The sequence below is a fragment of the Natator depressus genome, chromosome 3 (genome assembly GCF_965152275.1).
Source record: "Natator depressus isolate rNatDep1 chromosome 3, rNatDep2.hap1, whole genome shotgun sequence".
Taxonomy (NCBI): Eukaryota; Metazoa; Chordata; order Testudines; family Cheloniidae; genus Natator; species Natator depressus.
The window spans coordinates 1,404,581-1,466,851 of NC_134236.1; the positions used below are offsets into that span (position 1 = coordinate 1,404,581).

A 62,271-nucleotide genomic window follows, 5' to 3' on the forward strand; every position below is an offset into this window, starting at 1 on the left:
CCGCCCAGGCGGGGTCCTGGGGGGGCCAGAGGGTCCTGCCCACCAACTCCGCAGTCAGACGGGACTCTCAGCCAGCCAGTAAAACAGAAGGTTTATTAGACGACAGGAACATGGTCTAAAACGGAGCTTGTAGGTGCAGAGAACAGGACCCCTCAGCTGGGTCCATTTTGGAGGGCAGTGAGCCAGACAACCCTGTCTGCCCTTCACTCCATGTCTCCAGCCAGCCCCAAACTGAAACTCCCTCCAGCCCCCCCTCCTCTGGGCTTTGTCCCTGTCCCGGGCCAGGAGGTCCCCGGATTCCTTTGTTCTCCAACCCTTTAGCTCTCACCTTGCAGGGGGGAAGGGCCCAGGCCATCAGTTGCCAGGAAACAGGGTGTCGGCCATTCTCTGTGTCCAGACCCCTGCACACACCTGCCCCCTAGGGCTCTGCAATGATCATACACCCTTACCCCACCAGCTAGATACTTAAGAACTGCATAGGGGAAACTGAGGCACCCCCACACTATTCAGAGGAAACATTAAGAACAGTCCCACTTCGTCACACAGGTCCCCCGTCTCCTGTCTCTCCCCTGCCCTGCAGCCCGTCTCGGGGTGTGAGAACAACACGAGGCCCAAGGCAGGCTCTGCAGACGCAGCCCGGGCCCCGCCTCCATGGCACTATTTGGCGTCTCCCTAAGCCAGGCGCCAGGAGCCGAAGCAGGGAGAGTTCGGGGTGCTCTGCACTGGCGATTCTGGGAGTTTCTTGCCCCGGTCCCTGCATGAGGAGGCAGTGCCCCTGCCGCACAGTGGGTGTGAGCCACACGCTGCTCTAATCCCCCAGCACGGCTTGGGGTATTTGCACCTTTGATCCCCCTGTGACGAAGTGGGAATGTTCTTAATGGGGCCAGCCCCGCCCTGCCCCAGCTGTGTGTGCCTCAGTTTCCCCTATGTGTTACTCGAGTATCTAGGTGGAGGGATCGGGGTGGCGGGGGGAGATGATCTGTGCAGAGACCCCCAGAGGGCAGGTGTGACTGTGATGGGCTGCCTGGGCACAGAGACTGACCGACACTCTGTGGCCTGGCAACTGACGGCCAGAGCCCAGCAGCCAGTGGTGTTGGAGAAGAGAGACCAGGTGACCTGTTTGCCCAGTGTGACTAAGCGGGACTGTTCTTAATGTTCTCTCTGAATACTATAGGTGTGCCTCAGTTTCCTCTATGCAGTTCTTAAGTATCCAGGTGGTGGGATAAGGGGGTGTGATTGTGGCAGAGCCCTAGGGGGCCAGTGTGATGGTGTCTGCACAGAGACTGGCTGACACCCTGTCTCCTGGCCCCTGATGGCCTGGGGCCCTCCCCTGCAAGGTGCCAACTGAAGGCATTGGAGAACAAAGAGATCAGGTGGCCTCCTGGCCTGGGAGAGAGACAAAGGCCGGAGGAGGGGCTGGGGGTGACGGAGGCTTGGCTGGGGGAAAGGGCTCTGGGTCCTGGGCTCCTCTTCCCCCAAGATGGACTTGGCTGAAAGTTCCTGATTCCTGTCCTAACAAAATCTGTCCTATGCTGTGCTCCTGTCGACTGATAACCCTTCTGGTTTCCACCGTTGGCTGAGGGTCGCCCCTGACTGCGGGTTTGGGGTGCAGGGCCTGTCGGGAGCTCCCAGGGAGAACAGGGGGCTGAATGCCTCGAAGCCGAGGAGGGTTCCCCTAGCAGAGCGTGCCCTGAGGGGAGCCACTGTCACACTAGAGGGTCCTGCCTGGGTTTGATTCAGAGCCTGTGAGCTCCGGGAGACCCAGGCCGGGGGGAGAACAGGGGAGACTAAGTCTGGGCTGCTGGAAGCGAGTCAGCCTCTTGGTTTGGGATTCGGGGGGGAGCCCAGGGCTCTGGATCCCCCCAGATGGACTTTGCTGAAGGTCCCCACTCCCTGTGCTCACAAGTGCTGTTCTGCGCTGGGTTCCCGATGACTGATAACCCATCTGTGTCACACGCTGGCTGCGGGGTCACTGCTGGCTGCAGAGAGGGGGCAGGGCCCTTTGGGGGTGCAAGGAGTCCCGTCCAGGGGGGCTCACAGTGGGGCGCTCCTGGGGCAAGCAGCGGACTGAGTGATCCGAGGTCAGACCCAGGAGGTGCCGAAGCCGAGCAGGCTCCTGGCCCTGGTGACAGGTGCCCTGAGGGGGAGATACTGCCCCAGAGTCCACACCCCTCTCCCCCCCAGGGTCTGCTCAGGCCTCTGGCCTCTCTCTCTGGGCAGGGCCGGTGTCCTTCTCCCTCCTAACAGTCCCTCACACCCGCTGCAACTGTCCCGAGTCCAGCCCTGTGCCGTGCTCCGCCCGAGGCTCTGAGCGCCGCGCCTGTCCCCGCGGGTCCCCGCTCTTCCCGGGCAGCCGGAGGCAGAAAGAGCCGAGCTGCCCCGGCAGCGCTAGGGGCCGCATCCTGCCGCAGTGCTGGGCCTCTCCTCGGCCAAGAGTCGGCTCCAGTTGGGGAATCCAAACGAAAGCCCTGGGTCGGGTCAGGCTGGCCCTGTGCCACCCCTGGGCCATGTCTCCTGAAACCCGGCCTGAGCAATGGGGACACTTCCTGCCTGCCAGGCCTGTCCTAGTCACCCCGGCGGAGCAGAGCCAGGCACCGGCCCACGCAGCCCACCCCTAACGGTAACGCGATCCGGTGCCCAGAGCACGCCGGGCTCCCATGGGCTGCCCCGCCTTCCCTGGCCTCTCACTCACCCCCCGTGCTGCCAGGCTCCGGAGAGCCCAGAGCCCGGCAAGCAGCAGCCCGGCCCTCAGCACGGCCAGGGGGGCCCCCGAGCTCAGACACGGGAGCAGCTCGCTCATGGCCTGGGGCAGCCCTGAGAGCAGCAGCTGTCTGAGCCCCGCTGGGCTGGGCGATCAGTGCCACACGTGCGATCCCCGCATCACAATGGAGCTGTGCCAGGCCCCGGCACGGCTCTGGGGTCAGCAAAGACCAGGTGATGCCGCCGAGACCTCACAAAAGGGGGCAGAGCCGGGGCTGGCCAGGGCTCCACACAACTGGGTCCCCCGGGAAAGGGGAGCTCACCCCCCGGCTGGGGCAGTGCCAGGCTGGCAGGACGGGGGTGCTGGGCTTTCAGAGCTGCCTCCGCACGCACCTCAGATCTGCTCCAGCTGGGTTCCAGCCTGAGCGCCGCTCGCCAGGGCCCGCCCGCGGCCCGCCCGGAGCCCATGGCGCAGGGCCAGGGCGAGACCAGCCCAGGCAGCCCCACGCTTGGCGACGCTGGGGCGTCCCTGTCCCGCGCTGCTGCCTTGTGTCCGCCGGAGCCGCGTGGCCCGGGCCAGGGCACCCAGCGGCTCCCCTGGCTCTGGGGTTGGGGCGCCTGGCCCAGCAGCCCCGCCCCATGCCCCGGATCCCCACAGAGTCTCCTTGTGTGCGGAGGGAGAGGGGGAGGGCAGCTCGTGGGGGGGGCCAGGCTAAGGGGTGGCTGCCAGGAGCAGGGGCAGCGAGTTATATGGGCCCGTGGTGCCCGGGCTCCAGCAATATTCAGAGCACAAGGGCCCGGCTCCACCAGTGGTCGGGGCCAAGTCTCTGCCCCAGCCCCACCTGCCGGCCCCGCGCGCCTCCCCCAGAGCGACGCTGCCTGGGCCCTGGGCCGCTCCGCGCCTCGGCCGGCTACAAGAGGGAGTGGTGCGGGGGGACGAGGTGCACACGTGATGGAGCCCCCCCCCAGGGGAGGCCCTAAGAGCACGTGCAGTGACAGTGGGGCTGGGGGGAGTCCCCATCTCTGGCCCAGCCCCAGGGTAGCCTGCACCCCAAACCCCTCATCCCCGGCCCCATCCCACCCCAGAGCCCACCCACCCAGCCGGAGCCCTCACCCCCCCCACCCCCACCCCAACCCCCTCATCCCCAGCCCTGCCCCACCCCAGAGCCCACTCTCCCAGCCGGAGCCCTCACACCCCCACCCCAAACCCCTCATCCCCGGCCTCCCCACCCCAGAGCGCGCCCACCCACCCACCCTGCTGGAGCCCTCACACTCCAACCCCCACCCCAAACCCCTCATCCCCAGCCCCGCCCCATCCCACCCCAGAGCCCACCCATCCAGCCGGAGCCCTCACCCCCCCCCACCCCCACTCCAACCCCCTCATCCCCAGCCCTGCCTCACCCCAGAGCCCACTCTCCTAGTCGGAGCCCCCACCCCCCCACCCCAAACCCCTCATCCCCAGCCCCCCCCAACCCAGAGCCCACCCACCCACCCAGCTGGACCCCTCACACCCGAACCCCCACCCCAAACCCCTCATCCCCAGCCCCGTCCCGCCCCACCCCAGAGCCCACCCTCCCAGCCGGAGCCCTCACACCCTAACCCCCACCCCAAACCCCTCATCACCGGCCCCGCCCCACCCCAGAGCCCACCCTCTCAGCCGGAACCCTCCCCCCCACCCCAACCCCCACCCCACACCTGAGCCCCCCCTCCCAGCCGGAGCCGGCCCCACCTACCCCCCAACCCCCTGCCCCACTCCAAAACCCTCATCCCCAGCCTGTCCCACCCCAGAGCCTGCCCCCCCGCACCTCAACCCTCTGCCCCAGCCCTGAGCCCCACACCACCCCAAACCCCTCATCCCTGGCCCCACCCCACCCCAGAGCTCACCCTCCCAGCTGGAGCCCTCACCCCCCACACCTGGAGCGCAGGATCTGGTCCAAGAGGTAACTATAACAGGACCGCTTGGAAATAGTGACCATAATATAATAACATTTAACATTCCTGTGGTGGGAAGAACACCGCAACAGCCCAGCACTGTGGCCTTTAATTTCAGAAAGGGGAACTATGCAAAAACGAGGAGGTTAGTTACACAGAAATTAAAAGGCACAGTGACTAGAGTGAAATCCCTGCAAGCTGCATGGACACTTTTCAAGGACACCATAATAGAGGCCTCAACTTAAATGTATACTCCAAATTAAAAAACTAAAAAAGAGCCACCGTGGCTTAACAACCATGTAAAAGAAGCAGTGAGAGATAAAAAGGCATCTTTTAAAAAGTGGAAGTCAGATCCTAATGAGGTAAATAGAAAGGAGCATGAACATTGACAAATTAAGTGTAAAAACGTAATAAGAAAAGCCAAAAAGGAGTTTGAAGAACAGCTAGCCAAAAACTCAAAAGGTAATAAAATGTTTTTCAAATACTTCAGAAGCAGGAAGCCTGCTAACCAACCAGGGGGGCCCCTGGACGATCGAGATACAAAAGGAGCACTTAAAGATGATAAAGTCATTGCAGAGAAACTAAATGAATTCTTTGCTTCAGTCTTCACGGCTGAGGATGTGAGGGAGATTCCCAAACCTGAGCCGTCTTTTGTAGGTGACAAATCTGAGGAATTGTCACAGATTGGCGCGTCACTAGAGGAGGTTTTGGAATTAATTGAGAAACTGAACAGTAACAAGTCACCGGGCCCAGATGGCATCACCCAAGAGCTCTGAAAGAACTCGAATGTGAAACTGCGGAACTATTAACAATGGTTTGTAACCTGTCCTTTACATCAGCTTCTGCACCCAGTGACTGGGAGATAGCGAATGTAATGCCAATATTTAAGAAGGGCTCAACAGGTGATCCCGGCAATTACAGACCGGTGAGTCTAACGTCAGTACTGGGCAAATTAGTTGAGACAATAGTAAAGAATAAAATTGTCAGAGACACAGAAGAACATAAATTGCTGCGCAAAAGTCAACATGGTTTCTGTAAAGGGAGATCGTGTCTGTGACGATGTGACGCAGCAGGGAGGGGGGAGTGTTGACCTGGGAATGTGCCCTGGGGACGGGAGACCTGAGAGCCTGCCACCTGAGCCAGGAGGGGGAGGGGGAGGTAACACCTCTGCCCAGGAATGTGGACGGAGGCTGCAGCAGGGAACCTGCTGGGTGGGTTTAGTTTCAGTTCGGGGCTGGGTGGAGGAACACAGGGAACCCCAGGGCTGGGGTCTAAGCTCCCTGCTCCCCCAGAAGGACTTGACTGAGGGGTCCTGGGTGTCCCCACAAGCTCTGTTTTGGACTGTGTTCCTGTTGTCCAATAAACCTTCTGTTTTACTGGCTGGCTGAGAGTCTCAGTGAATCCCAGGAAGAGGGGTGCAGGGCCTGGACTCCCCCACACTCCGTGACAACTGGTGGCAGCGGTGGGATCTACTGCACCCCGTGAACGGCGCTTCCTGCAGTAAGTGACTGGGGAACAGTAAAACGAAGGGGGATTGACGGGGACCAGGCGTGCTGAAGATTCAGAGAGAGACGGTTTCAGGGGGTGGTTAACCCCTGGGAGTGTGTGACCAGAGAGAAGGACTTTTGCAGTAACAGGGTCCCCCGGGGGATTGCAGCGAGCGGTCCCAGGGGCGGAGGAGTCTGCAGCTCGACCCTGGCAAAGAGGTGGTGACCTCAAGAAGGACTGGCACACTAGGGGCTTTTCCTGGAAACCGTGGACAGCTGCCCGGCCTGCGAGTGGCCAGCCGGGAGATGTACGCTAGACGCCTTAAGAGCGACCTGGTGGAGCTGTGCAGGCAGAGGGGGCTGCGCGTCGGGAGGTCCACCAAGGAACAGCTGATTGCCCAGCTGGAGGAGAGGGATCGCTTGGATGACCCGATCCCTGTCCCTGAGGGAAGCCGCCTGGCGGACGCAGTGTGGGCCCTGGGGCCTGACCAGGCTGGGAGGGGTCAGACTGCTGCCCAGGACACCCCGAGACCCTTCCTACCTATGCCTGGGGGAGGGGTTGTGGGAAGCCCAGCGAATACCGAGGGCCCCCTGACCCCAGCAGCCAGCAGGGGATCCTCCCAGCGGAGCTCCCCATCCCTGGAGCGGATGCGGCTGGAATGGGAGAGGGAGAGGAAAATGAGGGAGCTGGAGGATCATGAAAAACAACGTCAACATGAGGAGAAACAACGTCAACATGAGCAGGAGGAGAAGGAGAAACAACGTCAACATGAGCAGGAGGAGAAGGAGAGGGAGCGTCAGGAGAAGGAGAGGGAACGTCAGGAGAAGGAGAGGGAGCGTCAGGAGAAGGAGAGGGAGCGTCAACATGAGCAGCAGGAGAAGGAGAAACAAAGACAGCATGAACTGGAGCTGGCCAGGCTGAGGAGCAGTGGGGCCCCGGCTGCGGTGAGTGCCGGGGGACCCAAGACTGCAAGGAGCTTTGATAAGTGCTTCCTGGCCCAGCGGAAGGAGGGGGAGGACATAGATAGCTTCCTGACGGCCTTTGAGAATGCCTGCGAGCTGCACAGGGTTGACCCTGCAGACAGGCTCCAGTTCCTCACCCCCTTACTGGACCCCAAAGCCGTGGAGGTCTACAGCCGGATGACAGGGGCAGAGGCAGGGGACTATGAACTGTTCAAACAGGCCCTGCTCCGTGAGTTTGGGCTGACCCCCGAGATGTACCGGAGAAGGTTCCGGAGTCAGCGTAAAACGCCTGAGGTCACCTACCTACAACTGGTCAACAGGATGCAGGGATATGCCCGCAAGTGGACAGCGGGGGCCCAAACTAAAGAGGACCTGCTTGACCTGTTTGTACTGGAGCACCTGTATGAACAGTGCCCTTCCGACCTGAGGCTGTGGCTGGTGGACAAAAAGCTCGCGAACCCCCAGCATGCAGGGCAGCTGGCCGACGAGTTTGTGAACAGTCGGTCAGGGGGTAGCCGGGAGGAGTCCCAAAAGAACAGGCCCCCCCCGATGCAGAGAGAGAGTCACCATGGGGCCTCCCAGCGGGGAAATAGGGAGAACCCCCTCCAAAGGGGAACGCCTGGTGTCGGGCCCCTCCGACCCGTTCGAGGGGACCAACGTGATCTGAGCTGCTATCACTGTGGCCAGAGAGGCCACGTACGGGCCCAGTGCCCCGGGCTCAGGGACAAACTGAGCAGACCCAACCTACCCAGGGTTAACTGGGTAGGGACTCAGCTGGACGAGGGGCAGGCGACCCAGGAAAGGGGGTCTACCAGTTTGCCACCTGCTCAGGAGGGAAGAGTACCCCCAGCCAGCCCCGCCAGAGGGCTGGAGGCTCTGGACTCAGGGTGCTCGGTTTACAGGGTGGGTGCGGGGCTGTCCCTCCGGAGAGAGTGCCTTGTTCCCCTGGAGGTGGATGGGAGGAAGGTCAATGGATACTGGGATACGGGCGCGGAGGTGACGCTGGCCCGGCCCGAGGTGGTGGCCCCAGATCGGGTGGTGCCCAACACCTACCTGACCCTGAGGGGGGTGGGCGGGACCCCATTTAAGGTGCCCGTGGCAAGGGTACACCTGAAATGGGGGACCAAGGAGGGCCCCAAGGATGTGGGGGTACACCACCATTTGCCCACTGAAGTTTTGATGGGGGGAGACCTAGAGGACTGGCCAAGCGACCCCCAGGCCGCCCTGGTTGTGACCCGTAGCCAGAGCCGGCGAGGGGCACTGCGACCTGACCCTGGGGAGGGTACCACACTGGAGGCGCGAGACCCTACTCGGGTGGGGAGGGAGCGCCGAGGGGCACGGCTCAGAGAGGCTGCGGCCTCAGACCTGGCCACGGAGGGGGAACCGGGCCCCATCCCTTCCCCAGCCGCTGAGTTCCAGGCCGAGTTGAGGAAAGATCCCTCCTTGCAGAAGCTCAGGGACCTGGCCGACCTCAGTGAGGGACGGACCATGAGGAGAGGCTGCCAGGAGAGGTTCCTGTGGGAGAAGGGGTTCCTGTACCGAGAATGGGCTCCCCCAGGGGAAGGGGAGTCCTGTGGGATCAGGAGGCAGCTGGTGGTCCCCCAGAAGTACCGCCGCAAGCTCCTGTCCCTGGCCCATGACATCCCCCTCGCAGGGCACCAGGGAATCCGGCGCACCCGGCAGAGGTTGCTACAGAACTTTTACTGGCCCGGGGTCTTTACCACCGTCCGGCAGTATTGCCGATCCTGTGACCCCTGTCAAAGGGTGGGGAAGGCCCGGGACAAGGGGAAAGCGGCGTTGAGACCTTTGCCCATCATAGAGGAGCCTTTCCAGAAGGTGGCCATGGACATCGTGGGGCCTCTCAGCAAGACGACCCGGTCGGGGAAGAAATACATTCTGGTGGTGGTAGATTTCGCCACCCGCTACCCCGAGGCAGTGCCCTTAGCCTCCATTGAAGCAGACACCGTGGCAGATGCGCTCCTGACCATTTTCAGCCGAGTGGGGTTCCCCAGGGAAGTCTTGACAGACCAAGGCTCCAACTTCATGTCGGCCCTGCTCCGGTGCTTGTGGGAGAAATGTGGGGTCCGGCATGACTGGGCCTCAGCGTATCACCCCCAGTCCAATGGGCTGGTGGAGAGGTTTAACGGGACGCTAAAGATGATGCTGAAAACCTTTATGAACCAGCACCCGCAGGATTGGGACAAGTACTTACCTCACCTGCTGTTCGCGTACAGGGAGGTGCCCCAGGAGTCTACCGGATTTTCGCCTTTCGAACTGTTATATGGAAGGAGGGTGAGGGGCCCCCTGGACCTGATGAGAGACGAGTGGGAGGGGAAGGCCACTCCCGATGGAGAGTCAGTGGTGGAGTATGTCCTGACCTTCCGAGAGAGACTGGCTGAACTCATGGGCCTGGCCAGGGAGAATCTGGCCAGAGCCCAGAGGAAGCAGAAGGTCTGGTATGACCGCACGGCGCGGGCCCGTGCCTACGCCACCGGGGATCAGGTGATGGTTCTCATCCCCGTGAGAAAGAACAAACTACAGGCCGCCTGGGAGGGCCCGTTCAAGGTCGTCAAGCAGCTCAATGAGGTAAACTATGTGGTGGAGCTGTCGAACCGGGCCCACCACCGCCGGGTGTACCATGTGAATATGATGAAGCCATATTATGCCAGGGGGAATGTGGTGTTAGCTGTGTGTGGTCAGTGGGAGGAGCAGGGAGATGACCCTTTAGTAGATCTATTCCCTGGGACCAGAGCTGGTTCCCCCCTGGAAACAATCCCCCTCTCGGATCAGCTCACCCCTGCCCAGCAAGCTGAGGTCAGGGGGGTGCTGCATCCGTACCGACAGCTGTTTTCCAACCAGCCTGGACGCACTAATCGGACTGTCCACCGGGTGCAGACAGGGTCGCACCCGCCGATAAGATGCTCCCCCTTCCGAGTCACAGGGAAAACTGCTCAGGACCTGGAAAGAGAGGTCCGGGACATGCTGGCTTTGGGGGTGATCCAGCCATCGGCCAGCCCTTGGGCCTCGCCGGTGGTGCTGGTCCCCAAAAAGGATGGGTCAGTCCGGTTCTGTGTGGACTATCGGAAGCTCAATGCCATCACTGTATCGGATGCCTACCCCATGCCCAGGCCGGACGAGCTCCTAGACAAGCTGGGAGGAGCTCGGTACCTTACCACCATGGACCTTACAAAGGGCTACTGGCAAGTGCCGCTGGATGCAGATGCCCGGCTGAAATCGGCCTTTATCACCCCTCTGGGGCTCTATGAGTTTCTGACCCTGCCTTTCGGCCTCAAGGGAGCGCCGGCCACCTTCCAGCGCCTGGTGGACCAGCTCCTGAGGGGGATGGAGAGTTTTGCCGTGGCGTATATTGACGACATCTGTGTCTTTAGCCAGACCTGGGAGGACCACGTGTCCCAGGTTAGACAAGTGCTGGACCGACTCCAGGGGGCTGGGCTGACTGTCAAAGCGGAGAAGTGCAAGGTGGGGATGGCTGAAGTATCTTACCTGGGCCATCGGGTGGGGAGCGGCCGCCTAAAGCCGGAACCGGCCAAGGTGGAGGTGATCAGAGACTGGCCCGCTCCCCACACCAAAAAGCAGGTCCAAGCCTTTATGGGGATGGCAGGATACTACCGAAGATTTGTGCCCCACTTTAGCGCCATAGCCACCCCCATCACTGCGCTATGCAAGAAGGGGAAGCCAGACAAGGTGGTCTGGACCGAGCAGTGCCAGGAGGCTTTCCGGGTGCTGAAGGAGGCTCTGGTCAGTGGCCCAGTTCTAGCAAACCCAGACTTTGACAAGCCCTTTGTGGTGTTCACCGACGCCTCCGACACGGGACTGGGGGCGGTGTTAATGCAGGAGGATGAAAAGGGGGAGAGACACCCCATCGTGTACCTGAGCAAGAAGTTGCTACCCCGGGAGCGACACTACGCGGCCATCGAGAAGGAGTGCCTGGCCATGGTGTGGGCCCTCAAGAAACTAGAGCCCTATCTCTTCGGGCGACACTTCACCGTCTACACCGACCACTCTCCCCTGACCTGGCTGCACCAGATGAAAGGAGCCAATGCCAAGCTCCTGAGGTGGAGCCTGCTCCTGCAGGATTACGACATGGACGTGGTCCATGTGAAGGGAAGTGCCAACCTGATAGCGGATGCGCTGTCCCGGAGAGGGGGCCCCGAACTTCCCCAGGTCACTGGTCACAGTGACCCCGCTCAGTTCAGTCTCGAAGGGGGGAGAGATGTGACGATGTGACGCAGCAGGGAGGGGGGAGTGTTGACCTGGGAATGTGCCCTGGGGACGGGAGACCTGAGAGCCTGTCACCTGAGCCAGGAGGGGGAGGGGGAGGTAACACCTCTGCCCAGGAATGTGGACGGAGGCTGCAGCAGGGAACCTGCTGGGTGGGTTTAGTTTCAGTTCGGGGCTGGGTGGAGGAACACAGGGAACCCCAGGGCTGGGGTCTAAGCTCCCTGCTCCCCCAGAAGGACTTGACTGAGGGGTCCTGGGTGTCCCCACAAGCTCTGTTTTGGACTGTGTTCCTGTTGTCCAATAAACCTTCTGTTTTACTGGCTGGCTGAGAGTCTCAGTGAATCCCAGGAAGAGGGGTGCAGGGCCTGGACTCCCCCACACTCCGTGACAGTGTCTTACTGATCTATTCAAGCTCTTTGAAGGGGTCAACCAACATGTGGCCAAGGGGGATCCAGTGGACATAGTGTACTTAGATTTCCAGAAAGCCTTTGACAAGGTCCCTCACCAAAGGCTCTTACATAAATTAAGTTGTCATGGGATAAGAGGGAAGATCCTTTCATGGATTGAGAACTGTTTAAAAGACAGGGAACAAAGGGTAGGAATAAATGGTAAATTTTCAGAATGGAGCGGGGTCACCAGCGGTGTCCCCCAAGGGTCAGTCCTGGGACCAATCCTATTCAACTTATTCACAAATGATCTGGAGAAAGGGGTAAACAGTGAGGTGGCAAAGTTTGCAGATGATACTAAACTGCTCAGGACAGTTAAGACCAAAGCAGACTGTGAAGCACTTCAAAAAGATCTCACAAATCTTGGAGTCATTGTGGATAGTTCTCTGAAGACGTCCACGCAGTGTGCAGCGGCAGTCAAAAAAGCAAACGGGATGTTAGGAATCATCAGAGAATAAGACGGAGAATATCTTATTGCCCTTATATAAATCCATGGTACGCCCACATCCTTGAATACTGCGTACAGATGTGGTCCCCTCATCTCAAAAAAGATATACTGGCATTAGAAAAGGTTCAGAAAAAGACAACTAAAATGATTAGAGGTGTTGGAACGGGTCCCATATGAGGAGAGATTAAAGAGGCCAGGACTTTTCAGCGTGGAAAAGAGGAGACTAAGGGGGGATAGGATAGAGGTCTATAAAGTCATGAGTGGTGTGGAGAAAGTGAATAAGGAAAAGTTATTTACTTGTTCCCATAAGAACGAGGGGCCACCAAATGAAGTGAATGGGCAGCAGGTTTAAAACAAATCAAAGGAAGTTCTTCTTCACACAGCGCAGTCAACCTGTGGAACTCCTTGCCTGAGGAGGTTGCAAAGACTAGGACTATACCAGGGCTTAAAAGAGAACTGGATAAGTTCATGGCGGACAGGTCCATCGATGGCTGTCAGCCAGGCTGGGCAGGGAGGGTGTCCCTGGTCTCTGTTTGCCAGGAGCCGGGGATGGGCGACGGGGGCTGGATCACTGGGCGACTCCCTGCTCTGGTCACTCCCTCTGGGGCCCCTGGCCGCTGTCGGCCGATAGGACACGGGGCTGGACGGACCCTTGGTCTGACCCCGTCTGGCTGCTCTTATGGTCAGAGCCCCCCTGCGAGCCCCCCCCATCCCCTCCACGAGCCCCTCAGCCCTCCGCGAGCCCCTCACCTCCCTGACCGCCCCGCGAGCCCCCTCACCCCCCAATGAGCCCCCAACCCCCTCCGCGAGCCCCTCACCCCCCCAATTGCCCCGCGAGCCCCCAACCCCCTCCGCGAGCCCCTCACCCCCCTGCGAGCCCCCCAACCCCCCCCGCGAGCCCCTCACCCCCCCAACTGCCCCGCGAGCCCCCCAACCCCCTCCGCGAGACCCTCACCCCCCAACTGCCCCGCGAGCCCCCAACCCCCTTCGCGAGCCCCTCACCCCCCTGCGAGCCCCCCAACCCCCTCCGCAAGCCCCTCACCCCCCCCAACTGCCCCGCGAGCCCCCCAACCCCCTCCGCGAGCCCCTCACCCCCCCAACTGCCCCGCGAGCCCCCCAACCCCCTCCACGAGCCCCTCAGCCCTCCGCGAGCCCCTCACCTCCCTGACCGCCCCGCGAGCCCCCTCACCCCCCAATGAGCCCCCAACCCCCTCCGCGAGCCCCTCACCCCCCCAATTGCCCCGCGAGCCCCCAACCCCCTCCGCGAGCCCCTCACCCCCCTGCGAGCCCCCCAACCCCCTCCGCGAGCCCCTCACCCCCCCAACTGCCCCGCGAGCCCCCCAACCCCCTCCGCGAGCCCCTCACCCCCCTGCGAGGCCCCCAACCCCCTCCGCGAGCCCCTCACCCCCCTGCGAGCCCCCCAACCCCCTCCGCGAGCCCCTCACCCCCCCCAACTGCCCCGCGAGCCCCCCAACCCCCTCCGCGAGCCCCTCACCCCCCCAACTGCCCCGCGAGCCCCCCAACCCCCTCCGCGAGCCCCTCACCCCCCTGCGAGCCCCCAACCCCCCCGGGGCGGTGCAGGCGGCGGGTGACCGTTACCGGCTCCATTTTTACATTATTTTAAAATCCCCCGGCCGCACGGGGGGGGGGGGGACCGGTCCGGCCCCGCCGACAATGAGACAGACCGGCCGGGGGGGGCGTGTCGCGGTCCAGGCCCCGCCCCCGCGCTAGGGGGCGCTGCGCCTCGGGAGCCTCCCGCCGACAGCGCTGCCCCGCCCGCCCCACAAGGCACCGCGCCGCGGCCGGAAGTCGGGCAGCCGCCGGCGAGACGTGTCCGGAGGAGCCGCAGCCTCCGCGTGAGTGGGGCGGGGCCACCCCGGGACCCCCCGACCCGGCCCCTCCGCCCCGGGACCCCCCTCGGAGACCCCCCGACCCGGCCCCGGGACCCCCGGCCCCCCCCCGTCGGGGACCCCCCGGCCCGGCCCCTCCCCCCCGGGACCCCCGGCCCCCCCTCGGGGACCCCCCGGGACCCCCGGCCCCCCCCGTCGGGGAGCCCCCGACCCGGCCCTGACCCCCGGGGACCCCCCCCCCTCCCCGCCGCGCTGACCCGTCCCGCTCCCGCAGGATGATCACCGACGTGCAGCTCGCCATCTTCGCCAACATGCTGGGCGTGTCGCTCTTCCTGCTCGTGGTTCTCTACCACTACGTGGCCGTCAACAACCCCAAGAAGCAGGAGTGAGGGGCCGCCCGCAGGTAACGCCCGGCCCGCAGTGCCCCCCCCCCCGCACCCGGCCCGCAGCCCTTGGCAGACACCGCTGGGCACTGGCTGGGGGGGGTCTCGGCCCCCCGGTGGCACAGAGACCGCTGGGCACTGGCTGGGGGGGGTCTCGGCCCCCCGGTGGCACAGAGACCGCTGGGCACTGGCTGGGGGGGGGTCTCGACCCCCCGGTGGCACAGAGACCGCTGGGCACTGGCTGGGGGGGGTCTCGGCCCCCCGGTGGCACAGAGACCGCTGGGCACTGGCTGGGGGGGGGGGTCTCGACCCCCCGGTGGCACAGACACCGCTGGGCACTGGCTGGGGGGGGGGGTCTCGGCCCCCCGGTGGCACAGACACCGCTGGGCACTGGCTGGGGGGGGGTCTCGGCCCCCCGGTGGCACAGACACCGCTGGGCACTGGCTGGGGGGGGGTCTCGGCCCCCCGGTGGCACAGACACCGCTGGGCACTCGGTCATTAGAACCGTGCAGCTGGTGAAGTCTCCCGGGAGCCAAGGACCAAGATGCCCCTTCCCCCAGCTGGCCCCAGTGGGTCTGGCTGCAGCTGGTTTCCCTGGCTGCAGGGCCTGCCTGGGGGCACGCAGCATGGGGGGGGACTGGCTCTGCTCCTGACTCGCCCTTGTAGCCTGAGCTGTTTGTTCTTGTTTGCCCCAACAGAGCCGAGCCCTGAGCGCCGTGTGCCATGGCCAGGAGCAGAGCTGACAGCCGCGCTGGGCCCCGCAGCCTGCCCCCGCCTCGCACCCTGCCCTAGCTTTGTACAGAGCAAACCCACTGGACACAAATAAATGGCTGGAACCTCCCCCGTGCGGGCGCCTCGGTGTCACTCTGGTGCCAGCAGAGCCCGACCTGTGGGCAGAGGGCATGCTGCTCCGGCTGATAGGAGAGGGGGAGCCCTTCAGCTGGGGGCCCAGGTTAGACTCCTGCGCCAATCACAACAAGGGGTGGGACAGGGAAGCCATTGGCCCCACCCCCAGCTCCCCATGTTCTCTTGCAGAGAAATCTGGGCTTGGCAGCCCCCCGGGGGGAGAGGCAGGTCCCCTGGTGACTTGTGTCAGAGCAGCCCTGGGTACGGCCAGTGCCAGGTAGATCCCAAGGCCAGAAGGGACCACAGTGATCATCTGGTCTGACCCCTGTCTAGCATGGGCCCCACAGTAACGACCCAGAGCAGAGCTGGTAGACAAATATCCAACCTGGATGTGAAATTTCCAGTGATAGAGAATCTCCCACAGCCCTCAGGGAATTCTTCAAGTGGTAGTTACCCTCCCTGCTAATAATTAACACCTTATTTCCAGTCTGATGCTGCCTAGCTTCAACTTCCAGCCCTTGGCTGGGGTTAGCCCTTCCTCTGCTAGACTGAGGAGCCCATTCCTTCCCCCCCCCTCCCCCCCGAGCCTGGGAGCCCTTAAATCTCCTTGGGAAGCTAATTAGACCCCAGGAGCTCAATCTCTTACTGTGCGGCTTGTTTTCTAACCTGTTAACCATTCTCATGGCTCCAGCAGAGGTCATGCCAGTGCCAAATACAGAAGGAAAATAACCGCTGGCTTCCTACTCAAGCTGCCCCAGTTCATGGCCCCCAGGGCCACACTGGCCGCTCATGTTCAGTCCCCCGCAGACTCCCGCTCACTGACTGAAGGCTGGGGCTGAGCAGGTGTTAAGCCTCAGAGCTGTGCTTATGCGATTGCTTCCTGGTCCCACGGGCGAGGGGGGGCTCACGCAGAGCTTCCTGCAGGCTTCGCCAGCTGAAAACTAGGGTTCTCCACACTAGTGGTGGCTCCTGCCAGCCTGGCGGTGCTGATGGTTGTATTGTGGGCACAGCATGCAGGCTGCATTAACCCCTTCTCCTCCAAGGGGGCAAAGCTGGCCCATGGCTCTCTTGCCCTTCCTCCATCAGTCCAGCCTTTGCTTTAGGCCTCCCCCGTTGTTCCTGAGCAGCCTGCCAGCTCCTGCTGGTGAACACAGGGGGTTCTACTCCTGCCTTCCCCTGCCCTCCGGCTGCTGCTCTGGGTGTGGCAGGCTCCTAGCACAGTTCAGAGGCCTGAACCACAGCTGGGGGCAGTGCCCGGCCCAGACTACGGAGCTCAGGGGACATTTCTTCCAAACAAACTTTAATAGAAACACGTTACAAGACAAACCCTATCTCATAAAAATAGCTTCGAACCCATGAACAACTCTGTAGCCGCTCAGCTGAGTGGGAGGTGGCCAACGGCTGCAGCCGCAGAATGGCTCTGCCTTGGTGGGTGGCTGCAGGGCTCCCCAGCCCTGACCCTGCCCACACAGAGTTGTGGGTAACATGGAGGGGCTGGCCAAAGCCGCTAGCCTGGGGCCCAGGCACCCAGGGATGGGAGCTGACCTGCAGCTCCGGGGCCTGATTTGGTTCTGCTCATGAAGCAGCCTTTGCAAGAGTCTGCCCAGCTTACAAGCTGTTCCCGTGGGGTGCACCGGGGAGAGCCCTGACTGGAGATACCCGGCCTGGGACCCCCACTGAGGTTCTGCTGGCACCGTGCTTTGCCCAAGGAGATGCGCACAGACCCTCCCTCAAGTTGCCTCCACAGCCCTGCTGGGTGTGGGGCAGGGGCCAATCCCTGAAGCAGGACAGCTACTGTGGGGAGACAACACCCCAACTAACTGTGCTTCACCCCAGCAGGCCCGCTCCCCCTAGGCCTCACTGTGGCACAGGGAGCTGCCCATGGGCCGGGTTCTGAGACACACCATGGGAGCTTTGGCTTTGTGGAAGGGGAGTAGGAGCCATGCCCACTGGGCCTCCCTGGCACCAGCTGGCCCCCTGCTAGAAAGCCCTTTGCCCCTGGGTTGATTCTCCTGCACCTCAGCACAGGGGCTAGTGCAGCAGCCTGACCCAGGGCCTAGCCCTGCCCAACCCCCTCCACTGCCCAGGGAGGGGCACAGAGTGATGATGTCTGCAGCTGCTCCCTGGGCATCACCCCCAGCCCCTGGCACTCTGGCTACTATTGGTGCCCCCAAGCTTGTGACCTAAACCAGTCAGCTGGCTGCACCCAGTGCCCTCCACAGGGCCATGGCTGGAGGTTAGCAGGGAAGTGGAGGGAACTGCACAGGGCTCTGGGACTAGCTGGAGAGCCCAGCAGGGTCCCGCTCTGCTTAGGCCATGGGCTGTGCAGAGCCCTGGCTGCTCAGCAGGGCAGCTCTGTGCTTACAGGCCAGAGCTCAGCTAGACGCCAGGCAGGGAGGTGCTGGGCACAGGGAGCCTGCAGGGTGAACAGGGCTGGGTGGAGATTCACCCTCCATCACACAGCTTTGCAAGGGGCGGCTGGACTCTGCCCCACTTCCCCGGCAGCAGGGCAGCACGGGAGCAGGTGCTGCACCCAGCTCGAGACGGATGCGAGGGCAGAGGTGGCAGCTGGAGCTGGTGGCTGCGCTCAGGCTTCAGTGCAGAAGGACAGGATCTTGTGGTACGAGCTGAGCGGGGGCGAGTCTGGGGCCCGGCTTGGCAGATGCTGCGACAGAGAAGAGCAGGCTCAGGGGCTGGGACGGGCTCTGCGGTGGGCCGCGTGCTCGCCCTTAGCGGCGCCAGTCTGAGAAGCCAGCACAGCTCAGAGCGGGGCAACGGCGGTGCATGGCCACCCACCAGTGATCTCCCCCAGCTGGCGAGGGAAAGGCCACACTGCAGCTCTGGTGCCAGGGCTGCCTGCCCCAGGAGCAGGGGGGCAGCATTGGAGACATGGGCCCTGCTTGGGGTGGGTTCCCCAGCCCCCTCCCAACATCTATGGGGCCTGGTACCTCGCTGAGCAGGCCCTCGGGCTCGTCGCAGATGAAGAGCGGCTCTGTTGTCTGCATCCCCGTGCTGAGTGATGCAGTGTCCTCTGGGAATGCTGCAGAGGAACAGAGCCAGTGTCAGCAGCCCTGCCCCGCCCCCCAGTGCCAGCCAGGGAGTGGGGAAGGTGCCACCCGCTGGCTGGCCCAAGGCCTGAGTGAACTGTGGGTCTGGGCACAGGGGCTGTGCTCGCAGGCAGGCTGAATGCCCCCGGAGGGGTGGCGTGGGCTCAGATGAGGCACCTAGGCAGGAGGAAGCTTGCCCAGGTGCTGCCTGAGCTGCTCCTGCTTTGGTGCCCAGGCCTGAGAGTAGCATCAAGCAATTGCCATGCAATGGTCCCCACCCCCAGGTACAGTGCTGAAAGCGGGGGCCAGCTGAGCGCCTGCACTAAAGATTGCCGCCACCTGGCTTCCAACCTCAGAGGCAGCTCAGCCCAGCATGCTGCTGGGGCCTGATGCCTGGCAGCTAGTCTGGAGGCCCCACCTGTGGCAGGGCACACAGCTGAACTTGCCCCCTGCCTAACCCAGTGTATGTGTGCTGCCAGCCCGGGTGCCCGCAGCGCCCTACCTGGCAGAGACCTTTGGGCCAGGGCTCCAGCATGGGTGTATTTCCAGACCTTGAGGGCTGAGGTGCTCTCGCTGCCGAGCCCCAGCAAACTCGGGGCGCATGCTGCTGCCTTCTTGCGGATGGGGATTCTGCTGGGCCGCAGGCTGCAGAGAACCAGAGGCAGTGCTTACAGCAGGAGAGCCAGGGCCAGGAGAACGGGCCCCAGGGTGCAGTCAGGTCCCATCTCTCCTCGGTTCTGTGCCCCTCACGCCTGGCCCGGCTGGAGCAGAGGGTGCCTGCAAAGCTGCTGCTCTACTCCGCTCTCCCAGCGCTGGGACCAGCAGATACTCCAGGGAGGGGCTTAGTCCAGGCTCACTCCAGCCATGGGACAAGGAAACCCCACTGCAACCCCCAGAGCTGGGCCTGGCCACAGGATGAAAGCAAAGGCACATGCCATGACAGGAGCCAGCTGGCGGGGCTCCCTGGGGCCCCAAAATGGACAGCGGTTGGGGCAGCTGCTGTTTAAACACTCCTGGCATCTTGCCAAGGAGGGTCCAAAGGACCTGATCTGAAACCCATCCCCTGGAGCTGCATCCCCTCCCTCCAGGCAGCGCAGCACTCAGCTGCATCCCCGGCCCTGCCCCCAGCCAGGGCTAGCCAGCTGTGACCTATTGCTGGGTGAGGGGGAGATGTCTGAGTCTGCCCGTGCCAGTCAGTCCCTCCCCAGGGGGGCACGCTCGGCAGGCTGGGAAGGGGCGGTGTCCTGCAGGCAGCCCCTGGAAGCCACACACCTGATTCTGCGGCTGCTCCCGCTGGGCCCCACAGAAAGTGCCGGGGGCGGATGCACCGCAGGCTCCAACAGGTTCCCACCCCAAGGCTGGTACCAGCCGCTGGCCAGGCCCTGCCTGGCAGCACGGGGGCAGCAGTGCGCAGTGCTCCTGGCTGCAGCTAGTCCCCTTGGGCTGAGGCCACAGGGCAGTATCTGCCGGAGCAGAAAGGAGGAGCCTGAGCAGGTGGCCAGCTCTATTAGCCAAGGTAGGGCAGCAGGGGAAGGGCTAGGTCTCCTCCTGCAGCAGCATGCCCTAGCCTGGCACCCGCATCCACACAGCAGGAGGGGGCAAGGGCCAAGCCCTGCTGCGTCACTCAGTTCCCCGAGGTGCGTTACGGGAGTAGCTGAATGCCCCAGGGGAAAGGGCACACCATGGGTCTGCCCACAGAGCGCTGCAGGGTCCGAGGCAGGGCAGATGCTGCCAGCGGGAGCCAGCTGGGCCCTGGGGATGGTCTGTCCAGCCCCAGGGTCTCCAGGACTTGCTCTCAAACCATAGGAAGTACCTGCAGTGGAAGGACCCAGCCATGGGCACAGCTGGATCCCCAGCACAGGAGCAGCCCAGCATTCCCAAAAGCCCCCTCTTGCTCAGCCCCCAGGGCAGGACAGAACATAAGAACGGCCACACTGGGGCAGACCAAAGGCCCATCTAGCCCAGTATCCTGTCCTCTGACAGTGGACAATGCCAGGTGCCCCAGAGGAAATGAACAGAACAGGGAATCACCAAGTGATCCATCCCGTCGCTCATTCCCAGCTCCTGGCAGAGGCTAGGGACACCATCCCTGCCCATCCTGGCTAATAGCCTCATGTAGTCTGATGGGCTCCCATGTGCCCAGAGGGGTGGAATGAGACACCAGGGAGCCAGAGCTGGGAACATTCTGCCTGGCCAGTGCTTGGTGGGACTCGGCTCCAGGGCGTTGCGGTCAGGGAGCTGCCCAGAGCGCCTGTTCCCCTGCCGGAGCCCCTGCCCTGCGGCATGCCCTTCCAGTGCCCTCCCCCAGCGCAGGACACACGGTACCTGGGTGGTTCTAGGACTTTCCTGGTGCTCAGCCTCTTCGGAAGGTTCTAAGCAGAAAGACAGGAGACAATTGGAGAGGGCGGGGGGGGGGGGGCGAGTTCCAGCCCAGCCAGCTTGGAGATGGGGTGATAGCAGCCAAGCACCATGCTGGGCTCCCTGCCCATCCCCTTGGGCTCTGGCCACCTGCAGCATGAGGGGGCCACCCCCTGTCCATTGGCTTCCAGGGCAGCTCCAAGCCCGGGACCCACACACAGCACAGACAGCGAGTGCTGAGGGGAGCCCACAGGGGCTGATGGGAATCCAGGGACTCAGCCAGCCCTGGAGCCAGCGGGAGTTGCACTCACCACAGGGAGGAATGCATTCACTGGGCAGAGCTGGAACCCAGAGCTCGGGGAGTGGGCGACCCCTCAGCCTCTCCCAGGGGAGCCTGGGGCCAGCAGAGCCATACAGCAACTCACATGACTGCCAGCCAGAGGCCGGCAGCTTCCTCACTGGCCCAGGCCCAGCCGGCGTGGGGGCTGGCTGGAAGGAGGAGAGGAGCAGGGTTACAGAGGAAAATGTCAATTCCAAAACATTTCCCTTTGGAAACGCTGCCCCGGTGCCCCATGTACCCCTCTCTGTTACAGGCAGGCGCCCGACATCTCCCCTCGTGCAGAGTCCCTGGCCCATCATCGGAGCTGTAGTCTGTGCAGCCCACCCCATCAGTTCCCGGGCGCTGCAGGGGTCCCGGGCACTGGTGGCACCTTAGACTCTCCTGGTCTCTGCCTGCAGCTGCCAGAGAGGCTCTGGGGGGCCGAGTTCCTGACTCAGCATGGAAGGGGTTCAGATGGCCCTGGCCAGGAGCAGACAGGCTGAGACCGGGTGAACTAATGGGACCATCGCCCAGCCCAGAGAATGGGGCCAGGAGGGGCCTGGCTCCCAACCCCAATGGCAGGAGACCCACCTCGAAAGGGGCTGTGGGGGGATCCTGGAGAGCAGGCATGTCATAGAATCATAGAATATCAGAGTTGGAAGGGACCTCAGGAGGTCATCTAGTCCAACCCCCTGCTCAAGGCAGGACCAATCCCCAACTAAATCATCCCAACCAGGGCTTGGTCAAGCCTGACCTTAAAAACCTCTAAGGATGGAGATTCCATCACCTCTGTAGGGAACCCATTCCAGTGTTTCACCACCCTCCTAGTGAAATAGTGTTTCCTAATATCCAACCTAAACCTCCCCCACTGCAACTTGAGACCATTACTCCTTGTCCTGTCATCTGCCACCACTGAGAACAGTCTAGATCCATCCTCTTTGGAGCCCCCTTTCAGGTAGTTGAAAGCAGCTATCAAATCCCCCCTCATTCTTCTCTTTCGCAGACTAAACAATCCCAGTTATCTCAGCCTTTCCTCATAAGTCGTGTGCTCCAGCCCCCTAATAATTTTTGTTGCCCTCCGCTGGACTCTTTCCAATTTTTCCACATCCTTCTTGTAGTGTGGGGCCCAAAACTGGACACAGTACTCCAGAGAGGCCTCACCAGTGTCAAATAGAGGGGGACGATCACGTCCCTCGATCTGCTGACAATGCCCCTACATATACATCCCAAAATGCCATTGGCCTTCTTGGCAACAAGGGCACACTGCTGACTCATATCCAGCTTCTCGTCCACTGTAACCCCTAGGTCCTTTTCCGCAGAACTGCTGCCGAGCCAGTTGGTCCCTAGTCTGTAGCGGTGCATGGGATTCTTCCGTCCTAAGTGCAGGATTCTGCACTTGTCCTTGCTGAACCTCATCAGATTTCTTTTGGCCCAATCCTCCAATTTGTCTAAGGCCCTCTGTATCCTATCCCTACCCTCCAGCGTATCTACCATTCCTCCCAGTTTAGTGTCACCTGCAAATTTGCTGAGGGTGCAGTCCACTGCATCCTCCAGATCATTAATGAAGACACTGAACAAAACCATCACCACAAGGCGCAGGGAGGGGCTGGCTTAGAGGCTTCAGGGGGTAGCAGGCAGGTTGGTTTCCACCTTCTTCCCAGCTCTGGGCATTACCTGCACCAGCGCCACGCCATAGGGGGGCTTCGGCTCTTCCTGGCCGTGATCTGCTGCCTGAAGTCCACGGCTGGTAACCACCAGAGCCCCGGCCTTAGTGTCCGTGGGCGAGGTCCCTAAGTGACAAACAAAAGAGAGCTGAACTCCATCAGCCCCATGCCCCAGGAAGGACACGCTGTGGGAGCAGTGATTACGGGCTTTGCTGGCTGTACCTCCATGGTGCCACTGGGCCGCCGTGCGGGCAGAGGTGGTGCGTGTGCACAGGGAAAGCGGTTTATGCTGAGCCCTGTTGTGACGCTGTGTGACGGGTGACCAGTTCTTGGGAGTTGAAAGGGAAGCAGAAAGCCCGCAGAGTCCAGGCCCGAGCATCCCCAGGGCACACCCAACCGGCTGGACTCCAAGGATCTAGTCACTGGGGAAGTCCGGTGCCCACCCTCAGCCATAGAGCAGTTCCAAGCCCTTGTTCGCCAGCTGGGCTCTTGGCTTGGGTTGCTCACGCCACGGAGCCATGAGCACAGAGCGCACGGTCACTTCCCTGGGATGGGAGCAGGACATCCTGGTTCTGATCTGTGGGCACTTCCCAGGGCCCCACCCCACCCTGCTAGGGCCAGAGTGGTGCAGTCACTGCACTGACAGACAGAAGCAGCAAAGGCTAATGGCTAGAGAGCACTGCTGGGGAGCTGGGCTCGATCCCTGCCTCTGCCCTGTCTCCCCCACGGGGAAGTCACCCCCTGGCTGAGTGCCTCAGTTTCCCTACTGGCAGCATGGAGCAACACTGGGGTGCTGGGAGCTTTCGCTGTTTGGCCATTGCTGGCTAGAGGGCCCCTTATCACTCACCTCACCCCACTGCCCACCAAAAACGGGTTCAGCAGCTTCCCCCAGAAGCCAAAGGCCCCAAGCCCACCTCCAGGCAGAGTGCAAGTGCCAGCACTGTCCCGAGCGGGAGGCAGGGGCCGTACTCTGATCGGCAGCCTCGCCCGCTGGTTTCCCGGCAGTGCTGGGCCAGTGTGCTCGGCAAAGAGTCTAGCCACAGGGGGCCAGCAGCAGGGCTGCCCAGATGCTAGTGTGCTTAGAGCACCCTGGGAGTGGCCCTGGCATGGAGCTGCATAGGGACCTCTGAAAGGAGAGTCCAGACACACCATCTTTGGAAAATCTTTATTCCTCCCACCAATGCGGCTAACACAGGAAGGCAGGGAAGCGCCGCCCCAGGCTCCGGCAGCAGTAAAGTACAACCGCGCCCCAGGGCAGCCACACTGACCCTCCCATGGCCCCGGGAGGCAGGGCAGGGTAGAGTGTAGGAGGGAAGAACAGGCAGCCAAGGCACAGCTGGGCTCAGATGCAGGAGCTCCAGGCTCCCAGCTCCCTCCACGGCCTGTGGGGGCAAAGCCAGGTCTGGCGTCTCCTTGGGCACTTCACTTCCTGCAGCGCCAGAGCATCCCCGCTTCCCGCCCTGCCTCGGCCCCGGCCCGCAGGCTGCTCTGCTCTGGGGCGTAGCACAGGCTCAGAACACGCTGCACGCCCCAGGCCAGTGGAAGGGCCCCTGGTGCGCGTCACAAGGAGGTTGTTTCAGTCGGGGGCCCCACCGCTCCTGCCACGCAGGCCACTGCCTTGAGAGGGTTGGGCCCGTCCTGAGCCCGGCGCTGCCTTGCCGGGCTGGTTCTGGCCGGGCCTGGCCCTGCTAGCGTAGGTGGCATATCCAGCTGCCTGAGGGAGCCGGGAGGAGCCTGCAGCACAAGGCCTGGGGACAGTACCAGCCCACGCAGGCCTCGCCGGGGAGCACGGTCACTAGGACAGAGGCCTGGAGACAGGCCTGGGCTGGCGAGAACAGTCTGGGCGCAGAGATGCTGGCACGCACGGCGGGTGCATGGAACAGGAAGGACCCCTTGGGCACCAGAACCGGCCTCCCAGCAGAGCTCGGGGACCGGCCCATATTTCCATGGTGTCCCACACAGCAGGGTGCAGTGCGCACTGCGTGAGCTCCATGTCCAGGCCTCCCTCTGCCAGCACGACTGCCAGGCGACCTTGGTCCTCCCCGGGCGGGGAGAGCCTCTCGCCTAAGGCCTTGGCCTGGGCCTGGAGAGACGGGCTGAGCGTGGAGCGGGAAGACACAAACCTGACGTGAGGAGGGAGGCTGGCAGGGAGCAGGGGCGCAGGCTGGCGGGTGGCGCAGGCTGGGACAGGCGCCTGGCACAGGGAGGGAGAGGCGCTGGCGGCTGGATGCTGGTGGCTGCTGCTCGCAGCAGAGTCAGGTGCTGGTGGCGCCGCTTGTCCTGCACGCAGGGCTCTGGGAAGGAGGGAGTTGGAAAAGGAAGTTCAGGAAGGGGCTGGTGGTATTGCCCCCTCATGGCTCCCTATGCCCATCCCCTCCCCTCACACAGCACCCCAGGCCCCCCGTCAGAGCTCTCTCCACACCAGTACTCCCAGGTCCCACAGCCTCCTGCCAGGCAGAGAGACTCATCTCCCTGCTGCAGGCTCTGCCTGATGCCAGCCCCTCCAAACCGTGGGGGCCCGGCGCAGGCTACACCGTGCCACACGAGCAGGGGCTCGGCCCATTCAAGAGCAGAAGGCGTGAGCAGCCCCCTTGGGGACCCCCAGGGACAGGACAGTCTGCAGCCGGGTCCATCAGCCTGCTAGTCAGGCTGTCCCCTGACTCCAGATGGCCCTGGCAGAGGCACCACTCCCACGAGGCGCTCAAAGCACAGCCAGGCCGCCACACCTGGGTGCTAGAGCCAGGCTCTGGAACAGGAGTGGCCGGATCTGCAGCCCCAGCTGCAGGCACCAATCAGGGCACGCCTAGCTCAGAGCCTGACTAGAGCACCAGGCTGGGCCATTAAGTCAGCTCAAGGCAGCCACTCGTGTACGGCGCCTTCAGCCACCTAGGATGGCAGAGAACAGCAGCGACAAGCCTCCCTCCCCCTCCAGCTCTTTCCACACTCTGCAGCGAGGCCCTTGGAGGAGAGCACAGCATTGAGCACACAGGCCACCCTTACACACCACCGGAAGGGAGGAGAGGGATTGCTTCACCAGCCACTGAGAAGCAGCCACCTCTGGGGAGGAACACAGCAGCTGCTAAGCAGCACATGGCAACCCCCCACAGCAATTTAGGCCAGGAAGTGAACAACAAGCGGCGAGGGAATTTTAGGGTGACAGTTTAAGGATCAAGTAGGAACCAGGCCAAGGTATTGGGGTTAAATTATTCCCAAACGCCATGGCATCAGGCCGCTCTTTGACACCTGCTGTGACCACGAGCACAGCGCCTCGCACTGACTGGCTCACTTGCTGGTAGGCCACACCCTAGCCCTGACCCTGCAGGCGCGGTCTCTCGCGCTGGTGAGCTCTTCGGGTAGGTCACACAAACGGGCCCCAATCCCACTTGGCGCCTTTGGGCACATGTTTTTGCTGCCCCATTCCAGTGCCACAGCTGGGGGGCCCTGGGGCCCACTGGGAATGAAATGGAGCTGGCAGCAGCCCCGACTCGGCTCCACAGGGGCAGCAGGGCTCAGCACACAGCAGGAGGCGGCCTCCCAGGGACTAACCCTCTGGCCTGAAGGGTGTAATAGGGGAACAGCTGGCCCGGCAGGAGGCTCCTGCCTGGGGGAGCCCTCCTGCGTGGGTGCTCTGGGGGGAAGCCGGCTGGTGTTATTTCTGCAGCAGCGTCTTACGGGGAGATAAAGGAAGCCCCTGGCCCTCCCCCAAGGAGCCTTGGCTCTGAAGTCAAGCGCACGGAGATGCATAGCAGAGCGAGGTCATGCGACGAGACTTACAGGCCTCTCTCCCGCTCAGTTCCTACCGCCCCTGGAGAAGGAGCAGCAGGCAGCCTCCTAGTGAACATGCAGGGGCTTGCCAGAGTCCCTCTGGCAGTTCACTAATGTGTCAGCAGCTTGTCAGACCTGGCACACTCACTACACCTTGCACACTGTTGTCCATCTGTATCCGAAAGGCGTGATGTAAGGCATACACAAACTGGTGACACTCTGATGGTTAGAAGCTGGGAATGGGCGATGGGGTGGATCACTAGATAATTGCCCTGTTCTGTTCATTCCCTGTGAAGCACCTGGCACTGGTCACGGTCAGAAGACAGAATACTGGGCTAGATGGACCATTGGTCTGACCCAGTGTGGACATTCTTTTGTAGGACATGAGCTCCCAAACTGGGGGTTGTGGCCCCAAATGGGGTTGTGCCATAAGCAGATAGGGCAGCAGGTCCAACGGGCCTGAGAGATGATGCTGGCAGCCCCTGAATGTGTTTGGACCAGCTCCACAAACGCCATGCCAGGTGGCGGCAATGTTGGTCTACAAACTAGTAGCCTCTGCCCAGTGTGATCTTGCACATGCTGTACAGGTGAGGCTGCGCTGTGCGGAGGCCACCGGTTTGTAGATCAAAACGGCAACCTCCTGGCGCAGCGTTTGTGGAGCAGTTCCAGACACACTGGCTGTGCAGATTCCAGTTTGGCCATTTGCACCATTCCAACTGTGCAAGCATCCAGCTGAAGGATTTTGAATGCAGAAGATCCTTAGCTATGGGCATCCTCTCTGCTTGAGCTGGGAGGAGCTTGTGCTGGCCCCTCCTGAGATGGGAATCTGCAGTGGTTCGTTAGCTCCTTAAGGCAGGGCCTCTATCTTCTCGCACCCCTGTTGGCACGCACGGAAAGAGAACCATTGTGAGTCACTGTCTCCATACTGCCCTAGTATCACCACACAGGGCCTTTCTACATCCTGGCCTCACTCGCTTAATGGTGAACTGTTATGGTAAGAGACCCAGTGAGCTCATTTTTACGCAAAGCATCTGCATCTCCAGCGGAGAGTCTAGTGATGCAATTAGGAACAAAAGTCCAAGAAATGTGCTCACAGATTTGACGGGCTTTCTTTGATAATGGAGACAGACTACACCAGTGTTTTGGTCAAGAATGAAGAAAGGCCAGAAATGCCTGCTACATCCCACAGTGCTATCTAAAGACACCATGACACCTAACAAACTTAAATGACACTTGGAGACCTCTGACAAGGAACGCAGGAAAACCAAGGTCATCTTTCCAGTGCTGGAAAGAAGAACTTTTGTAACAACAAGTGCAATTCAAGAGAGCCAAGTCTGGCTCTGACCAAGCTCAAAAAGCATCATTTGAGGTGAGTGCCTGCATTGATTTTGCCAGCTGCAATCAATATGGTGAACACAGCATGTGGGGAACCAGACAGAATGGATTTCCCTAATTCTTCCTCAGACGGAACCCTCAGGGGCCAATTGTTTAAGTCAGGGGAAATGAAAATCCCTTGTCAGCTCAGATCTACTGCTGCTGGAGCCAGACACTGGCTATGAACTCTGGGTGTGGTGCTCTGGACCAAGAGTAAAAGGTAGGTATTTGCAATGGGAAGTCTTATAGAAATACGCATCTTTGAGATCAAGAGCAGTGAACCAAACCAGAGTAGACAGGGAAGGAATAGTCACAGCCAGGGTTAGCATTTGGAACTGAATCTTCCTAATGTGCCTGTTTAAAGCTCTGAAATCAAGAGTTGTTCTGAGCCCTCCGTTCTTTTTCGCGATTAGAAAGTATTGGGAGTACAACCCTTTGTTTCTGGAAGTTAATCGTACTTTTTCTATAGCTCCTGCTTGCAACAGAGCTTGTATTTCTGTCCTCAATAACCTCTGCGGGAAGGGTCCCTGAAAAGGGTGGGGAGGGGGCATTTGAACGGGATAGTATCACCTTCCTTTACTGTGTCTAAGATCCATCTGTTGGAGGTGACAGTTGTCCATGCAGTGCAGAAATGGGACAAGTCTCCAATAATGGTGGTAGGATGGTCTGAAAGGGAAGCTCTCAATCTTCACGTCAAACTGTGGCCTGACATTAGGCAGAGAGGATAGCCGAGGCGTTTTGTCCTCATCCAAGGCTTATAGGCTTTCTTCCTCTTCTGTGGGGGAGAGGACCTTTGGCCGTGGCGGTGCTGCCGACAGCGTGACTGTCTCTGTTGATTAGAAGCCAAAGAGGAAGAGGGTGCAAAGTATTTCCTGTGACACCTGACCACAGGCATAGGTGCTTTCCTTCTATAATGAGGCAGTAACCCCAGAGATCTCGCAGTGGGATGGGTCTTTTCCAATAGCTCATCAGTTTTCACACTAAAATATCCATCCCTTTCAAAGGGCAGATCCTCTATTTAGATTTTGTTTCCATTGGAAGAGAGGATGACCATAGTCATGCATGCCAATGGAGAGCTACTGCTGATGCTACAGATCTTGAGGTGGTATGGGAGACATCAAATGCTTGACGGCATGCTTTAGCCTTGGCCCTTTAGTTGAGAGCTGCTGTTAACTTTTTCTAATCCCCTGGAAGAATCTTGGTGAAGACTGATATCATCTCCCACAAGGGAAAATACCTGTGGCCACAACTGCTTGATAATTGACCACATGCATGTTTAAGGAAGCCAAAGAAAACAATTCTCTCTACAGAAAATCCAACTTTTCCCCCTCTTTGTCATAAGGGGTAGAATGTTGAAGACCTGACCTAAACCTTTGAACTGCTGCTGTTACAGCAAGAAATGAGAGGTAGGTGACAGGTGAAAGCAGGAGAATCCTTCATATGTGACCTAATACAATCTGTCAGCCTGTTTTGAAACTGATTGACATGAAGACAGACTGGACAAGAGAGATTTTGCTGGTTGCCAAAGACCTTTTAACATAGGCAAGGAGACTTTTCTCTTTGTAGTAGAATCCAAAACATCAAACACTGGATAGGTGGTTTCTTCCAAAGCTACTGATGGGGATTTTCAATTTGATGCTGTCCTGTCCACAGGCCCATGGAACTGAATTGCGTCCTCAGAAGGAGATGATGCTGCAGCTACACCAGCATTTTCATTTGGAAACAAACCATTTTCTAGTTCCATGACTTCTTGTTGGAAGTCATCCCAAGGAGACCTTTCCTGGTACCCTGCATCAGAGACAGTGTCTTGCATTAAGGTAAGGCAATGTTCCCTGGCTGTTGGATCTGGGTGTCTTGGATCTGGACACCTCAGATCTGTAGGTTCAGGTGGAAGTTGTTCTGGAACCAAAGAATCAGGTTCTCTCAACTGCTATTAAGAAAACAGGTTGGCCAAGATCTCCAAGACATCCATGGTGGCATGGGCCAGTCTTGCCAATTACCCAAATCTGGCATTACATTACTTGTTTGCACATAGGATGTCCAAGAGTGTTCATTTGAGGAGGGAGACTGTTTCACACTAAAAGGTTGAGTCTTAGATGTGTCGGGGTGAGCACAATGTCTGCAGATCCAATCCTGGATCAGATACTGAAACAACAGGGAAGATAACTGAAGTAGGGATCTGAAATACAGAGAGTGGTGATATGGTGTTTCTTGATGAGCCAGCTGGAGTGTAAGGCAGAGGTAGCAGGGTACCCTGGAGAGATCTCCTGCTCAGTATTGTCTCGGTCTCTTATCAGGAGAACAATGTGATGCGGCCGGACCCGGTATATGATGCAGGTCCGGATCAACATGCGCTATGATACCATGAGGCTGAGCTGCTATGATTCGATCCGATGGCCTCTTTTTTGGATCAGTATCCTCTGAAAGATCGAGGTCTTAAGTCCTTAGGTCTTGTATCTGCATGCTGCGAATTGGCCAAAGAACCATCTGAGATGTTCTAAATTTAGCCTCTTTTCTTCAGAGATAATGGAGTTGGGCCCAGTAAATTGCCCCAATCCTTAGGGTCTCTATCCAGTTCTGATGGAGACCATAAAACAGTTCTGGAGCTGGATTGAGGCCTTGGCTACCAGAAGCTCTGTTGACTTGGAACTGGAGCTTGGTGCCACGGTCGAAGCTGTCATGATTGACACTTTCTTAGATCTGGAAATGCTTGGAGCAGGTTCAGGTCTCCTAGCCTTCCTTTCCACCCTTTGGAATTATCAGATCCCAGAGGCTTGACTGACAAGCCCTCTTGTAACAGAAGGGTCACAAGTCTGTTCTGTCTGTCCTTCTGGGCTTAGGGAGTAAGTGTGCTGCAGATGGCACGGGGTGCCAGAGAATGATTCTCATCTCTGCATTTCAGGCATGACGCATCTCTCTTAAACCCATGCTTCTTCATGCTGGGACCCACCACGTCGGCACTGTAAGTATCTGTACTCAAAGCAAAAATCCTAATCTAAACTAGCCTAAAAACACAATAACTAGGCAGTTTTGGTCTTTATTATGCTGTGTAGCCTTGTGAGGTTGCCTGCTATGCTCATTCACAGCATCAACGACCAAAGAATTAGGTGCTGGGGAATGGTTGGCAAAAATTCAGAACCTTTATGAAGAACATAATCTGCTCTTTTACGAGTTGGAGGTATGGTGGCCAGGGTCTGCCAGATTGTTTTGGGAGGTTCAAGTGAAGTCTTGTTTACAGGGAAAGCTATTGGACTCAAAGTGGCAGTACAGAGAACGTCTCAAAGTTCATGGTGGGTCTCATGGACCTCCTCCAAGGGCATCTGGAGGGAGACAGATCCTTTTCAGAAGCTTCTGGAACTGCTTAAAATAATCTGTGTATGAGGGGCAAGCAGGAGAGGTTAGTTTTTGGTGTAGCTTCTTCTGAAGGTGGAGAGACTGGTGTGGAGGGACAGGAGGAGTGGGTGATCGCTCCTTTGGTGGTCACCACCAGGGTAGCTGGCCACTCTGGAGAATTCTTGCCAATAAGCACCCCCCTGAGTCCCAATATAGCAACTGAGGGGGGCCAAAAGGAAAAAGAGGGGCATCCAGGATTGAACATACCACGAGGAATGTGGAGTGACAGCAGGCTGCCAGTGTCTTGGAGTTTCTCTCTCAGAAAAGATGTCAGAAGTAGCAGCTCTGGGCTGGGAACTAAGTGAACCTCACATGGAAACCAGAGTCCGAGGAGCAATCCTGCTCATAGTCCATGGGAGGAGCAGAAGCGCTGGTGTTGAGGCAGGTTGCTTGTCCTTTCTAGTGGGTACCTGGGAACAAGGTGGTGCCAGAGAATGATGCAGTAGCAGTGACAGACAATGTTCTGGTACTAAGAATCTCTGTGTACCCGTTAGTAGGAAGGAGGTGGGTTCATCTGAGACAAACAAGTCCCTGGAGAACTTGACTTGCATGCGGTACCAGTGAATCTACACAGAAACCTGGCGAAGCTCTGCAGTGGGAAGTGGTGGCATTGATGGCACCAGTTGATCAGTTTGACATGTCAACTTGGGTACTGCAGATAATGTAGAAGCAGGACCTGCCTTCAATACCAATTTCTTGGATGCAGAGTCCTTAGAAACCCTTGCACCACGATCATGCCTGGGCATGATGCTGGGTACCATGGGACTTAAAAGTACCTGAAATCTCTGTACCTGGAGAACTTGGAACCTCAGTGGTACCCTTTTTGGGATGTGAGGTCTCTGGAAATGCAGGTCTCTGTGGTAACCTAGGCTTCTTGGCATCGAGTTCTCTGTGACGGGATCTGGAGCTCCTCTTCCTGGAAGTCATGGTGCTAACCCCCACAAAGGTCTGGTGGGTGAGTGGGCTGCAGAGGTCAACAGGTGCTGTCCTTGCAAGACCACTGTATAGGGGCGGGAAGGGAGGGGATCAGGGCCCAGGCATGAGGCAGGCAGAAGGCAGTGCTCCATCATGAGAAGACTAAACTTAATCTTCCTGTTTTTTCTAATCCTACTCTAAAATTCTCAAAAAAAAAAAAATCTCACACTTAGCTGGGATACAAGTGTCTCCTAAGCAGCAGATACAGAGAGTGAATCCCACCATGTGAGCAACGTTTAAATCCAGGGCATTTAGCCATGAGGAGACAGACTACTTCAAAGGCAGGATAGGCCCCTGATGGGGTGGAGGGGAGAAAAGAAGCCCCCCGCCCCCCCTGACAAAAGTTACTAAAAACTGCTCTAACTAGTAAAACTTAAAAGTGCTAACTACAACCTGAAACAAGAAAAGCTAAATGAGGAGCTCTTCCCGAAGGGAAAACTAGCTACAAAGTGGGCCCCTTAAACTGCTGTGTCTCCGGCTGAGGGTGGTTCCTCCGTCACTGCCCCATCCATCCTATGAGGCAAGCTGCGGTGCGGGTGTGGACCGAAAGGGCACTGCTGCCAAAAGTCTCTGGTCAAAGGCGCCCGGGGGCGCCCACACACCTGATGCGGAGCACCCTAGGGACGTTACTCGAAGAACAGTTGTTGCATGGTGTAAATACAGATACACGGGCAAAGCAGCCAAGGAAAGAGATTCACATTGGAAACGAGGGGCTCTTGTGCCCAATCCCCCATCCGAGGGTTTTGTATGCTGCCCAGTGAAGTTACCAGCCCTTCAGGGCAGGGACCACATGTGAGCGCATCCATGCAGCACCCAGCCTGCTCTCGGGTGGCGTATAAAGCTGTTGCTGCCATGGATGCAACTCGGTGAGCTGGCTGAGCCCATCACTTCTGGGTTTGCCACGCATTGATGCCCACATGCTGGGATGTCTCCAGGCAGAGGGAACGGACTCTGAGCTCAGTGAATTGTTTGGTGCTTTCTCATTGTGCTAGACGCTCTGTAGAACACAGGATCCTGCGGCCAGGAGCCATCTGAATGGGGACTGTGGAGAAAGGCTGGGGGTCCGGCCAGGATCAGGTGGTTCCACTCTGTGGCCCTGAGATGGTGCTGGCTTTGGTTGTAAGCGTACACATCCTTTCTGTTGCTAATGCTGCAGGGCGAGGGGGGGCCTCTTTGGAGCCATCTGCAGGAGGCAAAGGTGGTAGCTCAGCAATTCACCTTAGAAAGTGTTCCAGGCAAAGGGCGGCAGGTGATAGGCTGTGGGGACACCTGTAGGAGGAGACCAACAGGGCATCGCAGATGTGAAAGGAAGGAAGGAGCCCACAGCAGAGCAAGGGAGGGCAGCGGCATTGTGCAGCATGGCACTGCATGGCACAGGAGCTTGAAAGGTGCTAGACAGAACCTGGGGCTGGACTCCTGGCCCCAAGTGCCCGGACAGCAGCAAGGTAAGCGTCCATATCCCCGGTGTCTCAATGCCGCCCTGCCAAAGCCAGGTCTAGTGGCGGGAGCAGCTCAGACCCTGCCTGTGGGGGGTGCTGCTTATGGGGATGAGGTGGCTTCTGGGACGTTGTTTAAAAATTAACACCCCTCCCCCCAGTTTCACACAGGCTGAGAAATCAGGTGAGGGAGCGACAGACACTCCTGACTGGTGTGGGACTCACTGGGGGCCTGCACCAAGCCAGGGAGAAGGGGGGACAGCCCTTGCCCAGGCTAGCTCGGCCTCCCCTGGCTGTTACCCATGCAGGGCCATACAGCAGAGCTGCCCCGTTGCCAGCATGCCCAGCGCTACGCAGGGACAGGGAGCGGAGGAATAGCTGTGTGCTCACAGCATGGAACAGGCTCTTCCTCACTAACCACTAGCCCAAGTCCCCAGAGCAAGTCCCTTCTTGGCTCTGGCAGCCTTGGTAGGGGCAAGTCCCTGTGGCTCAGTGCCAGCGAGGCAGCAGAGGCGGGCCCTGGCATCGCCAGCGCTGCCTTGTCTAACACTACACCCTGAGGAACCAGAGCAGCCAGCACTGCTGGGCACGGCTCCCCAATCTCTACACCAGGCTAACCCTCCCTCCCTTCACATCAACGGCTGGGAAGCACGAGGAGCGGAAGGTGCTGAAGAAACGCATGTTATCAAGTCGAGAGCCGGAACTGCAGTCAGCGTACTCTGCTCCTCTGCACTCGAGGATCAAGCCTCGGGCCAACTCCTGCGCCACGCAGCGCACACATTTTACTTGCTCTGGTCCCCTCCCCTGCCCGTCTCACTCATTGCAGGTGGGTCTGTAAGCGCGGGAGGCAGAGATGTTACTGCCAGGCAAACACAAAAGCAGAGCGTTACCTCCCCAAGAGGCCAACACACGCAGGCGGAGAGTCGCAAGCCAGCACAGGACGCCCCGATTCCCAGGCTCAGAGCAGTATGCTCAGTGCAGCCAGCCTTCAGACAGGATTTGCTGTCTCCAGGGCACAGCCAGGGGAGCCTAGGGTCACAGAGCCCCGGAAACACGACAGCATGGGGGAGGGGCGATCGTTACTGAGCCAGCAGGAGCACCCTCCTTTCCCAGTTTCTCCTGGAGTGTTTCCCTTCTCACCAGCCCACCACAAAACTGACCCTGCTTCCGGATGCCAGGCGGGGATGAGCACTACGGAAGTGAGAGGACGACTGGTTTGCGTGAAATGTGAGTAGGAAAGACGGGGCCTATATTTTTCAGGTCCCAACCTGCAAAGCAGACTGAGTGCTCCGCTCATCCCCACTGTTGCAGGCTGGGACGTGTCGACCCTTCAGGCCCCAGCTCTAGAGCAGAGACTAGCAAGTCACGAGTCTCATCGCCCCACTCACCTCCACAGCAAGCTCCGGGGAAGCGCACACTATTGCTCCAGCACTCTGGAGTGCTAGTGTAGGAGGGCCTCCGGCGTCCCCACTCCTGGGGGGACGACACCTGCACCAAGCCCTGTCTGCTCCCCCATTCCCAGCACTGCCGTCACTGGTAACGTTGGGAGGGCTTCCCGTGAACTGCCAGCACTGCCACAGGCAGAGAGAGCCACTCAGGCAGCAACCCAGCCACCCCACACTACGCTGAAGCCCAGGGTGTGCACAAAGCATAAGCAGGGAAAGGATTCTTGGGATATTCCCTAAGCTTCACCGCTAAAGCGGGCTCCCCCGAACCCCAGCCTCTCTCTCTCATCTGGCCTCGGGGATATCCCAGGACAGCTCCCAGCCCTCACCAGACCTGGTTTCACTCTAGCCATGCGACCTCAGGTCAGCAGGCTGCTTTGCCAACAGAGGCAGACAAAACCAGCAAAGCAGAAGAAACAGACCTTACAACATGCCCATGGAGACACAAGCCTTTTATTGGTTCCCATGGAGGCTGCCAAGGAAAGCTGGAAAGCAGATGCACAAGGCGAAGCTACATGTGAAACGAAGGCAGTGTGCAGGAAGCCAAGCCAGTCGGGAATTCAACAATCTCTTCCGGGAGAACAGCATCTGGTACCACGAGCCTTCACCCGAGCCGTAGAATCCCACAGATAGTGCCTGGCCCCTGAGAACACTGCAGCCCCAGCAGTACATGGCAAGCATAGACACCCTGGGGCTTTGGGACATGCTTCAGGGCAGAGATTCCACACTTGGCTGCTAGCCACTGGGACCAGCCCAGAGCAGCAGGCCCGCCTAGTGGAGCTGGCTGGGGAATTACAGCATATGGGCTGATCGTGTCCTGAATGTCCTCGGCCAGCCAGCTGCACCCCACGGGGGTTTCCTAGTGGTCTCCAGTCCGTAGCCAGGCAAGCAGCCTGCCAGAGGCTCTAAACCCATCTCAAGTGTGTGTAGCAGGTGAGACAAAGACAGAGAAGTAAGTGCTGTGCACTGCTAGAGCTTTGGCTAGGAGGGGTAGTCACCACCGAGAGTGCTTTGTTTCCCTGTCAGGGCACCATAGGACCGAGATGTGGTCCAGAGACGTACTCGGTGGCCAGAATCCCCCAAGCCAGGCAGGTCTGAGGTTAGTTTGGGGTCAGTAAACCAGTCTGAGCACCTGCGTGGGCTATCGCTTGGGCTCACCCACTGGTTACATATCATGACTCTGCCATCCACCCTGCACCACTGGAAACACTACAACTCCTACTGCTTCTCAGCACTTAGCCTGGGAACGAAGAAGGCACTTGTATTATGGCCCGAGCACCCCTCGGGCATGGGAATGCTTGTGAGCGCAGCAATGGCTAGGGAACGGAGATGGAACTCCCCCTGCCAGCTTCTCTAGAAGCTGCAGTCTCGAGCTGTTTCCCATCACAGCAATTCAGTTAAAATGTGGCCTCCTTTGCATGGCGTTGGGTCCTGATCTAGGATTTGCCAGGCTGTGGGATTTGGACAATACAAAACTGCCCCAGAAAAGCTCCATGTAGCTGGGTAACTAGCCCACCACTGCAGCAGCCACAGATCCCTAGGTCTTCAGGAGCAGCTGCTGACCTAGCTGTGTCCAGCCATCAGCTGCAGGGGAGGAGGGCAGGAGCCAGAGGGCAGCCCACGCTCCCGAACGGGAGCTGATGGAAGGCAGAGGTGTGGCCTGGGGAAGCTGCAGGGCTCAACCGGAGGGGAGCATTGCAGCTGGACTCCGTAGTCTCGTGGCTCCGTACCTCACTTGGCCGCCCAGAGCACTGCTGGAGACACAGCAGGCAGCACCTCACAGGCAGTTACTGCTCCCCGGCAAACCACTTCTATTAACTTCGCGCAAAGCACAGGCAGGCGCAGGGCTTTCCTTCAGGGGCGCCGCCTGACACAGCAGCTCCACAGGTACTGAATGAAAGCTAGGAGGGGCTCCCCGCCCAGCTTACCTCTCACTGGTGCCAGGACCCGCGGGCTGCCTTTCTGAGGGCTCTGACTCCCGCCTGCGGGGCCACCAGCCCTGTTACAGCTGAAGGTGAAGCTGGGCGTGGCTTTGATCTGGGGCGAGCTCTGCTGGCTGCCGCTGCTCCCACTTGTGCCATGGCTGTAGCTCCCGGCCCGGGAGAGGGCATTCTCGGAGCTCAAGGCGGGCAGCCCGCTGGAAGGGACGGGGGAAAACAGCAGTGAGAGTTTGGCTCTGACCAGCATTTCCTCCTAGCTGGCTCCTGAGCCCTCACCCACATCCCCTAGGTTGCACTAGCTTGGTGCAGCATACGCTCAATATGGTTTCCCACGACTGGCAGCATGAGAAGGGCCACGCGGCCTGGCTGCTGCCTGCTGAAACGCTATGGTCTCCTGGCGGCCTGATTTCAGGCCTCTTCTCCATATGGCCTGTGAGTACTTCTCGGCAAACGCCAGCTCCCTTTCCAGGGGGCTTTAAAAAAGGGGTTTTCAGGAGGGATAGCAAGCACTGGCCCCTCTGAAGCCCTGAGCCTACTGCAGTGCAGAGCTCCAAGTACCCATGCCATTGGCGCACTGTGCACATCTGAGGGTCCTGCCAGCTCCTCGGGGCAGTGGCCCCTTCCTCTTTCCTGTTTCTAAAACACTGTGCACATTTCTAGTGCTATGAGCTGGGCAGGGCACCCCGTGATCTCACAGATCTGGCCGTGGGCGGGTAGGGTTGCATGACCGCCAGGAAGCCGCTCTCCCTCTGGGGCAGTGTGCTACATCCCAGCCCAGCTGCTGCCTGAGTTTTACAGGGGTGGGATCCAGAGGTGTAGTGCTGCTGGGATCCGGCCACCACGGTTTGGGAAGGCAGTGACGAAAGGTGCAGGGAATGAATGTCGTCACTCCCCCGGAGCCTGGCTCGGATGCTGAGGGAAGGGTCCTGGGACCTTCAGGCCCCAGGAGAAGGCTGCTCGGGTCTGAAAGATGGGACCTCCAGTAGCACAGCCCCTCTCCACACTGCTCGGGGGCAGCACTAACTCCTTCGAGTCGCCCCACCTCTCTCTGCCAGGTCAGCACTAACTCAGAGGGGTGCCCAGTCCTGAGCAGTCTCTAGCGCTGGCCATGTCTGGCTGCCCCATGGACACAAGGCTGGAATTAGCACAAAGGCTGCAGGAGGAGCAGAGTCCCAACCATGCGGCATCACGAACCTGCCTTCCACAGGCCCTGGAGAGCTGTGCAGATACACTCAGCAGAACCGCAAGCCCAATCCCGGGTCCCCTCCCAGCTCTGCCCAGGGGAGAGGCAGGCAGGGCCTTACTTGGAGACTTTCTTGCGGGAGAAGGCAGCTATGCCCTTCAGGTTGCGCACGTGCTTCAGCATCCAGGCTCGCAGGTTGCTGAGGCTGCTGTGCTCAGACAGGACGAGCCGGGACCAGGGGTTACACTCCGCCATGTCCAGCGCTGCGATGGCCACCGCCCTCCCAACCTGCGGAGGCAAGAGGCGCTCAGCGGGGAGAGCCCAGCTGGGCAACGGCATGACGCAGCACATGGGAGAGGTCAGAGTCCCAATCCCGTGGGCCCGCGTTCTCAGTGGGCAGCATGCAGACAGGCTAATCACACCCAGGGGCTCCTGGTCCACAGCTCACCGTGCTGCTGATCGAATCTCAGCCATCCCAAAGGCAGCCAAGAGTGCGCCCGCAGCGAGGCCAGGCCCACGTACTAACCCTTCCAGGTCAAGCACCCTGGCAGCTCCCTGGCATCCCCCACCCATTTACTGGCTCTGCACGGTCAGCGCTGACACCTTTTACAAAGACTTTACAGCAAACAGCAGGAAATTGCAAAACTCTGACTCAGAATAAGGAACCAGTAAGGTGAAGGGTGCAGAAACACTGGCCTAGTTGGGCTCCCATTGGCGATTCCACAGGGCTGCTCCCAAGCCTGGGACGAGTTTACAGCTCACAAACTTGGTGCTCAGTGCTCAGCACCGCGCCCGCCGGGTTCCCCGCTCGCACAGCTCCGCGAGCGACCGTGCCTGTTGTGTTACCTGCTCATACAGCTCCACGGTGTACTTTGTGGGGAAGGTTTGAGGGGGCGGAGGGCTTGCCCGCCCATTGTCATGGCAGGCCATAGGGATGCTGTTCACCGAACGCCCGGTGTTATAGTTGCACTCCAGCGTGTAGCTAGGAAACACAAGGGAGGCCCATGTCACTTCATCCACACCACGAGGACCAGCACTGTCCCCATGACTATTCCCATGCTCCAGAGACATGCACCCAGAGCAAACGACAGGACACCCTCTCAGCATCTCCAAGCAGGGGCACCCCACATCTGCATCCCCTCGAGCTGGCAGCAGGGCAGCCAGGACCCCCATCGTCATTGCAGAGGTGAGCAGTCCTTTCCCAACACGTCTTGCTACAAATCCCTGCACTGAGCTCATCAATCTTCGGAGAGGGAGCCACCACCCCCTGCATCAGCACCGCTGGGGCTGGGGCCGTCTCTCGGGGGGGAGTGGGAGGGGGGAGGAGAAGGCAGCAGACGCTCCGAGAGCCCCATTGCGCTGGCTGCTGCACAAACACACAGCCCCTCTGGACTAATTACACAAGACAGAGACGCTCAGGGAGGCAATGGGACTTGCCCAAGTTCACAGCTGGGCAGTGACAGAGCAGATGTCCTGTCCACACAGCTTCCCGGTGCAGACCAGCTCTCTACTCCCTCCTGCAACCAGACAGCCTCCTCTAAAGAATGGAGGTGGTTCCCGCTAGGAGGAGCCAAGCCGAGACCAGGACTGGTTTCCAAGCATCCCAGCTCTGCTGAGCGCTCCCCGCAGGAAGTGGCGCACTGGGAGCCAGGATGGGGGAAACTCACTGCACGCTCCATCGCTGCACTCTAGTTGCAGCAGGAAAAGCCAGAGCCTTTTTTGGGGCTCCCGAGCCCCCCCCCGAAAGCAGCAGGTTTAGCAGCACCTGCATGCAAACGGCTCCGAATGCTCAGGGCCTGCAGAAGCAAACTAAAGAGACAGGCAAACTTCAATGCCAGCAACCCACAGGGAGAGGGGAAGCTCAGTCAGCCCACAGGGTGGGGGCAGGGCACCCAACACAGCACCCGCTCCCACCTGGGTTTACAGTGGGGGTGACTGAGCTCATCACAGCAAGTAGCCAGATCTCAGCTCCTGGCCATCACTGTGGCCACTGAAACCATATGGTGGGGAGCCCTAGTGCTGGGATTCCCCTGGCTGGCTCCTACTAACACTGAGCCTCTGTGCTGGGCCCCACTGCTGGCCAGCCCACACGGAGTCGCTGCAGAGGCCAAGTGGGTCTCTCAGCATGCACAGGCAGGCAAGGGGCGGGGGCATGGCAGGGCACCAATCCTTGCTCTCGCCTACGCCGGCATCCAACCGAGTTTACACCTTTCTGGCGGAGCCTGTACGGACCCCAGGCTGGCCCCATATGTTGGCCACGGAGCATTTCCTCTACAGCCACAGCGCTGGCTTCAACTCGGCTTCCTGCCCAGTGTCCATGCAGCTGCCGCGTGGTGATGGGCGTGGGGGGGAGCCGCTGCACTAAACCAGGTGTGCTGACACTACACAAGCAGGCTGAAGGGGCTCCTGCGAGGGGCCTGCAGACCTGTGAATGATGCCTGAGGCCTTGTAGATAGCCACTCGCCCACTGCCCTCTTTCGACTGCCCGTCCCGCTTGTCTCTGGCATACATGTTCTTCTCCGAGAAGTTACATCCCATGAAGTCAAAGTGAGCTGAGTTCAAGGAGATGAGTTTGGGGAACAGCATATTTTCCACCTACGGTTTGAGAGAGGCAGTTGACAGAGGTCAGGCAGTGCCCACACAGCGCGGGCACACTGCTGGCTCCTGAGGCAAGCGACAAGTGACCGGAGCACCACGAACTCCAGCTCACTACAAGGCTCTCAGGCCCTGAGTTGTACTGCCCATTTCTCCTCTCCGTCAGCCAGCCCAGCCCCCCACCCCAGCCAGAATGCACCTCTCCTGCTTCCGCCCAGCCTGCACACATGCAGCCGCCCCCCTCCAGCCTGCACATGCCCCCACACGCCAAGCCCCCCCTCCCAGCCTCCACACACGCCTCCCACATGCCAGGCCGCCCCCTGAGCCTGAACCTGCTGCAGCCCAGGAACTCCCATGCATCTATGCCAGCTTTGTGCCAAGCCCCAAAATCCTCCCCCTCCTGCCTCACCCCCATGCTGAACTCAATTTGTGTCTGGGTTTAAAGACTAGGACTCCCCCTTTTTCCAGCCCAGGGGGAGGCAACAGGCGCCAGGGTGGCAGAATCCCCCCACTGCTCTGCTGAACTTCTCCTACCCTCACCTGGGCGTTCTCCTCGCTGAAGCTGTTGCCGTACATGAAGCAGCCGCGCTTGGAGGCGTGCCCATGCAGATCCACGTAGTATGCCAACCCGCTCTCCTGGGGCAGGACGGCTTCCAGGGGGGCCACTGATGGGGGTCTCTCGGCTTCCCTCTCACAGTGCTCCCCGGTGGGCTCCGAAGGCAGGATCCACATAGTTTGGTCCTTGTTCCCCAGCTTGGCAGCGGGTGCTTCCAGCGGCTGGGAGTCCTGAGAAAGCGTGAGATGGGTGCTGGCGTCCTGGCTGCTGGGCTGGTTGAGGAGGTTGTTGGCTTTCTCCAGCTCCGACAGAGGAGCCTCCGGGGCCAGGGTGCAGTTGCGGATGGAATGGTTGGAAGATTTTGTGCTTAGCGAGCTGGAGGTGAGTGGGGAGGCGTGTGCCCTCCAGTCGGGAGCGCCAGGTGCGCCCCGGCTGTGGACGTGATGGTAAAGGAGCACGGCTTTGGCTCCGTAGACAGCAGGGTGCAGCTCTGCATCAGGGCTCAGATACTGGCGGTTCAGGTTCACCCCCCGGGCGTCGGTTCTGCAGAAGGGAAAGGGGAGACATGAAACCTCCCTGTCCCCAGCTGGATGCTCTCTGCTGGCCACTGCTGGCCTCAGGGCATGCTACCGAAGGCAGGGGCTGGGCCCAGCGGCCTTCCCATGGATCCCCCTCCCCACCCTGCTGTTGGCCAGCAAAGGCTACCCTCTGCCCCCCGACAGAGCATGCAGCAAGCCGCTGGAGGCTCCACTGAGGCTGATGGAGCCATCATCAGGCCTTCACAGGCACGGAGGCAACTCAGAGGGGGCAGCACTGCCTCTCCAGGGAGATGGGGGAGTTACTGAAGGAGAAGGCCTTCGGGCCCTCCCCCTGCAGGACTCACTCCTTCAGCTTAAGTCACTGCAAGGAGAAGCTGCAGGGGTTCAGACCATGCTGCGGGGCCTAATGCTCAGCTACAGACACCCTGGCCTACTCACCCATCCCCACTCACCTGTACCGGCTCGAGGGGGCCCCTGGCCAAGAGACAACCCACTGCTACCAGACTCTGGAGCGTCTCCCCTTCATGAGTGGCTGGTTGTGCTCACAGATAGTGGGGCTGCAACTCCTTCAGTGGCCAGCAGGAGCTGCTGTTGTGACACCACAGCTCAGAACCCAGCTACCAACTAACTCAAGCGCCATGTGTGCATCAGATACAGCCCTGCTCTCTTGCAAGGCCAACAAGGCGGCGAGCTGCAGCCCTCCCACCGACAGGGTCTGAACAGTCTGCACCTTGGGGTCAAACAGCAGTGTCTGGCGCCGACTGGAGCCCTGTTCACAAGCACCACGTCTGCTCCTAACACAGTGGCAGGCACTAGGGAGGTCAGCCACTCAGGCAGGAAAACCCAGAGCTCCACACCGGGCCCGTGATTCTTGCCACTTCACTCTAAACTCTGCACATGGTTTGGCAAGTGACCGAGGCTCCCAAACACCTGGGTGGGATCATGGACTTTAAACCTATTTTTGTCCCTCTGGAGATTCGTAGCAGGCTCCAAACTAGAGCTGGCCCTGACCTGCAGGTCACTGGCAGAGTTTAGAGCCCAACTCAACTCCTGCCTGACTGGGAGGTTCTGATGCAAAGAGAACCTGTCAACAGCTCAACCCAAGCTGGTTAGCAGCTGCCCCAGAGTTGGCGTCTAGCTCTGTTCATTACCGCCAGCCCGCCAACACTCCTGCCACTACGCAAGCCTAGCCTCTGCCTCCAGGGAGGTATGCAAGAGAGAAACCCACCCCAGCAGGGCCGGGGCAGCATCTGCAGCCAGCGCAGCTCTCACCGGTAATGGCCTCGCACCACGCCATCTGGGTTCAGCATGGGGATGAGCTTGAAGACGAACATGCGCCGCAGCATCTGGGCTCGGGGATCGTCCTCCCGCAGGATGAACTCCAGGAAGCCATTGAAGACAAAGCTGGAGGGGGTTTCCCCTGGGTGAACTCTGCTGCTCAGGAAGAAGACCTAGGGGAGAGACACTCAGAGCTACCGACTGTTCCTTCCCAGCCTTGCGTGACACCCCCTAGCCCCTCTGGAGCTCCAGGGACTGCACATTTCCCAGGGCTCCGCCCCACATCTCACCCCAGGAACCTGGCCCACCAGTGCAGGGTGCGAGCCCAAGCTCACCGCCTCTGAACACTCCAAGCAGGTTCCGTTTCAACGGATGGCAGCAGTCAGAAAAGCTAACAGAGTGTCAGGAATGACTAGGAAATATCATCCAGCCACTACCTAAATCCAAAACCATCTCCTCCACCATCTCAGTCTGGGACTCCTCAATTCCTCAGATTTGTCACCTAAAAAGAAAATGGCTCAGGTGGGGCAATCTCCCTCTGCAGTGAAGGTCAATGCAAAGAATTTGTTTAGCTTCTCTGCAACGGCCTTGTCTTCCTTGAGTGCTCCTGGGTTCCCTAGGGAGGTGGTGGAATCTCCTTCCTTAGCAGTTTTTAAGGCCTGGCTTGACAAAGCCCTGGCTGGGATGATTTAGTTGGGGTTGGTCCTGCTGTGAGCAGGGGGTTGGACAAGATGACCTCCTGAGGTCCCTTCCAACCCATATCTTCTATGATTCTATGATTGTCCACTGGCCGCACTGACTGACTGGTTTTGCTGTTAGTTTTTGTGTCATTTGCTAGTTGTTCTTCAAATTGTTTTTGGGCCTGCCTGATTATTCTTTTACACTTGACTCAGAGTTTATGCTCCTTTCTATTTTCTCAGTATGATCTGACTTCCAGTTCTTAAAGGATGCCTTTTTGTTTCTAACCACCTCTCTTACTCTGTTGTTTGGACATAGTGGCATTTTAACATACAAGACCATGCTGGGTCAGACCAAAGATCCATCTAGCACAACAGTACCCAGTGCCAGGTGCCCCAGAGGGAATGAACAGAACAGGGAATCATCAAGTGATTCATCCCATCGTCCATTCCCAGCTTCTGGCAAACAGAGGCTAGGGACACCATCCCTGCCCATCCTAGCTAATAGCCATTGATCGACCTATCCTCCATGAACTTATCTAGTTCTTTTTTGAACCCTGTTATAGTCTTGGCCTTCACAACGTCCCCTAGCAAAGAGTTCCGCAGACTGACTGCGCATTGTATGAAAAAATACTTCTTTGTTTTAAACCTGCTGCCTATTAATTTCATTTGGTGACCCCTAGTTCTTGTTTACTTTCTGTACACCAGACATGATTTAATAGACCTTTATCGTATCCCCCCTTACTCATCTCTTTTCCAAGCTGAAAAGTCCCAGTCTTATTAATCTCTCCTCATACAGCAGCCATTCCAGACCCCTAATCATAGAATCATAGAATATCAGGGTTGGAAGGGACCTCAGGAGGTCATCTAGTCCAACCCCCTGCTCAAAGCAGGACCAATCCCCAATTAAATCATCCCAGCCAGGGCTTTGTCAAGCCTGACCTTAAAAACTTCTAAGGAAGGAGATTCTACCACCTCCCTAGGTAACGCATTCCAGTGTTTCACCACCATCATTTTTGTTGCCCTTTTCTGAACCTTTTCCAAGTCCAATATATCTTTTTTTGAGATGGGGTGACCACATCTGCAAGCAGTATTCAAGATGTGGGCATATCAGGGATTTATATAGGGGCAACATGATCTTTTCTGTCCTATTATCTATCCCTTTCTTAATTATTCCCAGCATTCTGTTTGCTTTTTGACTGCCGCTGCACATTGAGTGGATGTTTTCAGAGAACTATCCACAGTGGCTCCAAGATCTCTTTCTTTAGTGGTAACAGCTAATTTAGACCCCATCGTTCTATGTGTATAGTTGGGATTATGTTTTCCAATGTGCATTACTTTGCATTGATCAACATTGAATTTCATCAACCATTTTGTTGCCCAGTCACCCACTTTTGTGAGATCCTTTTGTAGCTCTTCGCAGTCTGCTTTGGACTTAACTATCTTGAGTATTTTTGTATCATCTGCAAATTTTGCCACCTCACTGTTTTTTTGGTTCTCAGTTTTTTTTATTTGGGGGCTCAAATTAAGTGTGTACTTTCTTATGGTGTTTTTAAAGCATTTCCATGCAGCTTGCAGGCATTTCACTCTTGTGACTATTCCTTTCAATTTCCGTTTAACTCATGTCCTCCTTTCTGTGTAGTTCCTCTTTTTGAAGTTAAATGTGACTGTGATGGATTGCTTAGTATTACCCCGCCCCTGCAAGGGTATTAAATTTAATTACATTATGGTCACTATTACTGAGGGATTCAGCTGTATTCACCTCTTGGACCAGACCCTGTGAGCCACTTAGAACTAAATCAAGAATTTCCTCTCCCCTTGTGGGTTCCCGGACTAGCTGCACCACGAAGCAGCTATTAATGGTGTCTAGAAAGGTTCTCTCTGCATCCCATCCTGAGGTGAATCAGTATGGGGATAGTTGAAATCCCCCATTATTATGGAGTTTTCCAATTTTATAGCCTCTCTAGTCTCCCTAAGCCTTTCACAGTCACTATCACCATCCTGGTCAGGTGGTCAGTAATACACCCCTACTGCTATATTCTTGTTATTTAAACTTGGAATTTCTATTCATGGAGATTCATTTAAAATTTTCACTATATGTGACTACGCTTTCTTTCCCATATAGTGCCACTCCCGCACCAGCGCGACCTACTCTGTATAGTTCGTACCCTGGTATTACTGCGTCTCATTGATTAGCGTTCCACCACATTTCTGAGATGCCTATCAGCATTGAATATCTGGCACTCGAGGTCACCCATCTTGGTATTTAGACTTCTAGCATTTGTATACAAGCACTTACAACATCTGTCACTATTTAGTTGTCTGCCCTCATTTGATGTCATTAATGGGACTCTCTTTCATTTGATGGTTTCTCTTCAGATCCTGCCTGTACTTTATCAACTTCTATCTTCTCCTCTTTACTGGGTTATAGGGTATCCCCATTAATAGGTCCTCCCCTCAGGGATGCCTCCCACCGTGAGGACAAGGCTGTCCCCTGCATCCTCTGTGCTTGGATTCAAGGAACTGCCAGGGGCAGACATGCCAGCAAGCAGAACAGCCAGTCTGCTGGCAGGCTGTCGGTCCCAGGCAGTCCAGTCCCCATCCCCACCCAGAGGCAGCCAGTGACTCACCCTCTTCCCTGCAAAGCAATGCGGCCGAGGAGTGGCTTCGTCAGGGAACAGGTTGTCCAGCCTAGGCTCGTGTTCCTCCCTCATACCGTGGCACGAAGTGACAGTAATCAAGTCCACGCGCAGATTGTCCAGGGAGCGGCACAGCAGCTCTCGATGGTAATAGATGGCGTCGAGGGGACTGCTGGGGGGGAGATGCAGAAAGGCCCTGAGGAGCAGTTGTGACAGTTGAGGAAGGAAAGGCAGCTCCCCCCACATACCAGCTGGGCACTCCTGGAAAAGCGAATCCCAGGCCTCAGCACTAGGGAGGGGTGCCCACCTTCCCAGCCAGGGGACAGGCCCCACCAAGGAGGACTATCAGAGTCCCACCTGAGTTTGGAAGGTGGCCACCAATCCAAGCAGCGGGTCTCCTGCCAATAGCCTCCCCTCTGCAGGCTCCATTCTGCATTCCCTTTGGGAGGAAGTCCCACACAACAGTTACCTTCTCCTGGCTTCCCTCAGTGCCTGCTCTGCTCCCATCCCCCAGAATGGTTCTGGGGCCTCTGGGTGAGGTCTCCAGCTGGCTTGGCTATCCAGTCTAAGTGCAGGAAGCCCTAAGCCACCCTGCTCTCATCTCGTTCCGAGTCTTGCCTGGAATCTGGAGCCTCGTCCTATGTACCACTTCTTTATTATTTCCACTCCAGCAACACCCACAGGCCCACTCAAGACCACCATGGGTGAAGCACAAACATGTACGGAGACACTGCCCTCACCCCACGGCAGAGCAGACACCCCAGCTGGTGTAACTTGCAGGTGGAGGGAGTGGGCGAGGGAGGCAGGCACTCAGGATGATGGGGCCACGGGCATGTGTTGCAGGTTTAAGAGTAGTGGGTTGTGTCAACAGGAAGCACTGGACTCACTGGTCCCTGCCAGCCCCCTACCAGTTCAGCTCACAGATTGCCACAGGTGCATCTTGGGGAAGGTGTTAAGGCAGAACCCGGTTCCCTCTTTACAGATCAGTTCAAGGAGGGCATTGCTTATGGGAGGGGCAGGTGGATGGGTAATAATGGCTGGCGCTGCTTGCAGGAGGAGGGGTGCCCTAGTGAGACAAGAGCAGGCACAAGGAAGGAGCAGAGTTGTGCAAGGAGCAACAAGCAGTTTGCACCGGGTTCAGAGGCAGCAGTGCAGGGGTCCCCAGGGGCTGACATGGCCAGAGCGACGGCCAGGAAGATGAGCTCACAGCAACATGGACAGATCCAAGAGGCACCCAGGAGGCCAGAGAAGAGGCAGCAATAACCAAACAGGGCAGACGAGGAATGGTCTATGGGGACGAAGCGGATATTTTTGAAATATTCTTATGAAGCCTGTGAGTGCCTCAGTTTCCCCTACAAGTAGCAATGTTACCCAGTGAGGGGAAAGGGACTGTTTGCTCTCAGAGAGGCTAAGAGACATAAGTGTGAATGGCGCCCAGTGGTCTGAGCCGGGACGGGACACTGGAAAAGGACTGGCTGAGGCAGACCCCTATCCACGGAGAATCCGAGAAGACAACAGCAGATCCAGTCCCCAGGACATTTACATCTGGCAACCCTTGCCCCAGAGGCAAATGGATTTCCTCATCTCTCCGCAGCGAGGCTCAGCAACTGTTCCCAGCTCGAGAGCAATGGACTGAGGAGGTGTGAGGATAAGAACTGGGGGCTAGAAGGAGACAGGGGCAGGGCTCTCACCTGGAGTCTGACCAAGGAGATCAGACACCGAGATAGACAGAGCTTGAATCAAGGGGGTCGCTACAGCTGGGCTGGGTGCTGACTGCCCAGGCTGGGCTGTAACCGTCAGTTCTCTGGGCCACCCGAGGGACTGCCTGGGCCATGTGCCAGGTGACTAATAAACCCGCCTGGTTCCACAGCGCTGGGTGAGTGGGGGGGGAGAGAATCGATCTAAGTTACGTAACGGCAGCTCTGTGAATAACGTAGCTGAAGTCGACGTACTTGGATCGACTCACCGCGCTTCTTATTCAGGTGGAGTACAGAAGTTGAAAGGAAAGTGATCTGCGGTCAATTTAGCGGGTCTGCACTAGACCTGCTAAATCAATGGCCGATGCATCAATCGCCAAGCTTTGATCCCTGGTGATTAACCCTGGGAACAAGCTGCTGAGGGAAGTCTCCTGATGGCTTTCTGGAAAATGCCTGAGCCAAACACAAGCTGTTGGGCTCATTTCAAGGGTAACTGGTGATGTTTAACAGCTTGAGATACACAGCAGGTCAGACTGAATATCCAATGGTCTCTTCTTACCTTAAACTCTTTCCCTGAGAGAGTAAAGGATGCAGTTACAAGAGTGGGGAGAGCAGAGGGAAGATCACGAACCTGTTACAATTCAGCTGACAGTGAGAGCTGCGGGCAGAGCTGAGCAGTCAACTTGTGAGAATGGGATGACCCTGGTAACTATAGGCCTGTCATCGGACATAGATCCTGGGCAACATCATGGAGCGGCTGGTATGGGGCTCATTAATAAAGAATTAAAGGAGGAGAATATAATTCATGGGTTTATGAAAAACAGATCCTTTCCAAAGAACCTGCTCTCTTTCTCCGACAAGATCACAGGTTTGGCTGATAAAGGTCATAGTGATGACCTCGCAGACTTCTCTAAGGCGTTTGACTTGGTACCACGTGACACTAAAAAACTAGAACGATATAAAATTAACCTGGCCCACAGTAAATGGATTAAAAATTGGCTAACTGGTAAGTCTCAAAATGTATCTGTAAGCAGAGAATCATCATCAAGCGGGAGTTTCCAATGGGTTCCCAGAGGGATCAGTTCTTGGCCCTATGCTATTTAACATTTTTATCAGTGACCTGGAAAAAAAACAAAATAATCATTTATAAAGTTTGCCGATGACACAAAAATTGGGGGAATGGTAAATAGTGAAGAGGAGAGGTCACTGAATCAGAGCAATCTGCATCACGTGGGAAGCAGTGTGCAAGCAAACAATATTTACATTTGGCTGTATTAAAATGCATATGTACATCTAGGAACAAGGAACATCAGGCATTCTTACAGGCTGGGGGACTTTATCCTGGCAGCAGAGACTCTGAAAAGAATTATGGGGGTTGTGATGGATAATCAGCTGAAGACGAGCTCTCAGTGCAAAGCCGTCACTAAAAGAGCGAATGCCATCCTGAGATACATAAAGAAGGGACTTGAGTAGGAGTCGAGAGGTTATTTTACCTCAGTATTTGGCTCTGGTGCAACCTCTGCTGGAAGCCTGTGTCCAATTCTGGTGTCTCCAATTTAACGACATCCTTCTTGAATTGTGGAGTGTGCAGAGAAGAGCCACAAGAATGATTCTACCATTAGAAAACCCGCCTTATAGCCATAGACTCAATAGACTGAGTTTATTGAGTCTAACATAGAGAAGGTGAAGGGGTGACTTGATCCCAGTCTGTAAGTACCTACAGGGGGAACAAATCTTTGAGAATGGGGGCTCTGAAATTTACCAGAGAAAGGTCTAACACCATCCAAGGGCTGGAGATTAAAACAAACTCAGACTGGAAATAAGGTGTAAATTATTAACAGGGAGAGTCATTCACCACTGGAATGTCTTTCCAAGGGTCGTGTTAGATTCTCCATCACTGACAATGTTACGACATCTCCCTGGCTTCAGGCTCTTTCTGTTGAGCCCTTTCTCACTCTGTGTGCCTGGCCATATCTCTCCCTCAGCCCCTGCCCGCTAACTGCTCTAGAATGTTTAACACTTCTGTAAACGTCAGTTTATGTCTCTGGTTTAGCCTTCCGTCTCCCCAACACTCTCTTCCTCATCTGGTCTATCATCCCCCTGTCCTTCCCCACCCCCAATTCCATTTCACAGCATAGACTTATTCTTTCCCCGGGCTTTTTGATCTCAGCAATACTCCCGTCCTCCGTGACCCTCTCCTCCCCCAAGGAGCATCGAGGCACCAGCTGACCTGAAGGATTCTTCCCCCCGAGCTCTAGAGAGAGCAGCCCAGAGACCCTCCCATCACCTAGCCAGCCCCTATGGATGGCCCAGCCCCAGTGCTCCTCCATCAGTCGTGCTCATTTTGAGGCCTCTGCTGGGGAGGCTGTAACTTCTGCTAATGCCTGAGAGCAGTGAAGTGGAAAGGTCAGGTGAAGTCTCTGCTTGGCTGTTGCCCCAATGCAGGGATGCACCGAGAGGCCAAAGATCAAGTCAAAGGGAAGGGGAGCAGCTGGATCAAGCTGCCCCGGGCCAATCCTCTGGTGCCTCTCTTCTGGATGTCTAGATGATCTAGGTGAGTGTGGAACACAACTGGAAGCATGATTCAAAACAGACTGAGCTACTGAATTCAAAGGGAGGTGTGGAGAGGGAAATCCGGATGGGCAGTGCAGAGCCCTGGGGAGGGAGCCATCAGTCCAGAACACATGCAGAAGGCAGGAAGCCCACCATGCAGTCATGCATACAAGCAGTGTACATGCCTAGGGCCAGCTCTGGCTGCTGGCCTCCAGCAGGACTCAATCTGAAACAGAGCCATGACATGAAAAATCCCAGGCAACAGAACACAAGGGATGTGGAGGGAGAGCTGGTACCTAAGCATCAAAATGGTGTTTTGCCCCTGCTACTGGTTTGCCACTATCCATTGTATAACAAGACGGGGGGGGGGGGGATGGGATGTATGTGAGTGGTGGTCTAATGTCCCCAGGATCCTTCAGGCGGGGGGGCATCAGGCATCTGATACCCACCCCACTTGCTTCAAAACAGAAGGGGGGTGAGGACAGGAAAGAAATGAAGGCAGTCACCGTGACAATGCCGTGAACAGCCTGACAGATCACGTGTTGCCAAGGACAACAGATCACATATGAAAGAAAACAAATCCTTAACAGCAAAAGGGTCCACCTCCTTGCAAGGGCCCAATCAGAGGGCTCAAATTCAGCCCAAGGTTCTTCAAGGAATCCAGGCCAAAGGATCAGCATAGGACACAGGAGCATTCTGCCCTGTGGGCGCTGGCTGACACTGCCTGAAAGGGCCCTTTGCAAGCCGCGCTCCAAGAGGAGACGTGTTGAAAGTTGCAGACAGGCTCTCTCAGGAGGGCTGGATGTCAGCTTCAGAGGCTGGAGATATGACATGAGCACAGGCAGAGAGGGTCAACAAACACTGCTCCGAGAGTGCAGAGTTCTCCCCCCCAACCCCCAGCGTGTCCATTCAAGAGATTCCCAACACACAGATGAAGTCAGGAATCCAAGGAAAATACGCAGAATGTCTGAATTCGACAAGCCTGCCCACCACTGGCTCTTCAGGGAATGCTCACCATTCTCTGAAAGCACCCAGGGCAGGCTGGAACTGGTTCCCTCCAGTGCGATAGGAGCAGACAGGCTGCTGTTGGCCCTTCTAGTCAGGTGTCCTGCCATGGGCACCACCCCAAGACCTGAGCTTTCAAGAGGACAGTCACTCTTCCAAAGCAGCAGAGAAGTCTGGTCTGGGATCAGGAGAGAGAAAACTTGCTCAGCCAAAAGGAAAAGGCAGCTCCAGATTCCCAAGGAGACCCCCCACAGCCCCAGGGAGGGAGAAAGAAATAGCAGGAAGCACAACCAAGTATCACACCGGGATTTCCCACTCACCGGCCTGGCAGAGCAGGGAACGTTGGTGTTATGAGGCCAAATTCATCCCTAGTGCAACGCCATGGACTTCAGCAGCATGGAATGAATTTGCCCCAGTGAGCGTAACTCTCAGGCTGGATATGTAAACACGGAGCAAGTGGCTGGATTCATAGTCCAGTTTCCTCTCTCTTCCTAAAGCGACAAGAGAGCTCTCTGCGCCTGCTGCTCCAGCTCCCGCACACTCTGTCAAACCAGGGCCTAAGGCAGGCCAGGGGCTGTCATGGAACTGCAGCTCTTTGTGCTCAGAGACCACAGGCTTCATGTGCCAGCATCAACTGCCTTTTCATAGCCAGCTGATCTCTTCTATTCCCTGAAACCTCCCTGGGAAGCCATCAGCAGAGGAATGAAACTCACAAGTACACAGAGTGAATGCCTTTGATTTGCCTTGAGATAAAGAATTACTTTCTGCTTGCCTAAGGAAAACGATTTAGGATTGTAACAGCAGAGTATGGAAGAGCCTCCGGGCCAGGAAGCAATGGTGGTGGGAGAGACTGCAACACAGTCTGCAACACCTCGGCAGAGATCAGAATTAGCTTCTGAGAAAGGGAGCAAAGCATTCCCAGAAACAGGGGAGAGTCTTTGGTGCGAGCGCCATGCAGCCAGAATACCTGGGGCTGACGATCAGCCCCAGGAAGTACGGACCTCCCCTGTGATCGGGCTGCTGAGGGAAGGTAAAAGGTCTGTGTGAGATGATGTTCTGCAGCCAGGAAGCTAAAAAGGAATAAAGCCTTTGCCTAGCCAGGTCTCCTAGAGCACCTCTCAAAAGGCAGCATCCGTCACCTCTTCTCCTCAGTCTGAAACGACACCGTGGCTGCGAAACCGGGGATGCTACAGAACCCCCGCTGCCTGTCCCCTACACTTGGGTCCCAGACGGCTGAGAGCTATGGAAATTAGTGATCCACTCAGGACCCACCCACAGGAATGCATGGAAGCTGGTCTGATCTTGGGATAATAGAGAATGCTGTTCCAGGAGGAGACCCAAAATAAAGCCAAAAGGGCACACTCTGCTCACTTGCCCCCTCACCAAGAACCACTCATTTGGGAACCAAGCGGTGCAGAGAAAACGCTTGTGGCTGCTCATTCCTGAGCTGGAGAGGAGAGACATGAGCCCACGGCAGCTAACAAGAGGGCAGCTGGCACAATTACCCCAACTCCCCAGGCAAGAACCACTGCAAAAGGGGTGGAGGACACCGTACATTTGAACAGAGACAAAATATCAAAGCTGGGGGAACACAGGCAGAGAAAGAGGGGGTAACAAGGGGGTCCGCACCTGCTGGGTGACATGTATTTACACTCCTCAAAGCGGCTGTCCAGCTGTGCCAGCATCTCCTGGCACTCCGTGTATGAGAAGGGGTAACAGAAGGCAAAGTAGGTGGTGGCGCCACGGTACTCCAGGAAGCGGTGCACAAAGGACAGCACAAACTGGGTCTCCATCATCTGGGACAGACACACACAAAGCAGATGCTGAGCGGCTAGCATAGCTCCCAGGAGCAGAGAACCACGAGTCTACACAGTCATCCCCCTGGGGGCACACGGCATGGCGTATATGGCTACTGGCTGGCATCCTACAAGTCATCTCATTGTACCTAAAAACATGCCCATTTTACCCCCGGCTCTACCATTATAACTAGTACTATAAGCACCACTAAACAGTGGCTGCAGCTTTGCAGTCAAACCCACAATCAAAGCAGCTTCCAGTCTACGTCTGCTCTGAATCCCTGAGGAGCCCAGACACCGCCACCTATGAAAACAGGCTCTGCCTTACCGGCTCAGACATTTGGTCCATCTAACTTTGCTGCCTCCCGACAGCAACGGCCAAGACCTGAGACTTCAAAGGAAAGTGAAAAGCCCCAAAACGCACCAGGCCATTTGTGCAAAACTGTCCAGGAAAGTACAGGGGACTCCTTCCTGTCCCCTTGGTGATCTGCTGAGACCCGAAGTCTGAAATACTGTTAGCCCATCTGTGACAAAGTGGGAGTATTCTTAATGTTTTGTCTGAATACTGCATATGTGCCTCAGTTTCCCCCATATGTTACTCAAACATCTAGATGGTGGGACAAGTGTGTGAGATCATTGCAGAGACCCTTAGAGGGCAGGTGTGACTGCCTGGGCACAGACAAAGGCCAACACTCTGAATCCTGGCAACTGATAGCCAGGGCCCATCCTCTGCAAGAGCCTGCTGGAGAACAAAGTGAGAGCTGGAGGCCAGGTGCCCTGTTTGCCCGGGAAAGAGACAAAGGCCGGAGGATGGGCAAACTGGGCATGACAGAGGCTGGTCAGTCAGCAGTTGGGGGACTGAAGAGGGGACAGACCAGAGTTCAGGGTTGCGCCCTCCCAGGATGGACTTTGATGAATGTTTCTAATTTCTGTGCTAACAAGTTCTGTTCTACGCTGTGTTCCCAACAACTAATAAACCTTCTGTTTTCCACACTGGCTGAGAGTCACTGCTGGCTGCAGAGTTGGGGTGCAGGGCCCCTTTGGGGGTGTGTAAGGCTTCCCCAGGTGTCCCATCCAGGTGGACTCACTGCAGGGAGCTCACAGTGTGAACAGGGGGCTGAACGCTCTGAGGTCAGACCCAGGAGGCACTAAAGCCAAGGAGGTTTGCCCTAATGAGAACGTGCCTAGAGAGGAGACATTCTGCATTCAGAGCCGTTCCAGAGCACCGAGACTCAGACCCCATGACCCCATCTGAACCTGTTCAGCTGCAAATGTTGATGTCCTCTAATTATCCAGCTCCAGTCTAAATTCAGCTGCAACATCCCACCCCTTCCCTCAAATATTTTCTGACAAGGTTAAATGCCCAAGCATTTGGGGTTGGTTTTTGGGTGGAAGGAAAGGCACAGAAATGGGACAGGCCACCTCAGGAAATCTGCAATGGAATTAAGAGCCTCTCAACTCTTGGTTGGTTGCTAAAACAAACCAAGCCCAGAGTAACAGTCACCAAGAGTCACAATCCAAGGGTTACTGGTTTTCAGTCCATCTCCAGCAACAACTGTACACATAACAAAGACAAGCCTCTCCAAAGGCCAAGCGCTGGATGAGCCAAAAGACCAAACTCCCTGCAAAGGGGTGCATTTCGCGGCAGGGGCACGGCATGCTAATGAAGCAGTGCGTATGTCAGTGTGACTGCTCTCCTGCTGCTACCCAGGCTGTATCTCCACCAATCCTCCAGGGACTCTCAATCTAGCAGTTTTCAATTCATGTTTTTTTCTTAAATATGGAACTATCTTAATCGCATTTTAGTTCGGAAGGCTGTTTCCCAGCTATTGTTACAACTGAAGAATTGAGAGAAAAAATATCTTCAGTTGCAGAAGGAGTTTCCTGGGCGTGACACTGATAAACCAGGTGCCAGCTCTTGCCAAGACTGTAGGCGTCAGCTGAGCACTGACAAATTCATAGCTGGGAACCAGACCAGCTCACCTGTATATTAATATTGTTCAAGATGGGTGCTGAACGTGTAAGAATGTGTTTAGTCTCTATGAAATGCTTGTGAGTTGCTGCCTGCATTAGCCTGTCTCCTCTGCTATAAGGGAATAAGTAAGTTTTGCTTTACAAGTATAAAAATGCCTGCTCTGAACTTGTGAACCTAGGCAGGAAAAGTGGCCCCCACACCATCCAGAACGATCAAGACTAAATGGGCCACTGTGGAACATCACAACACAAAGACTCATGTAATGGCTTTCTTACAACCATGAGGGTCTACATGTGTCCCATCAGCTTGAGTTCTGAAAGAGGGAACTCGAGATAGCTGACAAGAAAATTTTTCATCTCTTTGCTATTTGAACTCTTACAAGGGCTGAAGCTAAGAAACAAAAAGCAGAGATCCCCAGGGTCGCCCTGGGTTAGCCTTAAAAAGACATTTCAGTTCTGACAGATTACTACATCTCTGTCCCCTTGTGGAACCACAGAATGAACTCATTTGTGTATCTCTGTTGCCTGCTTTAATCTGTAAATAACTTTTTTCCTAGTTAATAAACCCTTAGTTAGTTTACTACAGGATTGGCTACCAGTGTTTTCTTTGGTGTGAGATCTGAAATACAAATTGATCTGGGTTAAGCAACCTGACTATTTTGTGATTTTTGGTATAAGTGATCATTTATCACTAAATCCATCTTAGGTGGATGGCAAGATAGACTGGAGTGCCCACGGGGACTGTCTGTGACTCCATGGTGAGACTGTTACAGAGACCCAGGAGTTCACATTTACCTTTATGAAGTTACACCCTCTCTTACATGCTGCTCACTGAGCCAAAGAGAATGCTAAAGAGTCACAAAGCTGCAGACAGGACCTGACCCCAACGCACCAATCCACCGTCAACTCCAAGCAGCATCATCCCCCGACGCGCTCACTGCACGGATACCTCGAAGGTGGGCCGCTCCCGGATCCGCTCCCAGCGGGGCCTGATAGGCAGGGTCCTAACGAAAGGAGACATGCCTTGGGAATAGAGTTTGCTCTGCTTGTTCATGTTCACAATGTTGATTTTGATCAGCTTGCCTGGAGCTCCTCCCTTCACACTGAAATAAAACCAGGATCTGAAAAGGACACACAGAGGGACCAGGTCAGTCTGTCAGCTGAGTAATCGAGCTGACATTCTCTCCCACAGACAGACTCTGTCTGCCACCCCACAACAACTCTGGTGCTGGGGCACGAGCACTGGCAGTAAGGTCAGAACCCGAATGGGTCTCCAGCATTAAGTCACCTCAGCAACCTCAGGCCTCCTGGAGTAAGAGTGCAGCATAATCAGAGAAGTGGGCATGTAAAAGTGTCTCCCTTTTCTACAAAGCTACCCGTAGCAGCTCAACCACATGGGTCTCTAGGGACTTGAGGGACAGATTCTTTCCCCATTAGCCCTGCAGAAGCCGACTGTGCTACAGGAGAACCTGAATACTAGCCTGCCATGGGTATCATCCCCAGAATTGCCAGCTAAGCATCCTCCTGCGAGAAGCTTTACTATTAACCTGGATGCAAGAGGCAGTGAGGCCCCAGAGGGATTCTCAGAGTGCCAGAGCAGGAGCTCTCTTTGGTTTCTCCGTGCTCTTTATGCACTTTGCAGTAGAAAGGTTCATGCTGTCACCAGCACCGCACATGGGTAGAGGGCAAGGAATGGCCAAGGAACAGAACCACATGCTAAAAACCTGCCAGGATTGGCATGGCTCCAGCTGTTAGCTCATGTTGGCCTTGTCTCCTGGCACAGGGACAATGAAAGGAAGGCTCATCAGGAGATGCTCCACCATCCTCCCAAGCCCCTTTACCTGTTCCCATTTTCATACTCCGTTTCAGCACAGTCGGGTTTGGTCCACACATTGAATTCATAGTCAGCCGTGGGCAGGGAGCTGCCAAACACAGCCGACACCGTGCTGCTGCTGCTGCTGCTGCTGTTCCCAGCTACGTCCCCTTCTCCTTCCTGGTGTTCCACCTTCTCCACATGAGCCAGGTTCCCTGAGTCAAACTTGGAACTGAACAAGAGGCCGCCGCAGCGTATCTCCATGTTTAGCCCTCCCCTGAGAGTGCGATTTCATCCTCTTGTCTGCACCAAGGCTGCTGCGGGGCTGTCCCTGAGCTGAGGAGCGCAGAAAACAACCCAACAATTAGAAGCTCCTCCCTCGCCACCGCTAACTTGTGATCATTGTATCGTACCTTCCGGGTTCCAGGGCCTCATTCTATGCCCTCACGGAGACCCACAAGGATTTGCTACAAAAACATGAATTGAGCTATCAAGTTATACCCCTACACAAATTGCGTAGCACACCACTTCTTGCCAGAATATGTGGCCACCCACACACCTTCCCTTGCCTCCAGTTTGTTCAGCTCAGGCTCCACATGGGGCCTGACGTGAGACTGGAGGCTGTCTGGGGCAAGGACTGTTTTTCTATTTGTCCTATACATATGCAGCCCACTATTCAGCACTGTAAAAGCAGTCGGTATGCTTCCACAGCACCTTTTATCCTGAAGGGTCCCACAGCATTTAGCAAACTTAAATTGACACATATCAGCAGGAGCTGCTGAGAACTCACTGCTTTGGAATCTCAGTCCACTTATTTAGGTGCTTAAATATGGATTTAGGAGCTGAACTTTAGGCACCCACTTTTGAAAATCTTAACCAAAGAATAACAATAACACCCGTTGAGAGGGTGTGAAGAGAAGGTAGAAAGAAAGAAAACAGTTAACAAGGTTGCCAAGCCTAGGAAAGACAAAGAGCTTAATTACAGCTCCTACAGAGAGGGACACCCTCAAAGATAGAGAGGTCCTCTCTTTTCTCCTGACAGCAATCTGAGAGGAAACCATTGACAGACTTGTGAAATGAACACAAGAAATCAATCCACCCCTGAAATCACCAGGAATGGATTTAGTCTAAAGGCTTTATACGCTGAAGACATCGTATATAAAAATGACCTTTTTTTGTGTGCGCAGAGGTGGGACAGGGGAGGAGAGTAAGAATCTAAGAAGGTTTCTGGCCATCATATTTCCACAAATGAGCAGATCATTCACACATTTGTAAGAAACAGCACTAAGCTCAAAAACTTCAGGATGAAATCAAAGTTGAAGCTACATGGTTTACCTCCCTATGAACCAATCAGCTGTGCTGCAGCAAATGGGCCAGGCCAGTTAGAGGTCAGCTCAAGGTATCCCATTTGTTACCTGCTGGATGAAACAGGCTTCCAAATACAGATGTTTTGCTAGTGGATCCTCCTCCCTCCTGCTTTTTACGCTTCTAAGTACAAATCATTGTTCAAGCTGGCCAACCTACGGGGTGAAACACAACACGATTCAAAGGCACTTAGATATTATGGTGTTCGATCTTACCTAATAACCTAGATCAAAGGGCAGCAACCCGATACTGATGAAAAAGGGAGCGCTCTTCACACTGGCTCTTTGGGAAGGGGATACCTACTGAAAGCAGGGGACACAGACGTCTCCCTGCGGTGCAGAACAGCAGGCGGAAGGTGTACTCGTCCACCGGAGCGTCCCTCCAGCCCGCCCAGGGAAGACACCCCATCCCTGTTTGCCAGACGACGTTCAGGCCAATCCCTCGCACCTGGGGAGAGCTGGAGATCGATGCTGTACAGATTTCCCTAGGACGCCACGCTGACTTCAAGCCCAGCCCAGCTCCGGCTGCAGCCAGGCCTGCTCCCGACACGGCGCCGCTCGCAGGGGGCCGGGCTCAGCAGCGCCGCCAGGCGAAGGACACGGCGGGGCGCGCTGCAGGCTGCAGCCCGGGGAGCAGCGCGGAGCCCCCTCTCCGGGGCGGGACTGATCCCGAGACCCCTGGGCCCGGGGGCTCCGTGGCCCTGCTCCGGGCCCGGACGCAGCAGGGAGCGGGCCTGGCGCCGGGGTCCCGCGGCCTGTCCCACGCGCGCAGCCCCGGAGCCGGAGCCGCGGGGACCGGAGTCTGGCGGGGGGGGAGGGGGGGCAGCGGCTGGGAGGAGCCCAGAGCGCGAGTCCCGTTGTCACAGACATGCCGGGGGGGGCGGAGGCGCCGAGCGCGCGCGCGGGGGCGCGGGGCAGGGGCGCCGAGCGCGCGCGGGGGGGAGGGGCCGCGGGGCAGGGGCGCCGAGCGCGCGGGGGGGGGAGGGGCCGCGGGGCAGGGGCGCCGAGCGCGCGCGGGGGGGGAGGGGCCGCGGGGCAGGGGCGCCGAGCGCGCGCGGGGGGGGAGGGGCCGCGGGGCAGGGGCGCCGAGCGCGCGCGGGGGGGGAGGGGCCGCGGGGCAGGGGCGCCGAGCGCGCGCGGGGGGGGAGGGGCCGCGGGGCAGGGGCGCCGAGCGCGCGCGGGGGGGGAGGGGCCGCGGGGCAGGGGCGCCGAGCGCGCGCGGGGGGGGAGGGGCCGCGGGGCAGGGGCGCCGAGCGCGCGGGGGGGGGGGGGGGCCGCGGGGCAGGGGCGCCGAGCGCGCGCGGGGGGGGGGGCCGCGGGGCAGGGGCGCCGAGTGCGCGCGGGGGGGAGGGGCCGCGGGGCAGGGGCGCCGAGCGCGCGCGGGGGGGAGGGGCGGTTAGGATCGCGCGCGCTACCAGGCCCCGGCAGAGGAGCCACCGGCGGAGTCTCTCACCTCCACCTGCCGGGCCCCGCTGTCCGCCCCTCTCTGCTCCCCGGAGCCCAGCCCCGCTCGGGACCCAAACAACGGCCGGCCCGACAACAACAACGCGCCCGCCCATTGGCCGGTCCCGCCCCGCGGAGCAACGCGCCCGCCCATTGGCCGGTCCCCTCCCTACGTCAGAGCAGCGCTCCCGCCCATTGGCCGGCCCCTCCCCTCAGCGCAGCGCGCCCGCCCACGGGCTGGCCGCACGAAGGGGAGGAGCGAGCCGCAAAGGGGCGGGGCTCCGGGGTGCGCGGGTTTACGGTTCGGTTGCGAGGGGAAGGAGGCGCCGCGGGTTCGAGTCCCTCAGCGCCGGAGGAGCCGGACCGGGACCGGGTCTCGGCTCCGCCCGCCTCCAGTCTCGGGTGGCCCCGCTTGTCCGCGCGGGAGGGGGTGCGGGATCGACTGGAGGCGGGTCTCGCTCAGGTGGGGCCCGGCCGCGGTGGCTGCGGGGCGCGGAGCCCGGGGAGCCGGAGGCTGGTGGCGCCGTAGAGCCCCCGCCTCGGGTGCGCCCGGGGGCGAGGGCAGCGCGCGGGCCGCCCCCCCCCCGCGGCAGCCCCAGCGATCCGGGGGGGCCATTTCCAGCCGTTGGCAGGAACGTCCGAGCAACGGGGCGGGGGGTAAACCTGGGGAAGTGACCCTCCGCTCCCAGTCTCTAGTCAAGCCTGAGCTAATGGTGTCCAGTTCGAAAATTAATTCCCGTTCAGCAGCCTCTCCTTGGAGTCTTTGAAGTTTTTTTGTTGAAGAATTGCCACTTTTAGGTCTGTAATCGAGTGACCAGAGAGACTGAAGTGTTCTCTGACTGGTTTTTGAATGTTATAATTCTTGACGTCTGATTTGTGTCCATTGATTCTTTTACGTAGAGACTGTCCGGTTTGGCCAATGTACATGGCAGAGGGGCATTGCTGGCACATGATGGCATATATCACATTGGTAGATGTGCAGGTGAACGAGCCCTGATAGGGTGGCTGATGTGATTAGGCCCTATGATGGTGTCCCCTGAATAGATCTGTGGACACAGTTGGCAACGGGCTTTGTTGCAAGGATAGGTTCCTGGGTTAGTGGTTCTGTTGTGTGGTGTGTGGTTGCTGGTGAGTATTTGCTTCTGGTTGGGGGGCTGTCTGTAGGCAAGGACTGGCCTGTCTCCCAAGATCTGTGAGAGTGATGGGTCGCCCTTCAGGATAGGTTGTAGATCCTTGATGATGCATTGGAGAGGTTTTAGTTGGGGGCTGAAGGTGACGGCTAGTGGCGTTCTGTTATTTCCTTGTTGGGCCTGTCCTGTAGTAGGTGACTTCTGGGAACTCTTCTGGCTCTGTCAATCTGTTTCTTCACTTCCGCAGGTGGATCATTACACAAAGTAAAACTATTTCCCCATGTTTATCCCCCCCCCCCCCCCCCCACTGTTCCTCACGTTCTTCTCAACTGCTGGATGTTAAGCCTATACTCTAAGAATTTAGGTGTATTTTATCATTTGGCTAGTTCTAGAGGTATAAAAGAAAGAATCAAAATCACTGTCTGCCGGTGTAAGGGCCTTCTCTCCCTGTGACAGTCGGAGGCCCTGTTCTTAGGCTAAGGCCTTTGACTAAGCAGCAGAGGCAGCCATAAGCTGGGAAGCGAAAGGTCACATCCTCACATTCCACACTAGTCACATTGACAGAAGGTGCTATGGGGCTGTTAGGATACAATCCTGTCCTGATAGTGCCTATCGCCTCCAGAGAAAGGGAAGTGCCTAGAAGATGTAAAAGGAAACTTAGTTTGATAGCATCCTGTCTGGCAAGAACTCACTTATCCATAGCTGGGATGTGAAATCCTCATTTCTGTGGTGTTCTATCACTGTAGTCCCCATTTCCCCATTGTTTGTCTGTATAATCTCTGTCTGGTTCTGTGATTGTTCCTGTCTGCTGTATAATTAATTTTGCTGGGTGTAATCTAATGAAGGTGGTGGGATATAATGGGTTAGCTAATCATGTTACAATATGTTAGGATTGGTTAGTTAAATTTCAGGAAAATGATAGCTTAAGGTATAGCTAAGCAGAACTCAAGTTTTACTATATAGTCTGCAGTCAATCAGGGGGTGGGGAATTGGAATCATGTTTTGCTAAGGGGCGG

The 62,271-nt window shown here is 57.6% G+C and overlaps 2 protein-coding genes across 11 annotated transcripts; one reads left to right on the top strand and one right to left on the bottom strand.

Moving 5' to 3' along the window:
• The first annotated feature begins 13,993 nt into the window (after positions 1–13,993).
• On the top strand, positions 13,994–15,291 carry OST4 (oligosaccharyltransferase complex subunit 4, non-catalytic). The gene is made up of 3 exons (XM_074946744.1): positions 13,994–14,074; positions 14,343–14,471; positions 15,150–15,291. The coding sequence occupies exon 2, from the start codon at positions 14,344–14,346 to the stop codon at positions 14,455–14,457; it is 114 nt and encodes a 37-aa protein (XP_074802845.1). The 5' UTR covers positions 13,994–14,074; position 14,343; the 3' UTR covers positions 14,458–14,471; positions 15,150–15,291.
• Positions 15,292–17,712: 2,421 nt separating this feature from the next.
• On the bottom strand, positions 17,713–60,269 carry AGBL5 (AGBL carboxypeptidase 5). 10 transcript variants are annotated; one of them, XM_074947282.1, is made up of 18 exons: positions 60,136–60,269; positions 58,734–58,838; positions 57,347–57,654; positions 56,455–56,509; positions 53,365–53,531; positions 46,472–46,676; positions 43,159–43,337; positions 41,332–41,890; positions 40,622–40,791; positions 39,043–39,178; positions 38,318–38,484; positions 37,002–37,210; positions 24,809–24,979; positions 22,696–22,811; positions 20,670–20,716; positions 18,847–18,989; positions 18,246–18,337; positions 17,713–17,962 (listed from the first exon to the last, which is right to left on the bottom strand). In XM_074947282.1, exons 3-18 carry the CDS (start codon positions 57,580–57,582, stop codon positions 17,885–17,887), a joined length of 2,730 nt encoding a protein of 909 aa, XP_074803383.1. In that variant the 5' UTR covers positions 57,583–57,654; positions 58,734–58,838; positions 60,136–60,269; the 3' UTR covers positions 17,713–17,884. The 10 variants fall into 10 exon arrangements, with proteins under 10 accessions (XP_074803383.1, XP_074803381.1, XP_074803380.1 ...); XM_074947280.1 differs by having other exon boundaries at positions 46,472–46,649; positions 56,455–56,626; XM_074947279.1 differs by having other exon boundaries at positions 46,472–46,652; positions 56,455–56,626.
• Positions 60,270–62,271: the final 2,002 nt, after the last annotated feature.

Bases quoted from the DNA above. Each gene is read 5' to 3' on its own strand.
- OST4 (XM_074946744.1), top strand. From the start codon at position 14,344: ATGATCACCGACGTGCAGCTCGCCATCTTCGCCAACATGCTGGGCGTG.
- AGBL5 (XM_074947275.1), bottom strand. From the start codon at position 57,582: ATGGAGATACGCTGCGGCGGCCTCTTGTTCAGTTCCAAGTTTGACTCA. The intron at 43,338-46,471 runs GTGAGTCACTGG...TCTCTCCCCTAG, and splicing joins ATTGCTTTGCAGGGAAGAGG to GTCTTCTTCCTGAGCAGCAG. The intron at 37,211-38,317 runs GTAAGGCCCTGC...CGTCCCTTCCAG, and splicing joins TCCCGCAAGAAAGTCTCCAA to CGGGCTGCCCGCCTTGAGCT.